Source organism: Euprymna scolopes, chromosome 7 (genome assembly GCF_053919585.1).
Source record: "Euprymna scolopes isolate OS-2025 chromosome 7, ASM5391958v1, whole genome shotgun sequence".
In the NCBI taxonomy this organism is placed as follows: Eukaryota; Metazoa; Mollusca; class Cephalopoda; order Sepiida; family Sepiolidae; genus Euprymna; species Euprymna scolopes.
In genome coordinates this window covers 138,197,180-138,269,079 of record NC_136488.1, presented here as the reverse complement: position 1 = coordinate 138,269,079, position 71,900 = coordinate 138,197,180, and the positions used below count along the sequence as shown (strand labels likewise).

The 71,900-nt window shown below is 32.8% G+C and overlaps 1 protein-coding gene across 1 annotated transcript; it reads left to right on the top strand.

The window, feature by feature from the left end:
• Window positions 1-13,308: 13,308 nt before the first annotated feature.
• LOC145279997 (bystin-like) lies at window positions 13,309-55,664 on the top strand. Its single transcript, XM_080131607.1, has 10 exons — window positions 13,309-13,514; window positions 16,623-16,723; window positions 27,537-27,627; window positions 31,223-31,355; window positions 37,602-37,744; window positions 39,562-39,659; window positions 42,119-42,197; window positions 44,990-45,055; window positions 50,655-50,860; window positions 55,385-55,664. The coding sequence occupies exons 1-10, from the start codon at window positions 13,377-13,379 to the stop codon at window positions 55,596-55,598; spliced, it is 1,269 nt and encodes a 422-aa protein (XP_079987733.1). The 5' UTR covers window positions 13,309-13,376; the 3' UTR covers window positions 55,599-55,664.
• Window positions 55,665-71,900: the final 16,236 nt, after the last annotated feature.

The window sequence follows — 71,900 nt, the reverse complement described above, 5'->3', positions numbered from 1 at the left end:
ATACAAACTGTGGTGAGTTTTCGGGTGGTGTCCTTTGGTGTCTGATCCAGATTTCTTAGAGCTGATGTTACGCTCTTTGAATAGTTGTTTCGGTGTGTGTGTGTGGGGGGGGGGGGCTCTCTTAAACTTTCCTTCTCCTTTTGGGATGTCGTTTATACTGAAGATTTCACCTTCAACCTCCAGAAGAGTGTATCCACTATGCCACGAGCTCTTACATCAAACATGTTTTGTTTGATGTAAGTAACACTTAAGATGAGAACAGTAGTCCGAAGAACTCAGATAATATGGACAATCAATCGTCATCTAAAATTCTATTGTATTGTTCGGACTACTGTTCTCCTCTTGGTTGTTATTTTATGTAACCCTAGCTTCCAACCTCCGAGTGCATAGTGTCGAAATTCCAGGCAGATTCTTGAGTGTGTTAAAACGAGAATAACATGCAAGATGACAATAGCCTTCTTTTTTTTAACTTGGGAATCATCACTTATCAAGGCTCAAAGGCCACTTGAGGATAAGGGTTAATGAATGTAAGGTGATAGTGTCGTAATCGTTAATAATGTAGATTCTGCAGAATTTGATTATTTATGGGGATGACTTTACAAGAACTTGTTTACATTGGATTTGAAGGCTACCATGCTGTATTCAACTGGGAAACAGCCCAGCGGAACAATGTTCCACAGGCAGGTAGTTCTAGGAAAGAATTGTTGTTCATGGAATCTGCATTTAGATTTAGGCACAGTTAGAGAGTGGGGGAAATCGTTTATAGTAATTGTAGCTAGTGTTACGGACTGGTATGAAGCTGAGTCGGGGTGGATGTCCCCTGGTAAGAATCTTATGACTCTAGGTCAGCGCTTCACCCTACGTTATCGGTAACACAATATAAAAATAAAATAATGACAAGTAAAGTGTCAGCCACGATTTGTGACCTATTTGACACGTTGTCTGAGGTTCTCATTAGCACATTTTGTTCCGAACGATTCAAACTCAAAACAAGAATGACACAAGGCTAGAATCTTAAAACACAAATTTATTCAACATCCTTAAATTTAATATCACACCACAATAGGTTGGGGTGAGGTCGGATGATAAAAAAAAAAGACATCATAAAAGAAAGAAAAGAAAACAAGGTGACAAAAAAAAGATAATAAAAAAAAAACTATTTCTTATTCCGTTATGATTATTTCTTATTTAATTATAATATAACGATAAAACAAAGATAGGCTCACAACATCTCTTCTGTGGGAGAGAGGTTGCAGGGAAGAGAAAAGAGCATCCTCCACTAAGCCACGAAGTCTATTTTGTACTCTGTCAAGGCAGGATAGGCAGGTTTTTTGTTTTTTTTGATGAAAGGAGAGAAGCTTGGTTTTTGATGCATTAATTCAGGGGTTCTCAAACTGGGGTTCTCGAACCCCCAGGGGTTCACAAGAAGATTTCTAGGGGTACTTCGATGGCTGACAAGAAACATTTTAAATAGCGGTAGTTATGGATTATTAAATTCAGTGCTAGCAGGGTGTGTTGCTCCAATCTCACTGTTCTACGCTGGTTTCTAAATTTACAGCGTTGAATACCGATAGTTGAATCTGGTGTGTGTGTGTCGGTTTACTTTTAAAACAGCAACTGTGAGTGAGGGTCGGGTGGACAGTCAGCTAGCTGACACACACTGATACAATCAGAGTTGTTGCCCCTGTCTCCAGCACATTTTGTTTGCCTAACTGAGGTATATTGGTGTTTTCAATTGCGTATTGATTATTCTAATATCATATTATATTATGTTATAACTGCGTTTCATTTTAATGTGATATATATTGTTCGAACATGTTTTCCTCACATATACATAACCACGTGTACGCACGCATATACACATCCTCATACACACACACACACACATGTACGCACACATACGCGCACAAGTACGCACACATGCGAAACGTCAGTTCCCCTGAAAGGAATTCTAGACATGCGCAGTCAGAACACTCACCCCGATATAAAAGTCCACAACACTATTCAACTTCCTCTTTCTTCCCTTTTGCCTGGTTTCGTCAACCAGGCAAGTTCGGCGTCCATAGCTCTTGGTTTGAAGACTTTTCCACGTGGATGACTGCTATCATGAACGCATCATTTTGTTGGGGCAAACACTCCCTTTCTATTTTCCTTTCTACGTGCGGATCGGCCATTTCTCGTTCTCGACTTCATTCCTTTCTTTTCCACGCATGTAGACGTCAACGCCTGAATGAACACATGTTACACCTAAACCATTTTAATTTTGACAGAAAATAAACGACATGTTTATTTTATCCAGCAATTGAGTTTTGTTTCCTTCATTCCATTCGTTTCATTATTCTGTTTTTTAACGGGATTAGGATTTATATGTCTTAGTCCTCTACAATATATATATTTAAATATGTATGAATAAAAAATCAATACGAAAAAAATATAAATATTTATATCTCTTCTGTATTTATTTCCTGTGTGTTGACGTGTAGGAATACAAAAAGTCTTTTGAAAAAAACAAGAATGTTTCCTTCAAAAGCACATAATTTTCGACCGAACCTTCGATGTTCCTCAGTGTGAATATTAACTACTTGTTCTTATATATATATATATATATATATATATATATATATATATAAGAGCAAGTAGTCCCAACACTAATATATATATATATATATATATATATATATATATATATATATATATGTGTGTGTGTGTGTGTGTGTGTGTGTGTATAAGAACAAGTAGTTAATAAAGCATGTTAAAAAACACTTTGAAAAAGAGTTAAAAACATATTTGATTTTAAAAAGGAAGCACTAAATAAGTGGATAGTCCTTAATCCATGGAGTTTTCGAAGAAATACTTTTCTTCTCATCAGAGGGTAGGATTTAGCAAAATGCAAAATATATATATTTTATCATAATATAAAGCTGAATGTGTGTGTGTATGTGTGGTCACGAATAGGCTCCTATATGGTTGACTATTTTAAAAAACTGATTACATATAATGATAGAAGATGTATCGAGACACAGGAATGGGTATGTTTGATCTGGCAGAACAGTGGTTCATTAAAATTGTGGGGTCTGCGTACGCGCCTGGTCCACAAAGTATGGAAATTGTTAGAATTATTTGTACTCAAACTTTGTAAGGTAATTTGCATAAAGCCACTTATGCAAATTACCCACTATTACTTGGAGTTGCTTGCAACAATAAAAAAGAAAAAAAAAGATTAACAGTGAGCACTTCTCAGAAATTACTCTCTTTTTCTGCAATAAACAGAAACTCCTCCAGAACAACTGTTTTGGAAACTTTAACCTTTACTTGTAAATATACGTTATTTTAAATACAAGAATTTTATTGTGTTATTCTTTCTCAAAATTAACCAAGTTGTTCGGATAACAAGGAACCAAGGAAAGAGAGGCGTGTTAGAAATAAAAAAAATTTCTAACAAAATAAAAAATTTAAAAATTAAAAAAAAACGTTTACAAGTGTTTTTGATATAGATGTACATAATAATACTTTGATAAGTATGTTTTAACTTAAATAGGGATGATATAATAAAATTGTGGGGTCTGCGTTCGCCCCTGGCCTCCATAGAATGGAAATAGGCACAAACTTTAATAAAGACATTTCATATCTATCTGCATAAGTATACTTTGATAATTATGTTTCAGTTTGAAGAAATATTGTATAATAAAATTATGGGGTGTTCGTTCACGCCTGACCTCCATAGAATGAAAATATGTCACAAAGTTTAACAAGGTTTTTTAATATAGATCCACAGAATATTGTGATAAGTGTTTCAGTGTGAACAGGTATAGTATAATAAATTATGGAGGTTATCTATTTTATTTTTTACTTCCATCATATTTTGCTTTGGTTTTGATACCCCCAAATTCGAAGCTATCTCTTTACAAGCCTTCCTTTTCATAACCTATCATACTTTCATAAATCAGAGTCCATTTTCTGTAGGTTGTTTTTGAACCCAGTCAACGACAGATACTTTTCTTAGTATATATATATATATATATATATATATATATATATATATATATATATATATATATATATATATATATAAATGTTTAGAGGTACAGAATTTGTATATGGTTTTAAATAAAATACTAGGCGGAAGTTTCTCGAGAGCTCTTTCGGCTATAAATCTCTTCAGGGCTCTCTTTAGATTGCTATCGATTTACTCCTGAAGAGATGATAGCCGAAAGAGCTCTCGAGAAACTTCTGCCTAGTATTTTATTTAAAACCATATATATATATATATATATATATATATATATATATATATATATATATATATATATATATATATATTATCCTGTTTCTTCCTGAATTTTACCTTCTTTTCCAATGGATTGTTACCATATCCTTTTATGTCTTTTTCTTGTTCTTGCTTTCATAATCATTATGAATCTTTATTAACTACTACAAACTACACTATTGGGACGAAATTTTGTAGTCGATAAATGGAGTTTTCAGATAAAAAACAATGGTTTCTACTTCTTTTTTTTGTCAATTCTAATAAGTTACAATGGTAGCTTCCAAATTATGCAGTCGAAATTACCTGAATATTACTGAATTATTAAACAAAAACAACTATAATGCCTGGGAACAGTCAGCTTCCCATGCCAGTACAAAGACTCAGAATGGACTGACACAACATTCTATGTGGTAGAAGTACCAGGATCTGCAGTCGTGGGGCTCCCAACATGTGAAAGGCTAAAGCTAATCACAATCCATGTGGACATCCTTAGAAGATGTTCAACTGTGCCTATCTCCTCCATCACCCAACTGATGTCAGAATACCCCAATCAGTTTGGCAGAATTGGTAACTTTAGTGGCACTGTCAAACTCCTACTAAAGGAAGGTGTGGAACCCTTCATTGACCCTCCCCCCCCCACACACACACATACACAAATGCAGCATCCACTTTAAGGACAAAATAAAGGAGGAAATTAACAGGTTCATCGAAGAAGATGTGCTCCAGAAGGTTGAGGAACACACAGACCGGTGCTCCAGCCTGGCATACATTATTCTAAATGTCCTTATTCTCATACAATTACCTATTCTGTAAGTTTTTAATTTCCATATGTTTTGTGATAGAGTTGCTTTTTTCCCCAATGTAATATGTGCATATATTTTCGTAAATGTAAAAATACACTTGTATTAAAGGATATATCGATTTTAGTTTTCCTCGTGAGTTAAAATCCATAAATGTATTGTTGCATGGTGTGAACGCGATGCTGTTACCATTGCTCGTATAATGTCCGGTATGGCTGGATCAACAATGGCGGGAACTTGTACCGCGCTGAAATATCGTTATCATTCTTAATATAGGAAGAGGTGGGTTAGTATTTTGTAGATATTTTGTACATTTATCTAACAATTTAATAAACAAAAAAAGATGGGTCTATCAATTAGACCTTATTTATCAGTTTAGGGGAAAACTTGTTAAATCAGAAAGAGACCTTTAGCAGCCGAAACTTACTACAATCACAGGCAGGAGCTAATTCTTGCGGCTCGAGATTTGAAAGCCATTTTCTCCCTGGCTTGTCCAATCAGAAGCCAGTTCTCAATCACGTGATCGAGTACATAAAAGGCGAAATCTGAAACTCTTACTCCTCTTTCTCCCTGCTCTGCTCGTCAGCGCACATCGTCGGAGGGTTTTGACCCCCGGCTAAAGTGAGTATAACAAGCCAATATGGTTTTCTTCTAACTCCCACTTATTTCCACGTGCAGTATCCACACAAACTTTCTTTATCATGTTGCAGAACTGCTCTCCTCGATACACCGACACCGACACACACACACACACACACACACACACACACACACTACAACACTTAAATTCACTGAAGACTTTGCTCTTTCTTTCTCCTTTAACTGGCCTACTTTGTCTCAATGACTGCTGGCTGCAGGCATGTGTGGACTGAGCTGTTCTCTACTCAACTAGCCCATTTCTCTTGTGTACACGCTACTAACGAAGATAACAAATAAAGTTGTTTATTAAATGTTAAAATGAGATTCCTTTCCATTGTCTTCATTATTAACTAAAGATCTTAACAATGATTCTGTAACAGAACCACTGTGTCGCGGACTAAAAGACAGCATTACATGTTCAATTTTACATGGGATCGGTTTACCTCATGGGAAATGAGCCAGTGTTTTCACGTTTGTCATTGTGTCATGCTTCAGAGTAATTACAACTGTGATAGAGACACTTACACAATACGAAAAATTTATGGTGCCTAAGGTGCCCAATCTCAGCAAGTCAAACAGTGTGAGGTTGGGTGTCTTTGCTTTTAGGTTCTTCCTGCTGGACAGATAGTTTAATTCAAATCCTTGGGTTTGGTTTGAACTAGATCTTTGGCTGGAGAAGGATTTGTCAGAGGTATAATCAAAGATCAAAGGGTTGATTTAGGCTTTGAAAGAAACTTTCCTTAAAAAGTAGAACTACTTCTGCGCATGCACAGCTTTTCCTAATTTTCACCAAACTATTTTGTGGGGCAATTGCATACATAAAATCTCTTGCGTAGTGATTAGCAGTAGTTTGGTTGTTAAAACTCATGTACAAATACATTAGCAATTCAAACATTTCCGCACATGCATGAATCTTTCACTCATTTCTCTTTCTGCTCATCTATTTGGACACAAATTCAGTTCCAGCAGATTTGACAGGACACTGTATTGCCTTCCTAATCTACTGCTGGGAATTTCTTTCACGCATACAAAACCACAGTGAAAAAAAAAAAAAACAATTCCAAGAATACAAACTATCCATGGAACCAATAACTTTTCTCTTTTCTTTTCCAAGATGGCGACCAGCATGCCTCATGAAGGTCGGAGCTTACACTGACTGAAACGTTGCACAAATAACATTCAAGATGAAAACAATAGTCCGGTCAAAACAAGTAACAGTCTTTATTTAAAAAATTCAGAACTAGTCCCGTTCATCTTTGTTTATTTCTGGGGTCCTTGAAACCTAATTGATCCAGTAATTCAAGGCTTTGTACGAACTCTAGCAAACAAGGTATGTGCTGTAGCAGTTATATAACTTTATATACATGCAATATCTTACATTATATCAAGTTGCAGTTCGGTCAACGTATTAATACACAAGCAATTAGTGCACCACCAACATGTGCACTTACCATCTACTGATTTCCACCCAAAGTATTTAGCACCAAAGATAAATCAGTTGCCAAGTAGATTTCGTCAGAACAAGAAAGTCCCTATTGTATTCTCGTCTTGTGCCAAAAAGCGTGAAGGTGAAAGATGAAACTCCAGAACACCACATTCTGCTTGCGACAAAAGTCAGCTGATCCAGCCTCTGTCTTTATGTTTCAGTGTTCTTTTTGAATAAAGTTCGTTCATATTCCAGTAGAGATGTTTGAACTTGAATGCTTACAGAAGAGAACTTGAATGGCTACTAGACACTATCCTCGAGTGTCTTAGGTGTCTCCGTACAAGGACAACCTGGCATGAGGATATATTTCCCTACGAATACAATATTCAAAAACACATAGTATTCGCAGCAAAAATAAGATCTCTTTGGTATGTGTTGTGAAGGAACATAACTGGCTATACACCGGTTACAAACTGTATATATATATTGGACTGTTTGGCAGACAGCGGCAGACAGCGGCAGACAAGCAGTCGCAGTAAGACGGATAGTCTTACGTGTTGATTATCAGACTTTCTTCCCCATACTTGTTACTATGTACTTCTATTTACCTTAGGCGAGCAGCCTTACGTTTCTGTATTATAAATAAACCCCATTACACATACCACTCGGTGTAACTCACGTTTGTCTTTATTTCCTAAGTATTTAGGAATATAACAGTATGACTAACCCACACTGGCTTTTTTCAAAGAATGATGCACCTTCTCCAAATGATGTTACCTCAAGTAAAAGACTTGCTGAATCTGCATTGATGAACACAAGAGGAAACATGCTATTAGAAAAGACAGAGCAGTCAGTGCCTCTGCTACAAAATACTCTCACAGATTCCATACATGTGAGAGATATTCAGAGCATGGATCAGATTGATGACTCATCTCTTAACCCACATCCGCATGATCGCAATCGTCTTCACAAGCGAATGGAACTTGAATGCCTACTAGACATTATCCTTGAGTGTCTAAGGTCTCTCCATACAGGGGTTTGGCATGAGGGTAATTTTCGCTACAAGTAAACTCTAAATATTCTAAATCATATATGATATATTTTATAGTATTTGCAGCCCAAATAATATCTCCTCAATATGGTTAACCTACACTGACTTTTATGAGGAGTAGTACACCTTCTCCAAGTGATGTTACTTTGAATAACAGCACAAAGATGGATAATCCTCTAGAGTGAGATAATTTTTTTTCTTGGAATCAGATGAGACCAAGAGACCACAAGAAAGATACCATAACATATTTAATTGGTCATTTGGTGAAAGGGACATACATAATGTTATAAACCTATTTTTTTTACTAATTCTGACTTTTACGAGGAATGGTGCACCTTCTCCAAGTGATGTTACCTCAAGTAATAGCTTGAAACTGGCTACTTCACCAGTCTAGATGAATTCTTGATGGAATGCAGTAAAGCTAATGAGACCAGAAGAAAGGTATACTATAAGATTTTTAAATGGTCAGTTGGTGAGAGGGAAATAATGTTCTCAACTTCTTTACTAACTCAGTGTTTGACGGGTCAAAGAAAAATTTTAATGGAATATTTGAATGTCTCTGTATATCATATAAAGATCAAGTGTTAGCCCTAGGAAGGTGGAGGGCTTCTGGACTTCTGGGAGTTTTGACGGAATTAAAAATGGAGCAAATACATGGTGAACTTTCATACAACTTGTCTTTTTTTACAATTTAAATTTCTAATACTTACCATGTATATTTTAAATTGTAAATTACATGGCTAATTCACACTGGCTTTTACGAGGAATGGGGCACCTTCTCCAAGTGATGTTACCTCAAGTAATGGTATGAAGCTGGATACTGCAGATAAATTCTTGTTCTGGAATCTGGTCATACCAAAAGACCACAAGAAAGGTATACTATACTGTTATGGGGTTAAATGGTAATAAACGAAAGGAACACAGGACTTTTAGGAAACAAACATGTATTCACATAGATTATAGGCAAAGTGATGGTACAAGAGGAAGTGACATCATGAGATAGTCGATTAATTCCATGGAGGGGCGTCTCCAACATATAACATATTTAAAAGATCAATTGAAGAGAGGAAAATTATGTTCTCAATTTCTTTACTAACTCAGTGTTTGGGATGTAAAGGAGAACTTTAATGTAATGTTCGACTATGTATCTTTTATAGAGATCAAGTGTTGGCCCCAGGAAGGGGGTCCCTAGATTTTTGAGAACTTTGACGGAAGTAAAATGAAACAAAATAAACGCTTATAAAAAAAAAAGATAAGTGATGATGTTTTGTATTTCAATTTTATCTACTGTTATTTTCTTGGCGGGCAGGAAGAAACAGAAACAGAGAGAAAAAAAATAGAACAATCGCAGGAAACGACTAAAGTCACCAACTCCTGAATGTTATCGTTTTTTGTCTTTTTTACTTTAATCATCACCTATTGCTTTACATGTGTTCAAATATTTTATAACTAGAAGGCCACCCTGCACTGCCCGGTCGTAAAATATGCTTAAATATGATATTTTGATTAATGCAAATCTTTAAAGGAATATTTGAATATCTATGTATCTCATATAGAGATCAAGTGTTAGTACCAGGAAGTTAACACCAGGAAGTACCAGGAAGTACCAGGAAGTGCGCCCCTTGATTTCTAAGAATTTCGATTGAATTAAAATGAAACAAAAAAAAGGAGATTCTTTCTTTATTCAATGTTCAAGTTCAATCAGATGCATTAAGATACCGCTAACTATTAACATGTGACTTTTTTTCATTCTGATGTTCTTCTAAACCGATCATTTCCCAACCAAAGTGGTTGTGTGTGTGTGTGTGTGTGTGTGTGTGTGTGTGTGTGTGTGTCGGCACTAATCCTATTCAGGTTTAACCGGCTTCCTCCGAAGAAGTAAGTTTCATGGGAATATGAAATTCACAAGCTGTCCCCAGTCACATGTATATCCCTGTCAGGGGAAATGACGACATTAGGTTTTTGCAACTCTTACGTACAGCGCCTGGAATTTACAAATTGGTAACCCATTTTAGCAATGACGTTGCTTAACTCCGGTGATCTGGTGGGAACCGGTGTGTCAATGTGATTATGCCGTATATTTGGCATCAAGAGGAGTTTGTCAACACTACTGCATAGTGAGTGTTTTTAATTGCATGCAGGACTTGAAACTGAACAGTGCAAATTTATTGGCAGCAAAACAGCACGCAGATTGTGTGAAATTTTTCTTGAGTTTGCTTAAGTATGAAATTAGTGGGCTTCCAGCATTTGGCATAAAATATTCCAGCAGTGCTTTCATAGGACTGGTCCCCCCTCGCCAATCCTTCATGATAAACACCCGTCTAGCTAAAACCACTGTCAGTAATTTCACCCACTCTTTATCTGTGCTTAAATCAAAACGTAGATTCCATGAACATAGCTTTTTTTCTGAGAAGTGCACGCTTATGGAATTCTCTTCCGTTTGCCTGTTTCCCACCTGACTACAACTTGGACGTCTTCAAGTCCAACATAAACAAATTCCTGGATAATCACTCCCTTAAGTAAGACACTTTATCAAATCTCCAATACCAACTATTACTACGATATTATCCCATTGATTATTGTACACAAAATAACCCTTATTCCCGAGTGGCTTCCGGGCCTTGATAAGTGGTGATCTCCATGTAAAAAAAAAGAAGAAAGAAATCTAGCCTTCAGGCTAGGATCAAAGCATCCTGTTTGGGTAATAGCGTGAATGTGGTATTGCGGTGATTGGTGAAGTGAAAGTGATGGATAAATAATAAAAGGATTCTGTAGTTCATTCATTCCATATAAATCAGATGATTTTATTATTGGTAATTCGTTTCCTCAATACCTTTTTTAGTTAGAATACTTTCTGAAAAGACTTCGGATGCTTAAATAAATAAGCAACCACGTGAAAGTTGATAACATTCTAAGTGAAAGCGTTTCTATGGAATGGACTGGATTCAAACTTGACACATTCAGGTTGTCAGTTCATGTCCTTGACCACTGCGTGAGCCTTTTCTAGTCTCACACAAAAACACGAGTTCACATCTCAAGCTATATTACTTGTCATATACATACGCACACACAAACATACGCGCACATGTACACACAAGTAGATATATTAACGTTCGCATACATACACTCATATTCACGTGTATACACACACACGCTAACGTACGCACATGTACGCACAGATGGACAATGTTACTTCCCTTTCAAAGGAAATCCACACATGCGCAAAAGACCACTGGAAACAATTCTAAAAGCAAGAGCAATAAGCAGCATCTTTATTTTCCAACCTGCCTTCCGAGGTGAGTGGTCCAGTAGGCATTCAAGTTAGATTAAAAAATGTGTTTAGTTTAAAGTGGGACAGATAGTTTTAAGATTAATTTGTAAAAATTGTATGTTTCACTTTTTTAAACAAATAATTCAAAGTGTGGTATCTGTTCTATGCCCTCATTTTTAAGGGGATGCCAATGGAACAGTACATGTATTTTTGTTTCTCTCTCAAGTGCTTCTTTTAGAGGAGTTGGGTGTTCTCCACAATAAAAACTGACCTTGTGTCTAACTTTTTTCTATAAGGGCTGGCATGACACAAAGTCAGTTTAAAGTGGGAATATATCCAATTCTCCTCAAACCTGCAGTCTGAATGGAACAACAATAAAATAAATAAATAAATAAAATTGCCTCAGTCCAAAAGGATTTCTTCTCTCTAACGGAGGACAGAAGAAATCGTATACTTTGATCCTTGCCTAGAAGCAAGCTAACCAAGAATAACATTATTGAACACGCATATTTACTAATTCAGACATGGCTAACGTAAATAGAAGGCCGTTCCATTAAAGTCCCATAACCTGGTGGCGTCACAGAATAAAGTACAATGACTACGATTAGGCGATAGATGACTATTACGAGGACCATTTTAAAACTAATGTATTTTAAAATTAATAATTAAATACACTGTGAAAGACAGAATTTCGCTACAATATTTCCTGGCAAAACATACTCTCTTTTTAATTGCATGTCCAAATGTAAAATAATTTTTTTATCATTTGGGGAAAAAAACAGTCATTTTTGGATCAGTTTTATAAATCTCTCGGCAAAATTTAAGAATTAAAACAGAAAATAACCATTCTCGTAACAGCCGTCTATCACCTAGCCGTGGCCATTGTACTTTATTCTTTGACGTCAGCAAGCTACATGACTTTAATGGAAGGGCCTTCTAGTTGGCCACGTTTGAATAAATAAATAAATATGTTTGCCATTTAGCTTTGCTCTCGTGCGAAAACAAGTATTTTTTATGTATACTCATAAAAAATCGTTACATATCTAGGTAATAGATTTATTTGCAAAACAGCTTACAAACATCTGACTCATATCCGATAATGAGTCAATAATTCATTTGGTGAGAAACTCACCGTTCGATTTTTGTTTTCTTTTGTTTTCTTTTTAACCTAGAATTTTGCAATCTAGGATTTCATTATATATATATATATATATATATATATATATATATATATATATATATATATATATATATATATATATATATGGACGGAATTTAATTTTAGCCAATATTTTAACTTTATATATATATATATATATATATATATAAGTTAAAATATTGGCTAAAATTAAATTCCGTCCATCTTTGTTGACATTCTTCGTCAGCTGATCTGATACACCTGAATGTCCTGGAAAAGTCGCTTTTGATTGTTTACAGTCTTAAAATATTGTTATTTTTAAAAAAAAAACAGCCAAGTTCGTTTGTATATTTTAAAATTGGCAACCATAAATAAGAAGTGACTTTCCCAGGCCATTTTTATACCTTTATTTTATTTATTTATTATTTTTGTGTGTATTCTCAAAACAAGTAAATACACATATACACGCATCGATCAATTAATGTTTCTTTAAATTACGAGCTGCATAATATGTCAGATCCGGTAAGAAACAGGACTTTAATTAAATTCATTTATCTATAAGCACACGCACAAAATTAAAAACAAAATATTGTTTGCTTGCTTTTGTTTTTGTTTTGTTTTTTGCCGCATAAAAAATAAATAAATATATTATTCATTGATAAATTACAAAGAAAAAAATGTCGATGCTGCGGACCTGTCATTTTTAAGGACGAACTTCCGGTTAAGGGTTTTTTTTTTTTTTTGGAATTACACGTGCGAAACCATCCGACTTGAAATCTTAATCATGGGTAAAGTTAAACATGAAAAATCTAATAAGAAAAAGAAAGGGATGGACTTGAGTGATCAGATACTCGAGGATAAGAGTGTCCGACCACCAGGGAGAACGAAACAAAAACCGAATCGGCATGAATCCGATGAAGAAGTAAGTTTTTTTTTGTGTTTTTTTCTTCTAAATAAACACGAACATAAGCATGGCTTTCGCATTGTAGGATAACAATGTTTCGATTTTCTGTTAAAAAAAAAGAAATGAATAACCTTTACTTTGAGTAATTTTAATTTATACCGTATTATTGTAGTAGAACCAGCTTACGTTATATTATTATTATTATTATTTTAATCGTAAGTTTTAACATCAATATTTGGGATGATGTGAAGGAAGGAGTAAATTTATAGAATCACTCCCGCCTGTAAAGAAGTGTTTTTTTTTGGGGGGGGGGTGTAAGGCAAGATAAGTTAGTTTTCTACCAAACTGGATAATTTTTTGTTTTTATTTAATCATCATATCTTGTCGCTCCATCTCTTCAACCAGCGGCGTGCGACTTTCATTACCAACACTGAGGTATTCGTCCGTGCAGTTGGGCCCCAGTGGGCAAGATGTTAAAATGTTCTCGATGGTCTGAACTTGGCCACCACAGAGGCATTCAGCAGTTGTAGAGTAACCCCACATGAGGAGGTTGTCGCCAGTTTTTGCAACTTTTGCCCTTGCCCTATTCAGAGTGACGCAGTGACGCACTCCGAACGGGACAGGTGTGACTGCCAGGTGGTAAGGTTTCACTGGGCTCTGGCAGTGCTATATTTGTAGGCTGAGGGTCTACCTCTCTCCACATCTGCAGCCGGTAAGAGGCTGTAGGAGTGTCCGGTAGTTCCTCCACTGTGGCAAAGCTTCGCCGGGACACAAGTCGTCTAGCCACCTTCGAGTAGCCATAGAGAGAGTGTCTGGGGTCTTCGAGTTGTTTAGTACGCTCAACTCTCGCAATTATATCCCGGCGGACTTTAGGTGGTGGTATGCCACTTAATCGGTATAGGGCTGGTAGAGGTGTGCTTTTTAAGTTTCCGGTTATGATCCGGCAAGCTTTGTGGAGATCTGCGTCAATGCGGTGAGCATGGGCTGAGCGAGACCATACTGCAGCGCCATATTCAGCCGTGGAGTAACATAGGGCTAATGATGTTGTCCTTAGCGTGTGTGGGTCTGCTCCCCAACTCGAGTTAGCCAGTATGTTGACTAAGTTAATTCGAGGCGCGATCTTCTTTCGGAGCTTTTCTATGTGTGTCTTGAAGGAGAGAGTTCGGTCCAGTGTGATGCCAAGGTAGACTGGATATGGTTCATTTACTAGCTCCTTACCTTCCCATTGGATCTTCAGTTTCCTGTTGGCTATGTGGTTGTTAAGGTGGAAACTACAAACTTTCCCAGGATTGGGATTGAGGAACTATTTCTTATAGTAGGAGGCTAGGGTTTTTAAGGCATTGGAGATTCTTTTCTCAATTGCTTCAAAACTCTTGTCTTGTGTCGCAAGACACGTGTCATCCGCATAGATGAATCTACGGATGTCTGTAAATTCTGGTAGGTCATTTGTATAGATGTTAAACAAAGTCGGCGCCAAGACAGAACCCTGGGGCAGACCATTCTTCTGTGACCTCCACCGACTACCATCCATTTCGACAAAGAATCTTTGATTCCGGAGAAGAGATTCACTAATGGAAACCATTTTTCTGTTCTTCAAGGTCTGGCCAACTTTCAGCAGAAGTGCTCGGTGGTTGATGGTGTCATAGGCTGCCGTGAGGTCGATAAATACAGCCCCTGTGATTTTTTTTCTTTCATACCCATCCTCTATGTACTGAGTCAAGTTCAGAACCTGACCAACACATGAACATTTTATTTAATGTAACATGTTTATTGAGATTGAAAAACATACAGTGTTTACCGATGTATTTGAAAATTCCAAATGGCGCCTAACTCTGCTGAACATGGTAAGTTTGGGAAAATGAGTTAAGAATAAAAAAATTATACCAAATACTGTTAAAAACCCACCGAATATATGTCAGTGTATGTCACGGTAACATATATTGAGCTAGTTTCTAACAGTATTTTGTCCGAAAAGCGATCACCTAGATTTTCCCAAATCCCAGTACCCTGTATATCAAATTTCGAGTCTGTAGACTTAAAATTGAGTTATTGCGTAGGGAAATGTACACACACAGACACATTCACTTTTATAGATATATATATATATAAAGGGCAAAATGTGTGTGTGTTTGTATGTCTTGCAAAAACTTGGACATGGATCTAACTTAATAATTTGATTTGATCCCAAAACAATACATGTTAAGGGGTCATAATATGGGTCAAAGTTTAAAAAAAAATTGACCGCTGCGGTCTCTACTAAATTACTTAGCCAATGTTTGGTCTAAACATTTTAAATATTACATAGAGGGAATTCCGAGATAGGGCAAGCTTTTTAATTAATGTTTGTTTTATGGTCATTCTAGGAGAGTATATGTTTTATCGGGACACGCCGTATAAAACAATATACACATTCCCAAACCAATAAAAGCAAACACACACACGCACACACACACACACACATAAACACACACACTACCCCACTCTAAAGGAAAAGAAAAAAACATTAGCAGAAAGAGATAGCGACTACAGCCAGGTCAACGTCTCCCTGGACAACCCCAATAAAAGAGTAATAAAAATCTTCAGACGACAAATATTGAAAAATTGGCCAAAAAACATTAATTCCTTCATCCTCAAGTATGCAGTTTTCTACAAGGAGGGGTCGCTTTGTTCGCCAACATTTTCACTAGTTATTGTCTTCTTTTGATTGACTAGTCTTAATTTCAACATTTGTGACTTTCGTTTTTTTTTTCCGTGTAGGCATCAACTAAGACGTTACGTTTTCTTAAACTTTCTTTTTCTCCTTCGAATTACAGGTTCGAGCCTGCTTGCCTACTACCACTTTTTTTTTTTTTTTTTTTAATACCTGTATCCACCACACGTTGTTTTCATCCCTCCCCTCCGCTACTACCAACTTTTTAAAAAAAATTAAATGGTGTACTAAACGGATTTTACCTGGAAATAAGTTAAAATCATTGTACTCCTACGTAATTTTCATGTATTAGGCTTCTTTGTAAGGGTTTACTTGGGGAGGAGGGCATCGCTTATCAAGCGAAAGATTTTAATCAAAAAGATAAAAAAAATTTTAAATATGATAATATAAATATTTTTTAAAATGTTCTTTTTCAGTTTGTTGATGAAAAATTATCAAGAAATATCCTCGAACAAGTTCGACTACAACAGGAAGAACTTGAAGAAGAACATGGTGTTTCCAAGACGAAAAAATCTCAGTAAGAATTTTTTTAAAAATATTTTTTTTAAGTACTTCTACAGTTTATGGGCCATGCTTTTTTTTTTTTTTTTTTTTTTTAGATGAGGTTTTCAGTTGAATTCAATTCTTACAGTATCTTTTATTAAATTCTCAGGTGAATGTACAGAATAGTTAACTCCCCCCTCTGTTAAGAATAGGTTTCTAAATAATATTTCAGTAAGGTCTGTAAACTACGAATTACCTTTTCTTTCTTTTTTTTTTATTAGAATGTTGGAAATCTTTGCTCTATTTTATTCAAACTGTTTCCATCCATTTTTACATGTTTCAAATCTGAGTTTTTTTTTGTTTTTTTTATGAGCTGTACCTACTCTGCGTTGCCAGGTAAAAATCATATTGCCGGGCGGAGGGTTTAGTCATATACTGTTTAAAATACACCAAAATATCCTAAGTTGTTACAATTTTCCCAAAAGTTGACCATATTTTGGATTTTTGGAAGCATAAGACATAGCCACCTTCATCTATGAAATTCAAGCAGGGAAACAAATTTCATTGCTTAAAGGGAAATAACTCACAGAGTAAATGAAAACTTACCTTCATTTTTAAATGCAGGTTATGTTGGTTATAATAATAAAAATAAATTAAAAATATAACTTTATATATTTCTAAATAGAATACTTCAAGTAATTCTATCACTAATTTCCATTAAAAATTTGGAGCTAATTATTAAAACAGATTTTCTTTGATATGATATGCAAATGAGATAACCTCTTGAATGTTGATTCCTTTTGAATAAATAGTATATATATATAAATCATGCAGGAATAAACCTACATAAGTCTGTTTTCAGTCTTAAAATTTCTTTGTGAAACAGACAGGAATACCACTTTGATTATTAAAAGAAAAATCTAACTTGATCTTTAATGTGCTATAAACCATGTTAATATGTGTTAATTGTTTAAATGAATTTTATATGAACAATCCAAGTATCATTTCTGTATCATTTATTTTTGTACATTTTTTTCTATAAATAATTAGATTAATTCAATATTTAGACTGGTTTATTCTAACAATTATCGTTTCTTTTACAACAAGATGTTACGTTTACAAGGATTTTTCACTTGTTTAAAACTTAGATTTTTATTTACACTGTGTAAATTAGCTCCAAATACATATTAAAATATGAAAAAAACATCACCATCCAGAAATGAACCATAGGTGTAAAGAAGGCCACAGATCACATCGACCGAAACATATTAGTAGCAATATACATGAAAAAATTGAAATAGCTTAAAATATTTCAATATTGGTATCTATAGAAAGAGCTTGATGATCTTAGAAAGAATTTTTATAATTTTTTTAAATCCAATTAAAATTAAGGAAGTTATGACTATTTTTGTGCCTCACACGTTTGGATATTTTTCCCTCGTTTAAGACCATATGCGTTTTGTCACATTTTTTACACTACTTTTTCAGCAAAAATGCTGTATTTTTGTTAAAACAGAAGATTAAGCAATGAAATTTACCATATAAGTGTATTTTTGTGCTAGGAATTAGAATATGCTACTGAAGATCTCCAAGAATGAATAGTTTCCAAATAATCTGCAGTAAATGCACATAAATATACTGCAATTCCTTAAAAATGCCATGTATTCATAAAAAGAAAAGAAGTTAAAGAACTCAAAGCTGAATTGTAATGCATTATATGTACAAATAACTGAAATCGAAATCTAGGACTGTTTAAAAATGAATATATTGCAATATTTCTTTGGTATTATTGTAGATTAATACCTTCTGTTAAACCCCCCCCCCCCCATCTGACCACCTCTCCAAAATATGTGATTTTACCTTTGTAGGCAATTACGTGTGAATACCTTAAAAAAAATTCTAATGAAAGATAAACAAGTAATATTTTAGAATTTAATGTAAAATGATTCTTTATTTTGAGCCATTCTAGCGTTTTAGGGCAGTTAACCATTTTTTTTTCTATCAGAAATAAATCCTGTGCACCTTTTTTTTTTTCTAAAGACGATTATGTGTGGTTTTAAGAGGGTCTTTGTGCAATTATGAGAGGGTGGGGACTTGCCACTCTGACTTTGGGTTAATGATAAAGCTAAGAAAATTATGTGCGAACATCCTGAGGACTTGATAGAAACAAAACAAAAAATATTTTAGAATTTAGAGTGGGGGTTAGTTTCACATAAATTTAATTTAAAATAATTCACCATTTCGAGACCATTGTAATGTTTTAGGACAGTTGACTAATTTATTTTTTATGGGTGATAAATGGTACACTTTTCTTTAAGAAAGGATTTATTTTTAGACACTTATATGTAGCTTACAAAGGAACTTTGTTTGGTGAGGAGCTTGCCACTTAGACTTAGCATTATTGTTAGGGCTAAAGAAGGTTTTAAGAAGAGGAGGCTTGCCACTCGTACCTAGGGTTAGAAGTAGGATTAAGGGTTTTTTTTTTTTAAGGCGTTTGACCCCCCCCCCCCTATTTACGGTTAGTGGGCCATAATAATTGGCCTTTTGAAAATTTTATGCCTTAGATTTTGGACTACTTTTAAATATGAAATTTATTTTTGTTTGTCGGAATTCTTAAGGGGTGTGAAACTTAAGAATTACGACAAATAGACAGAAATAGATTTCAATACAAACAAGTGACGTCACTAACAGTAAACGTGACGTTTGGAAAACTTATTACGTATTTTTGCCCACTTATTTAAATATCAAAAAACATTTTTCATTTTTCGCTAAAGTTAACAAATCATTCACAAATTTTAGATAAATTTACTTTTTATTTTCAATTACATTTCTTGTCCGAGTGACACATTATTTCGTTAAACTTTCCAGTTTAAGTTGTTTTTTTTTAATTTCTTTACCTGGACTTCGGGCCAAGATCACAGTGTAATATTCTGATGCTACACTTCACCTTTTCTGTCCTCTGTCAGTGAAGGAGAAATCCTTCATGATGGAGACAATTTTTATGTTTTTCTCTCCAGATTGACCCTTTTTGGGAAGCTGGATTTTCCTCGCATTAAAAACTGACCTTGTGTCTAACTGTCCTTGTGGGAAGGCAAGTAAATAGGAACTTAACTAGAAACTGAGCACCTCCTACAAATATTTTGTATTTTTTTTTATATATATATATAATTGGGTAGATTAGTGTCCATTTGATTATAATCCACTGAAAAAACAAAACACTTTAATTCACCGTTAAAAACTAAGGTAATGGATAAAAGTGCACACGTTACATATTTGTTTTTCAATTATATTTTTAAAATTTGACCAAAAGTAACGCTGGATTGCTTCAAAATTATATATTCTGATAACCGAGCTCTAGTTAAGCTAATTATGTTCTAATAATATGAGCTCCAATTAAATACGTAAGAAAATTTTTTTTATATTCATATTTTCATTTTTTTTAATTTTTAATTCGTTCTGGAATAAAAAACAAAACAAAAAAATAATATGAGCTCCAATTAAATATGTAAAAACATATTTTTTTATATTCATATTTTCATTTTTTTAAATTTTTAATTCGTTCTGGAATAAAAAAGAAAACAAAGTTTCTTTTACAGTAAAGTAATATCAGCGATATTAAAGCTGCTGCTTCCACAGATCGTTTTTAGATACTTTTTAAAAAACGAACGATTTTTTTTTTTTTTTTTTTTCCAGGTATCATGATTTTAAATTGCTCCGTAGCACAAGATGAAGCCAGTTACATTTTTATTTTTAACGGATAAATGTAATAAAAAGATTGATTTCTTTAACAGTGGGTGTCCGAAGAAATTTTTTTTCAAAATTTTCAGAACTCCTCATATTGAAGTTTTCTTTTTAACATAACAAAAAAATGAACTATCAAAAGAATTTCGGACAACCAAATCTATTAAAAGTAATATCTCTTCTAGTTAATTTCCAAATTTCATGACGAAATTCTTAAGAGAAACGTGGTAGGGCCATTTACAAACCTGGAGGGGTCGTTACAAAATCTTACCGAAAACGCTGTTTTATGATAACATTTTTATCACTTTATTTGCTTAAAACTCTGAAAATATATAATGTACATTATTATTTATCAATTTATTTGAAAGTATATTCATTTTCGAACAATACGGTGGTATTTTGAGGACTTGAGTTGCTTTGGTTTTTAAAATATGATGATTTTAGCAGAACCCACTTAAAATCTGTAATCATCCAAAGCATTTTTATCGTCCATGTGTATTGCTACTAATAGTAGGAATAAAAATATCAACGTTAATTAACACAGTAATGCGAAAACAAACAATTCTGATAACTCTAAAAAATTCTGACCCAAATTTCTTTTAAGAGTTCAATGTTCTAATATAAAGCAAACATAGAAAGTGGACTTCGGATTTACTTTTGCAGCCTCATAACTCTTGTTTCACTTATTTTGTCCCTTAGTTCTCACATTCTATGAAAATGTTTCTGAGAAGAGGGGAGGGGTTGTTTTCTGTATCGCAATTTATCTATCAAATACTTATTTGGTCTAAATCTTTGAAATTTACTATATATGATAGAAAAATAAAAAAGGTGGATTTAAGTGGAAATTCATTTTTTCTGAATTTAAAAAAAAAAAAAAAAAAAAAAAGATAGCGGAATTGATAAAATGTTGCTTTTCTTGCATGTAAATCTTATCCATCATGGTTCAATTATGTATATTGAATTTTTTTTTTTTTGCTTGAGAAACATCAACACACACAAGTCCAGAGATCACATCGACCGAAACATTGTAGCAATAAAAAATATCAACGTTAATTAACACAGTAATGCAAAGACGAACAATTCCGATAATTTGGCATTCCAAAAAATTCCGACTCAAAATTACTTTCAAGAGTTCAATGTTCTAATATAAAACAAACGTAGAAAGTGAACTTCAGGTTTATTTTTGTCAGCCTCATAACTCTTGTTTTCCTTATTTTGTCCCTTAGTTTTCACATTCTATGAACATGTTTCTAACGAAGGGGGAAAAATTGCTGTTTTCTGTGTCGAAATCTATCTATCAAATATTTATTTGGTCTAAATCTGAGGGTTTTTATATGGATTTACTATGAAAATACAAATCTAACTAGATCTTTAATGTGCTATAAATCATATTAAAACAATTCAATGTGTTAACTGTTGAAATGAATTTTATATGAACAATCAAAGTTGCATTTTTTGTACATTCTTTCCATAAGTAATTGGATTTTGCTGGTTTATTCTAACAATTATTGTTACATTTACAAGAAGATGAGGTTACATTTATAAGGATTTTTCACTTGTTCAATACCTAGATTTTTATATACACTTTAGATTCTTGACCAATATACAAGATGGAAAACTTTCTAATTTGTAACAATTTTGAACAGTTATCATTCATTGGTTAATTATGCTACAAAAATAAATTTGGTAGTTCAATTGTTCATTTTGCAAAAAACGTACGTGTCTATATATATATATATATATATATATATATATATATATATATATATATATATAATTATTTTTTGCTATAATAATTAAATACCTACAGACACTAGTGTTTCATCCTTTTGGGATTCTTCAGTGCAGGGTGTCACGATTAACACCAGCCGAACGATTCGAACCCCGCACCACGAGACATCTCTGGCTTGATTAGCGGAGGCCGTATCCATTCGGCTACACATATATATATATATATATATATATATATATATATTTATTTTTGTTTTTTTTTGATACAATGAAAATAAAATTTGGTTTGGAATACCTAGTTCGAAAGAATTGTTCACATAGCTGAAAAATAGTTTGAACATCAATCAGGAAAGTAATTACAGACTTCCAATCAATTTCACCGAATTAATGTGAAAATAATAATCAACTTTGCCTCAGTCAAAAATAATGTGGCTCGCAATTTTTTATTTATTTATTTATTTATTTATTTATTTTTTCTCCGTATTGACTTTCTTTCCATCGCAAGAAAAATAATTATTGATGAAAATCATTTGGTCTTTATCTAAGGGAGATAACTATAATTAAAGAAATATTTTGTTGCAGATAATTTAGGACGCTGAAATGATCAGTAGAACAAGAAAACAAATTTCGTTAAACTTCCATTTTGTTAGGACGCTGAAAAGGAAGATGTTTCATTCATCATAAACGATTAAAACATATAAACAGATGTAAGACTTCTTTTGCAAAAAGTTAATAAACTGTACCTTTTTTACTAATTACAAAATATTTTATTTTTATTAAGTATTTTTAATATTAAAAAAAAAATGAAATTTACAATTTTTATTTATTTTTAATCTTTATTAAATACAGAAAAAAAACGTTCGTTCATTTTTTTTTTTTTTTTGAAGTAGGTAAATATTTTTTATTGGCTAATTGAAAAACAATTTTTCCATTGGTTGTATGAAAGATGAACTTTATAATTTATATAAAAATCTTCAGCATCCTGACAAGGGTCACACAGGCTTGAAAAGTTCTCGAATTTTGACTTTTGCCTTATTTTTATTATTAGTTTGAAAAACCCTTGAAAATATGGAAAATGTCTTGAAAATCATATTCTTTACGCCCAGTAAAAATTTGTGTTGAATATGAAAAATAAAATCAAAATAAGTACTATCAAATTATTTTTTATGTATTAATAAAAATATCATTAAAATATTTTTTAAATATTGAAAATAAAATCAAAATAACTACTATCAAATTATTTTTTATGTATTAATAAAAATACCATTAAAATATTTTTTAAATATTAAAAATAAAATCAAAATAAATACTATCAAATTTTTTTGAAGTATTGATAATATTTTTTTTAAATATTGAAAAAAATCAAAATAAATACATTGTTTCAAAATTGCATTGTATTGTTGTGGAGACAAGAAATAAATAAAAGTGACTTTTTCTATTGTCAATTAAGTTTTTTTTTTTTTTTTTTCTTCATTATGTCATTGTTTATATATCCAAATTTGTTTAGAAAACTTGAATTTTGTCTGGGAAAGGCCTTGAAAACCTTTGAAAAGTGCATGTGAACGGGCATTGAAAATCTGTACAAACCCTGCCTGAATAAAAGGATACACTAGATTGGGATAAAATTGCCTCAGTCTAGAAAGATTTCCCATTCATTGACCGAGGACAGAAAAAGATGAAGCGTAGTATCAAAACAGCTACCACACTTTGCTCTTTTGTAATCTTGTCTTTTTTCACATTGGACATTGATTGCCATTTTAAAAGTTTTTTTTTTTTTTTGTCTTGGGATCACTCTGCCTCCTAAATCCCCATTTTGCTGTTGGGGTAGAAGTGGAACCTTGCATATATTTACAGAGCTTCTTCAACTTAAAAAAAAAAATGTTTTCCGGTTTTATTAAAAATCACTCATCCAAACCCCACCCCCCGGGTTAAAAAAAAATATTAGTAGTACATGTGATGAAAAGAAAATATCATACAACAAAAATCATGTAAATTGATAAATAATTTTATTTTTATAAAAAAATATCATTTTTTTATGGAATTTGAATCATTTCAATGCCCCCCCCCCCTTTCAAAAATCTCACAAAGGTTTGAATTGTTTGGAGTTATCTTTCTTTTCAGATTGTTTTCAAAATGGCATAGCAAGATCATCATTTAGCCATAAAATTTTTTCTTTTTTGGTCCCCAGACAAAAGAGGGATTGGACCTTTTAGTTCACTCCCATTCGTTCATTCGTTTGCACTTTTCTCAGTAACCACACCTTGGATTTTTTTTTTTTAATTTTACACAAACATTAGTTATGGTGAAAGTAAATTTTTGCCAGAACGGATTTTCTTGCATAACTTTGGTTGCCCACCAAGGGGCCATTATAGGGGTAAAATTGCCCCAAAATCGTTCGTTCGTTCATTTGTTCACACTTTTTCTCAATAACCACTCCTTGGACTTTAAAAAATTTTGCACAAACATTAGTCAGGGTGAAAGTAAATTTTTCATTCATGGTGGCAGACCGTGTATACTCGACTTGTTAAGAATTAAAAATATTTCTTTTAATAAAATTACTTGATTAATTTATGTGATTTTTAATGTACAATGTTTTCTTTTTATCACAAGATCATAAAACAGAATTTCCATGAACAGAGTTTACGACCGGGAATACAACTAATGTTTGTAAAATTGTGTAAAAAGTTGTATTCCCCTCCAGAGAATACAACTAATGTTTGTGTAAAATTTAAAAAAAAAAAATTCAAGGTGTGGTTACGGAGAAAACACTATACAGATTTTTCTTTTATTTCTTTTCTTTCTTTCTTTTTTTTTTTTTTTATAGGGGTAATCTGGACAAGTACCAAATATTTTATCTTTTTTTTTTTTTTTTCCTTACAAAAATATTTGCCACCACAATGATTGAACAGTTACCTCCCTTCCAATAATAGTTTGTAATAATAATTATAACAACTACAACTTTGTGTGAGGGATGTTTGTGGCAAAACTATTATTGAAGCAGACAGCGAGTTTGCCAAACAAAATCCAAACTCCCGTCATTACATTAACGTATTGGCAAATATTCCAGCTAAGTAGAATAGCCAAAAAAAAACAAAAAAAACTATAAATCACCACAATTATTGTGTAGTAAAGGGGGGGGGGTTAGTATTTATTGATATTTTACTACTTATCAGGATTAAGAGCCACTCAAGGATAAGGGTTAATATGATGAATCAATTATCAGTTAAATGGTAAAGAATATCATGAGAGGATTGAAAATAATCGAATGGAATGAATAAAACATGAAAAAAAATGATTACTTATCAGGATGGTTTATGACCAGTATATATTAACATTACATTTAAAGACCACTATGTTGTAGCCCTCAGGGAAGCAATCATCTTGTGGGGAGTTCTTGGAAATAAACTCTGTTCATGGAAATTCTGTTTTATGTTAGGCGACTGAGGACCACTTGTGAATTTTTTTTTTTACTCAAAACGTTGAAGAGCTATAAAGACGGGAGTGGTATCATTAAAATAAGCGACCTTTTGTACTCCAGAATTTATTTTTCTACATAATCATCACTATTCTCAATGCACTTCTGCCAGGAATTCAATTATGTGTATTTCCGCTTCTGACACACGTCCATGACAGAAGTTGCATTCTTAGAGTCTCACACTATTAATATCTATAACTGAGAAATTAAACTTTCAGATTATGAATGCATAAGTTCAGTCGTAACAGTGCATGCAGTTTGCAATCTCCTCTGATTCATTTGGGCAGTATAAAAAATAGGAGGCATTACCTTTGCAACGCCCCCTTGTAATATTCTCTAGAAACTTCCTCCTTGAAGAAATATACCAGATCAACCTGCCTAGAGTGAATGCCACATCAGATCAAAATACGGATTAAGAAAGAAGTTCTTTGCAGTTATGATAGGAAGACGAGTTCGTGCTGTTAATAAATCTCTTATGAGGAGGATGAAAATTCAGTTGAGAATCTTCCATGGAAACAATAGAAGCATCTCTTTTATGGAAAAGAAAAAAAAATTAATCACCTTGTGCTCGATTAGTATGCTTTATAGAAAATAAAAATGTAATAAAGTATTAAACACTAGTCGAGTGCCCGGAGTTGCCCGGTCGTAAAATATACTTAAAGGTGAAAGAGAGCGGTGTGGGAGAGGGATATAGAAAACAGGGAAGAGGGGAGAAAGATATAGACAGATTGAGAAAGGTAGATTTTAACCTCTTCTATTTTATTCTTTATGACCCCCAGGCAATGCCGGATAATCCTGCTAGTTGTTTTAATAAATGTATTAAAGTTCATGCTTCGTCTATTGATTATTTTATTTTATTTTTTTTTTTGGTCTGTTGCTAAACCAGTAACTGGTTATTATCAAATACTAGCAAGCTGCCTGGCGTTGCCTGGTTGTAAAATATGCTTAAATATATTATGCAGATTTTGTATTTATTACTATAGACCCAATACTCTATCGATTATTATATTGTACCTAATATATAGTAGTGATTTCAAAAGTAGAAAACAAAAAATTTTTTAAAATAATTACATTTTCACCCCAAACAAGGCACATTGCCACTTTGATGTAGGGGGCTACTATCAGGGACATAAGCTACAGGGGTACTATGTAGGGAGTTGGGCAGAAAGATGTCGGTTCACATTACACTTGAACTTCTGCATGTCAGTACAGTTGGGGAAGCAGGAACTCGGAAGGGAATTCCAAAGTCTAGCTGTTCTGGCGAAGAAACTACTGGAGTAGAAGGCTCTCTTATATCTAGGGATCTCAGCTGTGAAGGGGTGGGATTTTGCTGCTTGAAGTACTTGTAGAACAGACAGAGAGATGCTACATTTCGTCGATGGGACAGAGGCTGAAGCTTAGATGACAGTTCAGGACCTATCAGGTTGGCAACTCTCGTTTGAACCTTGTCTAGGAGTGAGAGACTAGTAGCAGATGCACCAGCCCAAATATGACAACAATACTCCATACATGGGCGAACGGTGGCCTTATAGAGGTACAGGATACTTTCGGGCGTTAGTAGCTTTCTAGCACAGTAGAGAGAACCTACTTATACATATATATTTGAGCTATCATCAGCTGAATAAATAGTTACAGCATATGTGTATTTGCACATGCATAAAAGAGCACTAAGTTTCATTTTTTTTTATTTTTTTATTCCAAGTTTGACCCCTTAGCAGCCATTTTTACCGGCTAAAAACCTGTAAAAAAAAAAAACTGCTAAAAATGCAATCATTTGATTTGCCTTGTGGCACTCTGCAACCGTGTCTAGGAGGAGATGCCATTTGAAAACGGACACGCAAACGTGGGGACTTTTATAAATTAGATTTAATCATTATTGCTATTTCTTTATTTCTTTTAGGAAGATGACAAAGCTTTCAGTTGGTTTTGAGCGTGATTCGGATGAAGAGTCGGATAAATCTGATTCAGAAACGTACATCGAACAAAGCATCGTGAGTTTCTCTTTCTTTCTTTTTTTTCTTTTTTTTTCTTTTTCTTTTTTTTCTTCTTTTTTTTTCTTTTTTTTTCTTTTTTTTTTTTTTTTTTTTTTTTACACAGTGGTCACCACTTATCAAGGCCCGGAAGCCACTCAGGGATAAGGGTTATTGCAAGTACATTACGTTAGTGTGGAGATTTGATGAAGGGGGCAGTTCATTAGGAATTTGTTAACATTGGACTTGAACACATCCAAGTTGTAGTCAGGTGGGAAGCAGGCAGACGGAATAGAGTTCCACAGGCGTGCAGTTCTAAGAAAGAAACTTTGTTCATGTTATTTTTCATGTTAATTGGAGACATGTATGTCTCATGTATATAGATATGTATATATTTAATGTAGTAACCTACATCTGACAATGTCTTTCTCTGATTGTCACTCTAACTAATAAATCTTCTATTTGAAATGAGCCTCTATATTAAAAGTTGAGACAAAGATGACAACATGTGGGTGCTGATCTGTGTGCATATACATTAGGTACCTCCAACGCACGCCACAGTTTTACCTCCCCCTGTATGTAACACTATGCAACTGTAATTTAATATTATCATCCTAACTTTTTCATGATTTAAAAAAAATAAGCTTCAAATAAACTGCTAATGTTTTTAAAAAATTTTTTACAGCATATAGAAATAATGGAAATGTGAGACAAAAATCATATTTACATTATCGACGCTTTAAAACATTCCCATGTAGTAACGTGTTTTAAGCCGTTGTTCACACACCCATGTTTCAAAATCTAGCAAAAAATCAAATAATGTAATATTTTCCTGAAATTTATTCATTATTAAATAAACTTGCATAATAAAAGGTTTCGTTAAATATATTAGAGGAATTTTTCTTTTTTTTTTTTTCTTTTTTTAGGTGTTCTACCCCTCCCCCATTTCATGTTACGAAAATTAAACAAAATAAATGTAGGTCGATAAAAATTTAAATATTTTTTTAAAGCTTAAAAGATCAAATAATTAAAAAAGATAATTATTTTATATAATATATTTGTAGTCATATCCTGTTATTTTTTTTCACTAACCTTTTTGACATAAAATCAATATTATGTTAAAAAAAAACACTTTTTTCTGATTAATTTTTTTTTCTCTGTAATATAATTGTTTGAATTACAACTAAAAAACTGAATTCTAAAAAATAATTATTTTTAAAAAGCTTTAAATGATATTAATTTCAAATATTACGGAATATGAAGTTTAAACAGATTTTTATATATAACAGGTTTCCAATAATAAAAAAATATATTCATATAATAAAATATATGACTCTTGAGAAAATAAAAATTGCAAAAGTAAAATCGACTAAAAAAATTTGTTTGGATTTGATTATTTAAAATGACAGAAGTGATAATCAAATTTTGCCCTTTTTTCCCAAAAAACTATGGACGCCTGTAAGCAACAGAATCTTTAGATACATATATCAACAGAACAGGTTAAAATTAATTTTATCGTCTGTGTAGTTTGTTATTAAAAATCTATTTGTTTTACAAAAGGTAAGTCTTATATTGTTTTTTTATCCATTTTTTATTGTACATTTTATTTATTTATAAATTTCTGCATAAATGATCTTTCATAGAAATTGACCGAGACTATAGTAAACACGCGAAATGATGACGTCGCTAATTAATGCGACAATGATGATGTACTACACAACAGTTTGGAGATGCTGTGTAACACGTAATACGTTGTTTAAGTTTTGGTTATCGAATTATTATATACTAGCGGGGGTACCCGGCGTTGCCCGAGTGTTTGTTTCCGGGACGTGGGGGGGGGGTTTAAAAAATGTTATGGTAGGTAAGTAGGAAGGATCAAACCCGGAGTCATGAGTAAAAGTAGGAAAATAAAGTGTGAAAAAAAAAACAAAAAAAAAAACATCTGCAACGTTAACAGTTCGGCCACCAAGAAAAGTCCATTCCAGTTGTTTAGGGAAAAAAAAAAAAAAAAAAAAAAACGACTATGGTAGGTCGGCGCGAACGTGAAAATATAATGTGAATTGTCCAGCACGCTAACCACTACGCCACAGAGCACTGCAGCTTAGTTTAGTGATTTTAAATAACTTCACATGAAGGAACTACGAAGCCAAACCGGTGTTCTCTTCTCAACTGTTCCTTGTAAACGATCCCCAAACGGTGTTAAATGGTGGCAGGGGGAGGAGGAATTTATTAGAGAGAAAATATTTTACCACTTCCATTGATCTTAACCGATTTTGGCCGTGACTTCTCAGCAGAAAAAGTATAGAAATCTAAGATTATCGAGGAATTTGAGAAATAATAAGCCTATAACACACCTCAGATATTGTTCTGCCGTTTGTGCATATTATATTTGCATGAAATATCTTGATTTTTAATCCTATTACGGTCAAAATCAGACGGCAAAAAATGAGTTCATTTTATTTATATAGAGATATAGCTATGGCTGATGAGACATTACCTGAAAGTACTTTGTTCAAACTCCTCGGCTTAACGTTCACAGGGAACACAGCTACATCGAGGGTATTGCCACGTCTGCTGCTCAAGGAAGGTGGGCTCTTTCTACCATGCTAGAAAGTTACTTATGCCTGAATTTAACCTGTATCTCTATTTTTACCTGTATTTTTTTAAATGTTTCCTCAAATTAAAAAAGTTTTAACAATTAAACAAATTGAAATTTATTACAAATAAAATATAAACCTAGCAGGACTCGTGGAACTTTTTTGGCCAATGTTTTCGAAAGTCATCCCCTCTTTTCGATTGTCTAGGCTTAATTTAAACCTACGTCACGTTTGGTTTGGCGATGGGTGCAATAAACAAAGACGTCACATTTTTTTTTTTTTTTCATGTTCTTTTTCTCCTTCGCAATACGGATTCGAGCCTGCCTGCCTACTACCACTTTTTGCTCAACACACACCTCCAAACACCTGGGCAACGCCAGGCATGCAATTTAATAAAGTGTGGCCGTGCATATGACAGCAGACGCAAATGACCAAGCTGTGTGCTTGCATCACAACAAGGAAGAAGGAAAGAAAAAGATTATAAAAAAATGTGGCCCGAGAAGGAGAGAAATAGATGTGTTACACACATGGCGCAAGTGTGACAGGGAAAGACGTGTCCTAAACGTGGCCGGACAAATGCAGAGTACCATGTGTTCAACACAGCAAGCTCTTGTTAAGCACATTGGAGTACGAGAAAACTTTTGAACAAAAGATAAGGTGTTATTCTGGAAGTACCTGTAAATAAATGGCTGTTGTTTCAATTGAAAACAAAAGTGAGTTGAATTCTTTCCTTGTGACTATCTACATAACAATATGTGGGTCCCTAGTGTTGACATGTACCAACTATGTTATAGTAAAGGCAAGTTGATTCACAATGGTCCTCATTAACAGACTAGGGTTGTTGAGGTAGTTGCACATGGTTGGGCTTACCAATCCACTCATCTCCATGGTGACGGTGATTGTCTGGAACATTTTTTAGTATGTAATTTTATTTCATCAACAAATTTATTAAACTGTGAAAGAGAGAGAGAGAAAATGAATTCTGAGCTTTTTTTTTTTTTTTTTTTTTTTTTTTACAGGATTTAAATCAAGATGATGAAAAAGCGCTGGAACAGTTTATGTCGAAAAATCCTCCCGCACAACGTTGTCTGGCTGATATTATCATGGAAAAACTAACAGAAAAGCGAACAGAAATCGATACAATGATGTCAGGTAATTTTGTTTTAAATTTATTTGTAATAATTTTTGGATTTTAGACATGAAAATCTTTGCCTGGGTCTTCAGTAAGATGTGTGTATGATTATCTCTGCATATCCCAGCAGTACTTTGCTTCAAGAAAGCAGAATCCAATGGCAAAGTAATCTGAAAATGACTAATTCTTTTTCATAGGGGAGTATTCGCGCTTAAATCCATCAAAAGGATGTTTATTGTGAGCTTCTAAGCACATTTATATTTTATCTCTGTCTTTACTATTATATAAAAGTCACTTTGCGTTTGTGGGAGTTCCTTCCCCATAGGTTCCGAAACAGCTGACCCTACCTTTTGCAAATTTTACACAAAGTTAGTTTATATATCTGGCAGTGTTCTTAAATACATTTTGTACAAAACTCCATCCAATAAGTATCAAAAAATGAAAAAAATCTTAAAAAATAGCTTTTCTCTCTTATAGGTAAAAGAATAATATTTACAAAGGAATATTTTACGTTACACTGGCCAAGGGAGATAATAAAAAATTTCAATAAATCATTTCTTCTTCTTAAAAAAAAAAAAAAAGATTTATTATAATCTGGAGATATAGTTCAGTAGTAGAGCATTCGACTACAGATCAAATGATCCTCTATTTAAACCCGGGTGTACCTCACCATTTTATTTTAATTTTTTCTTATTAATGAGTTTAATTTACAATACAAGAAGGAGGTACCATTTAAAATTCATCATCGAACCCAAATATCAGCTGACATATTGTAAACAGACGGAATTCAATGAACATTATCATTATTATTTTTTAAAAAAATTTTGTGAATTATTCCTCGTGATATATAATAATCAATAGAGGATTGATTCTATAATACACACGCAATCTTCATAAATTAAAATATCATGTTTAAGCGTATTGTACAACTGGGCAACGCCGGGCTGCCAACTAGTGTGCTGTATGGCTGTTGAACACAAGTGGATTCATCCATCCTGTTTTTAGCCTGCTAGATGAGTAGGTACTTTCTTCATCAGTTAAATAGGGGAGTAGTTGACTCCATTATTGATAACCCATGTATTAGGTGTATCAGAATTTTGGGGGAATTCTTTACACCCCCAACACGAAACTGTGAATAACATATAAAAAACTCGTAATTTCTCATTTAAAAGTGGTTTGTTTATTTTCTTGATTGATTATACTTCCAAAATAAACTATTAAAGTTGTATGAAAAGTAATAGAAATATTATTTTTTATCTTTCAAAAACCAGTGTTTACAAAGTGCTGGCACGCTTCTAGGCAGCCATTTTTTGTACGTAATGAAATCAATTGATTTTTACGAGTTAAATATTTTTCAATTTTTTAACTTTAAAAATCTATCAAAATTTATCTATTGATTCAATTTTTACGATATTTTCAGGGTCAATGGGAAATTTTATGCTCTTTCCAATAAACCGAATATAATATTTTAGACAAACGTTTTTTTTAAATTTTCCCACCACATTTTGAAATGTCTATTTAGATTTACATAATTAATTAATGTAACAAAGTTTTATATATCACAACCTGAACATAAAAGGTCAATGAATAAAATATTCAAATTTCAAACAAAAAAAAAAAAGAAAAGTTTTTTTGCTAATTTACCTGTAAAGTTCAAAGTGTAAATCCTTTTTTTTTTTTCGAAAACCAGGTGGATTTTTTTTGTTTTGTTTTTTTTAAGTGGGAGTTTATTTTATTCTTATAATTTTCCATTCAATATTGGACGCTGAGGATATTTTATTCTATTTTAGCCATTGTTTTTTTTTTTTTTTTTCGATGTTTAAAAAAAAAAAATTCTCTCAGTAATTAAGACTGACAATATATTAAAAAGAAAGTTCTGGTATTTCTCTAAGATAGTAAAAAAAAAAAATCGAAAATAAGTCGCTCGGTCAATGTGTAAATGGTCAAAATCCATAAATGAAAAATATACACTTTGCAAGTATGGTAGCACAATAATGACTTCTACTGAAATATGTGAAAAGTACACAAGGGAGATTAGGCTTCATTGAAACGGGTTTTTTTCCCCCCTTCTGTACTTCCGTACATATCAAACTGAGAATTCTTTTTACATACGGGTATTTTAATGGCTGATAAACAAACGTCGGAGACATGGTACTTGGTTGAAAAATCCTTTCATTTAAAAAATACATGGAATATAATATATAAATATAATTAAATTCTCATACCGGAACATTAGAAGCAATCAAATATTAATAATTTGAAACAGGTAAGTGATTTTTTCACAGTTAGATATATATATTACATCCACACAAGTTACGTTTTTTGTTTTTCGTGAACTTTTTTTTTTTTTTAATAAAACCGATGGAAAAAAAAAAAAAAAAATATTGCATATTTTTTTCGGTGAAACCTTTTATAATATTAAATTTTGGTCTTTCCTCATTTTATTGAAATAAAAATTTATGGGTATTTAATGAAAAGTTTTCAATGGCGACTTGTCCAAAAATTCTGATACACCTACCCATGTATACAAATGTTTGCTTTTGAAAACTTTAATGATGCATATTTTTAAAATAAAATTATTCAGTTCTTGTTCAGAATTTCCCCTACATTAACAAAATAAATAAAAATCTGATGTACACGTGCCCATGACAAAATGAAAAAAATTATATCACATAAATTGATCAAGTAGTTTTATTTCTTAACTAAGAAAATCAAATTTTATGAGTAATAGAAGAGCAACTGTCTTGTCTGCCATTTTGAAAACAATCTATAAAAAAAAAGGCAGAGTTTGCATAGATTTCAAAAGTCCGTGAATTTTTACTTTTGCCTTGAAAAGGTCTTATTTCTAATATTACCTTGAAAAATCCTCGAAAATGTGGAAAATGTCTTGAAAATCTTTTGAAAGAGTCTTGAAAATTGTATCCTTTACGTCCAGTAAAAATTTGTGTGGAAATATTAAAAATTCAGTTAAATCTCCCTCTATTTTTGTTCTCATTTATAATTTATTTTTGGGAAGGTAGGGGGCACGAGAGGGGAGGAGTAGTGGCGGCCCCCATAAATAAAATTGACCTCTCCACCTCTCTAAAAAAAAAAAAAAAAAAAAAAAATACATGCATGGACGGGAATCTCCAATGGTGAATTCTCCCCCCCCACACACACACACACAAAAAAAAAATTGTAATAATTGAAAATGAGGATGGTCAGTCAAAAAAAAAAATGGCAGCCATCTTGGTTGGAAAATTCAAAGCCTTAAAGAGAGTTAATATTTGAGATGAAGTAAAAGGCTTTTAAAACTACTTAAAAACACCAAAAATTGATGCAGGTAGATTGCAAAGTAACTTTTCTTGGCTACAGTAACATTTATTTGTTGTATATTTCATTTTTGACTATTATTTTCGAATCACTGTGGATTGTAAAATAAGCCCCAAATTTTGTTTTGAAAACTTGAATTTTGTCTGAAGAAGGCCTTGAAAAACTTTGAAAAGTCTTGAAAATAGACATTGACAACTTATTAATTTAAACATGCAAGATTTATGTTGTTGTAATGCCCATGAATTTTCATTAATCATTTTAAAATGATTTTTATTATAAAAATAAAACTATTTGATCAATTCACATAATTTTTGGAATATAGTTTTTTGTCAAGGGTACGTACATTATGGAGATTTTTCGGTGCTTCTATATTATATAAATAAAAAAAATATTAAATTTCAAGTAAAACAAATGGTGCCTACATAATTGTCATGTCACAAATAGTAACATATCCAAAAATTACGAAAAATGATAAGGTAGAAAATGAATTAATCATGAAAAAAGACATTTGTAAAATCCAACGATTTGGTTTTAAAATCTTCTGATTCGAATTGGAGAGTTAATCAGAGAGGTAATAAAGTTTTCAGTTTCTTGGAAATCTTTTGCTCATTTCGGAAAAGTAATTTCGAAAAGTTTTAACATGGACTTGAGATTAAAGCAAAGTGGTATTATTTTTTATTTTTTCAAGTGATTATTGCAGACTTATTGATTTCTTATGTCTGTTATACATGGTGTTTCAACTAATCTAATGCTAAAATTCAATCAATTACTTAAAAAAATGAAAAATTCAAACAGTTAAAAAAAAGTTATTTTTAGAATTTAAAAATTATGTACTTATTTTTGTTTTCTGAATAAATCCTGTCTGCTATACATTGTGTTTCAATTTAGTTACTTCCCCTTTGCTTATGTCACATGACCAAATATGTCCGCCTGAGTGTGTAACCATATCGAAGTATTATTACCCTTATCAGAACAGTTTTCCACAAATAATTAAGTCTCTACCTTATCATTTTCTGTAATTTTTGGATATGTTACTATTTGCGACATGACAATTACATAGGTACCATTTGTTTTACTTGAAATTCAATATTTTTTTCATTAAAAAATTAGCACTTCTATAGTTAATATAGAAGTGCCAATTTTTTTTTTTTTTTTTTTTTTTTACATGGAGGTCACAACTTATTAAGGCCCAGAAGCCACTCAGGGATAAGGGTTATTGTGTGTACAGTAATCAATGGGATAGTATCGTAGCAATCGTTAGTATTGGAGATTTAATATAGTGTCTTACTTAAAGGGGCGGTTCATCAGGAATTTGTTTATGTTGGACTTGAAGACATCCAAGTTGTAGTCAGCTGGTAAACAGGCAAACGGAAGAGAGTTCCACAGGCATGCATTTCTAAGAAAGAAACTTTGTTCATGGAATCTACGTTTTGATTTAGGCACAGATAAAGAGTGGGGAAAATTACTGACAGTGGTTTCAGCTAGACGCATGTTTATCGTAAAATATTGGCGGGGGGGGGCAGAGATTGGAGCTCAGATGTGCACTTGCCATGGAAATAACGATAATACAAAGACAGGATCGCAACGTCTCTTCTGTGGGAGAGAGGTTGCAGGGAAGAGAAAAGGGCATCCCCCACTAGGCTACAGAGTCTATTTTATACTCTCTCAAAGCAGGATAGGCTGTTTGTAGCAGCTCCTGGCCAGATGTGACAGCAGTACTCCATCCTTGGACGTACTTGGCTTTTATATAGATAGAAAATTGCATCAGTAGTGAGATATCTTCTGGAGCGGTAGAAGGGTCCCACGATTTTCCCAGCGACCTTGGCAACAGACTTGATGTACGTGTTCCATATCAGATCAAGAGTAAAGGTCAAACCCAGAAGCTTGTCAAAACATGAAGCCTCTCCTAGACAAGAGCCATCCATTTCAATTGATGCCAGATGGGGATCAGAAGCATTGATGATGTAAAGATAGGAGCTTGGTTTTAGATGCATTAAAAGTAACCAGCCACCTCTTCCTCCACTGTACCATGCGCTCAAGATCAGAGGAGAGAGAATCAGAGAGAACTTTGTCACTTACAGCCTTTGATGTGTTGCCATAGATGGTCGTGTCATCAGCATAGATGTCAACGAATGATTGAAGTAGGTGTTTTGACATAGGGTGAATTCTGGACAAGAGCCAATAATTTAGATGGTAATAATTAATATATTTAAAATATTTCAAGGAAAATTAAGCATTTTGCATGTAGCTTTTCTTTTCTTTTTCCCTTTATCTTTCGTTGCTTGTGTGATATCATGTTTAAGAAAGTTGAGTTTTGCCTCTTATTCTAGTACTTGAAACAATTTTTTAACGGTTACAAGCGCAGTTCATACTTAACGTAAATTATGTCACTTTGTTATATAATATAAGATGTAATATATATAGAATACATAAATTCGTGCCTATCTTAGTTTTATTTGTGTTGGTTTGGTACCCAGAGATCCAGAAGCAAATATAATTTTTTTCTTCTTTATGGAGATTGATTGAAAATTTTCACCAATCCTTGACCATCTTCAAGCTTTAATGGATATAGCATGTATATACTGAGGAGCTGCTGCTCAAAATGACAATGCTTCAAAAGGGCTGATTGCGAAGCCATGAGAGAACACGTAAGATATGCTTCTTTTTCTCTTCCTGCTGAACAGTATGTTAATGAGACAATTGAATGGTGCAAATCAGGAATTGAAGCACATGTTCCCACATGGGTAATATTTGGAGAAAATGTGTATGTTGTTGGTGGTGCTTGGAGGAGGGGGGGGGGCATTACATCTTTTCTCTGCCAACAGCAATAAATGAATATACAATTGGTGCATATGTTTTTTTTTTATCCATTTAAGAGATGCAGATTGTGGTTTTATGTTAATTACTCTTGAAAATTTTTCAATGCGTTTAATTTTTCACTGTTTCCATTTCAGACAATGATGGCATGCAAGTAAAGGATCTCGATGAACGTGTGGTCGAAATGTATAAAAATGTTAGAAACATTCTGGCAGTCTACAGAAGCGGAAAGCTTCCAAAACCTTTTAAAATCATCCCATCGTTAAGAAACTGGGAACAGGTGAGACATACTTTTTATTTTTATTTTTTTTTGTTCTCTCTTTCTTTTTTTCCTTTTTTCTTTTTCCTTTCTTTATACTTTTTATTTTTCTCTTTTTTTCCTTTCCCTCTTTTTTTCCTTTTCCTCTTTTTTTCCTTTTTCTCTTTTTTTCCTTTTTCTCTTTTTTCTTTTTTCTCTTTTTTTCCTTTTTCTCATTTTTCCTTTTTCTCTTTTTTTCCTTTTTCTCTTTTTTTCCTTTTTCTCTTTTTTCCTTTTTCTTTTTTTCCTTTTTCTCTTTTTCCTTTTTCTCTTTTTCCTTTTCCTCTCTTTTTTCCTTTTCCTCTCTTTTTTCCTTTTCCTCTTTTTTCTCCTTTTCCTCTTTTTTCTCCTTTTCCTCTTTTTTCTCCTTTTCCTCTTTTTTTCCTTTTCCTCTTTTTTTCCTTTTCCTCTTTTTTTTCCTTTTCCTCTTTTTTTTCCTTTTCCTCTTTTTTTTCCTTTTCCTCTTTTTTTCCTTTTCCTCTTTTTTCTCCTTTTCCTCTTTTTTCTCCTTTTCCTCTTTTTTCTCCTTTTCCTCTTTTTTCTCCTTTTCCTCTTTTTTCTCCTTTTCCTCTTTTTTCTCCTTTTCCTCTTTTTTCTCCTTTTCCTCTTTTTTCTCCTTTTCCTCTTTTTTCTCCTTTTCCTCTTTTTTCTCCTTTTCCTCTTTTTTTTCCTTTTCCTCTTTTTTCCTTTTCCTTTCTCTTTTTTCCTTTCTCTTTTTTCCTTTTCCTCTTTTCCTTTTTTCCTTTCTCTTTTTTCCTTTTCCTCTTTTCCTTTTTTCCTTTCTCTTTTTTCCTTTTCCTCTTTTCCTTTTTTCTCTTTTCCTTTTTTCTCTTTTCCTTTTTTCTCTTTTCCTTTTTTCTCTTTTCCTTTTTTTCTTTTCCTTTTTTCTTTTCCTTTTTTTCTTTTCCTTTTTTCTTTTCCTTTTTTTCTTTTCCTTTTTTCTTTTCCCTTTTTTCTTTTTCCTTTTCTTTTTTCCTTTTTCCTTTTTTCTTTTTTTCTTTTTTCTTTTACCTTAACTGCCCTAAAACACTAAAATGACCTTGAAATCTGGAATTATTTTATATTGAATTCCAGATTTTTTTTCCTTTTTTTTTTTTCTTTCTTTCTTTTTTTTTTTTCTTTTTTTTTCCTGACAAATTTTCTGGGGTGTTCATGTGTAATTTGCCTAAAAAGATAAAATCTCCTATTTTGGGAAAGTGGGAAGGGGTTAGCAGAAGATGTTAATCTACAATAATATCAAAGAAATCTTGTAATACATTAATTTTTAAACAATCCTAGTATTTGATTTTAGTTTCTTGTACATAGAATTTATTACAATTTTGAGAAACTTTGAGTTTCTAGCTTTTCTTTTATTTGATACACATTATTTTTAACGTATGATGGCACATTTATGCGTATTTATTGCAGATTGCTTGGAAACTATTAACTTCTGTAGATTTTCAGTACCATATTGAAATTTGTTGCTGACAAGTACATTTATATGGCAAATTTCATTGCGTGTTTTAACAAAGATATAGCATTTTTACTGAAAAAGTAGTGTAAAAAATGTGACAAAACGCATATGGTCTTAAAGAGGGAAAATATTTAAACGTGCAAGGCACAAATATAGTTATAACTTCCTTATTTTAAAACATTCTTAGATGAAGCTCTTTCTATGAATCCTATTGAGATATTTTAAGCAATTTCAATTTTTTCATGTGCATTGCGAGTTTTACATGCACTGTTTTTTGTTGGGAATGCTGGAAAATAAAACGTTTACTGAATCATAGTAACATTAGTCCATGTTTTTACTTTTTCAGGTCCTTCACATCACTCGACCAGAGAACTGGACAGCTTCCGCGATGTACCAAGGTACAAGGATTTTTGCTTCAAATCTTAATGCTAAAATGGCTCAAAGGTTGGTTAATAAATTTGATTTTCTTATTTTTTTTCTTTGTCAACTTTTAAAAACCAAAACCTTCATTTAAAAAAAAAAAAAAAAAAAAAAAAAAAAAGGGGGACCCTATGTATTTTTAGCGGTGTGTTTATGCTTTTATTTTTTATAAAAAAAAAATTTAAAAAATAAAAATTTAGATTATAGTCAGCTAACGTACTTAACTTCCAGCGTGGCTGCTACCAGAAGTAGTGACAAGACAAATCAGTTCCTTCGCTTTTTTTTTTTTCTCTCACGCCTATATCTCTCCTGTGTATGTACTGTTTTTTTTTTAATTTTTTTTTTTATTACGTTTTTCTGATCTTTCTTTTTTTATTATTTAATAATCATTGTAAAGTTTTTCAGTCCTATTTTAATTAAGAATTATTGAAATTAGTTTATTTATTTATTTTTTTTTTAAAGAATTATTGAAAACTTTTTTTAAAATTTTTTTTTCAACTATTTTGGGAATATTATATATTGAATACGTTTTTTATGGTGTTTGAAATTTTGTTATTTTGACTTCAATAATTTTATTTTTATACTTTCATAAACATATATTTTTTTTTTTTTTTTTTTTTTATTCAAATTTCACCCCAAACAAGGCACAGTGCCACTTTGAAGCAGGGGGCTACTATTAGGGAATTAATTAGCGGGGTCATTATGAAGGGAGAAGAGTAGAAAGATGTTTGTTAACATTACACTTGAACTTCTGCATATCATTGCAGTTGGGAAAGCAGAATCCCGGAAGGGAGTTCCAAAGACCCGCAGTTCTGGGGAAGAAACTATTGGAGTAAAAGGCTTTCTTGCACCTAGGGATCTCCACTGTAAAGGGATGAGACTTAGTAGCTTGTCGGGTTTGTCGGGGGTAGTTACGTCGGGGAGGTACAAGTGTTTGCAGTTCGTCAGAGCATTCACCATTAAAGTATTTGTAGAACAGGCAGAGGGATGCAACATCTCGTCGATGGGACAGAGGTTGAAGCCCAGATGACAGTTCAGGACCTATCAGGTTTGCGACTCTTTCTTGAACCCTGTCCAGGAGCGAGAGACAAACAGCAGATGCACCAGCCCAGATGTGACAGCAGTACTCCATACATGGGCGAATGGTTGCCTTATAGAGGTATAGGATACTGGCAGGCGTAAGTAGTTTTCTAGCACGGTAGAGGGAGCCAACCTTCCTTGCAGCAGCCTTGGCAATGCTCTCAATGTATCTATTCCAGTTCATATTCCCTGTAAACGTTAGGCCGAGGAGTTTAAAAGAAGTACTTTCAGGCAATGTGTTCTTGGCCATTGCTATTGGTGGTAGAGAAGGTTTCTTGTAGTTATTGAAGGAAACAAGCTTAGTCTTAGCAGCATTGAATGAGACCAACCATTTTTGTCCCCATTCCACTACGGATTGGAGGTCATCCTCTAGTGTTTCTGCCATTTTCTTGGATATGTGTTCATTTGTTTTCCCCTCATATCTGTTATAGAGAGTGGTGTCATCGGCAAATATACCCATCTCCGAAACAATATTATCAGGGAGGTCGTTTATGAATATCAGGAACAATAGAGGTCCAAAATTTATTATATAAATTCAAATAAAAAACTTATCTTTTAAAATTCCAAAAAAAGCTTATTTTTATAATTTCATGAACATATTTCTTATAAAATTTCAAATAAAATAAAAACTTATTTTTTCATTTTGTTATTAATAATAAATTAATGCACAGAAAGGCAAATTGTGTTATTTTTATCTGCATAATTTTATTAATTTTTATTGCATAATATTGTCCTTTTCTTCTATTTTATTTCAATAAATATTTCAGTAGAAATACTGAAGAACAATAAAAGTGAAGGAACTAATTTGCCTTGTCACTGCGTCCAGTAGCAGCCACATTGGAAGTTAGGAAGTATGTTAGCCAAAAATTTTAACACCACAAATAAAAAGAATTGCACTTTATAAGGGACTAGCAGGACTATCCGGTGTTGCTCAGAACTATAAAAAAAAAAACATTAGAAGAGATTAAAAAGTGTACAATATCTTTATACACGGAGCATAATAGATGAGAGGTGATTGCAAATTGCATGGTTATGATGACTGAACTTATGCATTCATGACCAGAAAGTTTCATCACTGTTGCAGATATTGATGGTGTGAAACTCTAAGAAAGCAGTCCTTGTTATCGATGTATGTTAGAAGTACATAGAAAAGTTATGGATGATGCTACCAGCTGTGTCTATAGTTAGAGAAGCCAACCATTATTTTATTATTTTAGCATAAATCTTTTAGATTAAGAAGAAAAGAAATTTTGCTTAATATTCTCTCAATAAATAAATTTTCAACAATCAGGCAATCCCATTTTTAAACAAAGGGGGTGGCAAGTGATAAAGTATATATATTAACATTTTTTTTTATTTTCTAATGTTCTCTTATTTAAATTTTTTGCTTTCCTTTTTTTTAGGTTCTTTAACTTAGTTCTGCTACCCCGTGTACGTGATGACATTGCGCAATACAAACAATTAAATTATCACTTGTATATGGTAAGTTTTTTTTTTTTTTTTTTTTTTTTTGTGTGTGTCTGTCTGTGTGTGTGTGTTTTTCTCCAAATACAGCAATTAGTGATGGGACGATTTCAATTTTTTTTCCAATTCTTTTTAAATTTCTAAATATAGTTTTTTTTTTTTTTTGTGGTGTTTGTGTGTGTGGGGGGGTACTGTAAAAAAAAATGTATTATGTGCATATATTTTTGTAAACATAAAAATAAACTTGTGGGAGTGTTCTATAAATTTTAGTTTTTACTGGTAATAAATATTTATCACTTCATCATTAATACGACCTGTGGAAAATTAAGTTCGAAATAAAACAAATTAAATCAATTTAAAGAATCGTTTTTGGCATCAGATAATAGACAGAAATTTTTCCGATACCTAAAAAAGTTCTTTTTTTTTTTTTTTTTTTTTTTCTTGGGTTTTAATTTTTTGTGTCAATTCCCATTTCCACTTCCAATTGTCCCAACAATTGGAGAAGAGTGTATAAGAATATGATTGGTGTGTAAAATTTTCATGCGACATCACTGGCACAATAAGTGGATGCAGGAAATTGATAGAATTCTCTCTTTCATCTGAAGCACCTGAGAAAGCAATACGGCTTTTCAAAGGAAGAATTGGTTACTTATACACGAATACTCTTAAGAATGACTAAAAATTTCAAAGAAGTCTTTAAAGCCTAATTGTATTTGTAATAATATCTGCAAAGTTATTTGTAGCGTAGTCATTGTATGAAAGATCTTGATCACGTGGTGCAATGGGGGAAAGAGGTGGCTAGTTAATTTTAATGCATCTAAAACCAAGCTTCTATCTTTACATCAACATTCTGATCCCTGTCCTGTATCAATTGAAATGAATGGCTCTCGTCTTGGGGAGGCTCCATGTTTTGACAAGCTTCTAGATCTGACCTTTACTTCTGATCTGAGATGGAACATGTACATCAAATCTGTTGCTAAGGTCATTGGAAAAATGGTTGGATCCTTCTACCACTCCAGTAGATATCTCACTTCTGATGCAATTCTCTACCTATATAAGAGCCAAGTATGTTCAAGGATGAAGTACTGTTGCCACATCTGGGCAGGAGCTGCTAGAAGCAGTTTATCCTGCCTTGACAGAGTTCAAAATAGACTTCATAGCCTTGTAGGGGATGCCCTTTTTTCTTCCCTGCAACCTCTTTCCTACAGAAGAGACGTTGCGAGCCTGTCTCTGCTTTATCGTTATTTTCATAGCAAGTGCTCGTCTGATCTCCAATCTATGCCCCCACCCCACCCCAGCCCGACTTTCGCGAAAAACACTCATCTAGCTGAAACCACTATCAATAATTTTCCCCACTCTTTACCTGTGATGAAATCTAAATGTAGATTCCATGAACAAAGCTTCTGTCTTAGAACTGTATGCCTGTGGAACTCTGTTCCGTTTTCCTGCTTTCCAACTGACTACAATATGGTCATCTTCAAGTCCAATGTGAACAAGTTCTTGATGAGCCGTCCCCTTAAGTAATCCAATTTACCAAATTTCCACTTACTAATGTTTACTACATTTTCTCATTGACTACTGTACAATCATTAACCCTTATCCTCGAGTGGTCTCTGGGCCTTGATAAGTGATGACTCGTTTGTAAAAAAAAAAAAAAAAAAACTTTGCTCAGTTTTTTGTTCTCTAACAAAACCTTTATATCTAGTATTTCCAACAACGCATTTTTTCTAAACATTTAAACAATTCATTTCTCTTCTTCCAACCACATGTAACTTTTTGTCTCTTCTGTGATGTCACACATATGTTGTGAATACGTGCTTCTGAAGTCACGTCACAAATCTCACTTCTCCGAACATGTATGTGACATCACTTCATGCGGCCGACTTGGACATTATGCAAGCTGCTGCTGCTGCTGCTATCAACATCCGCAGCTCTGTTACATCCCATCATATTACACAAAAAGAATATAAAATTTCAAGAAAAAAAAAATTATTTATGGTAGTTCTCCATACTTACTGTACTGTTCTGAAGTAGCACTCATCCTATGCAGGTTGAACTGACTTCCTCTAAAGGAAGAAGTTCCGTGGGAGTGACATTTATAAGTCCCCAGTTGCATGTATAATGTTTACATCTAGATTGCTTATGGATGTCGTAAAAAATAGCAGGTAGGTTTTATTATGTACTTACTTGTGAGGGGGAAAAATAAATATCTTTCATCAAAAATTCTGAAAATTCATCCAGTAGTTTTGTTTTTATAAAATAAATTCTACTTTTGGCGGTACATGGAATATTATCATACTTTGGGAGAGAAATCTACCTGTTTTTTGTTTTATTTTTAATCTCGAAAAAAGGAAATTATCTCCCTTGAACATCATGATAATGATAAATTGGTTCTTAATTAAAAACTACTTGATCAATTTAGGTAACTTTTGGAATATATTTTTGTTTCGTCATGGATACATGCATCATACAGATTTTTATTTTTGTTTTTAATATGGGGGAATTCTGGACAAGAACCACTCTTTCCTTATTAAAATTAACTATTCCAATGATTAATGATGATGCTAGCCTCAGTATTATACAAGTCAGTTACTCAATTTATAACTGCTTATTTTATTGGATTACTAGCAGGACCTGTTTCTCGGCATTGCCAGAGGCAAGGTAAGAAATATTAAGTAAGAAAAATATTGCATTATGAAATCATGTATCTTTTTTTTTTTTTTTTTTTTTTAAATTTGACTGAACTTGAATCATCTTGCATTAAAGCAGTAAAACCAAAGATTTGATTGTTTTCTTTCCTTTTGTCTTAGGCATTACGCAAAGCTCTCTTCAAACCAGCAGCTTTCTTTAAAGGAATTCTCATTCCATTGTGTGAGGTAAGTCTGATTTGTCTAATAATGGATGAATGGTCTCTGTTCACTAGGGTCAGTTGAGCCATCTCAAAATGGTTTTACAGAATCTAACGTCACTCATATTGATCAGCAGCTGATTTTTTTGCATTCTTCAACCATTCCCCAGTACAACAATGCATATCAAAAATTGGTGTGTGGGGGGGGGGGACTATTGGTTCCATGTCTGTTCTCATTATTGTAATCCATTTCTTTAATTGAGGATCTTTCTGCTTCTTTCAGCCAGTGATGCGATTGAGTCTATAAATTTGCAGATGAATTGCTCCTCGTGGTGTCAAAGAATGCGATCAAACCAGCAAAGTCTTTTTTTGTGATGCTGGTGTTGCATTTTGCTCTGATAGTGCAGTTTGGAATTTTGTCGAAGAGACAATTTTTTTTTTTTTTTCTTATAACCAATGAATGGTATTCATTCATCATTATATTGCAATAGATGAATTCATAGACAACAGCTGATGATATCAAAGTTTATCTAGGAAAACCTTTTATTTGGGTTGTGCTGAAAAGGAATTCGAAACAGCTAAGAATCACGTATTATTTAATTGGAGTTCATTATCACCTGACAAAGGCCAGAGGAATAGTTGGCCGAAACGTCGCGAAACAAACAACTAAAAAAGATGAGGATAGTAATCTGCAATAAATTAATAGCTATCTAATAGCTAATCGGTTTTTAAAAAAACACCAAGTTATCATATTGTTAGCAAGTTAAGAAAAACCGTCAAAATATGCATTGCTCAGATGATGTCTTAACTCCAAGCAGAGGCTCCAAGTCCAATGTAAACAAATTCTTGAGCTGCCCTCTTAAATAGACAATTTTTACCCGGTTTCCATCACCGTACACACATTAACCCTTATCCTGAAGTGGCCTTTGAGCCTGATAAGTAGTAACTCTACTATAAAAAAATAAATAAATAAATAATAAATAAAAATAAATAATAAATAAATAATAAATAAAAATAAATAAAAAAAATAAATAATAATAAAAAAAAAATAATAAATAAAAAAAAATAATAAATAAAAAAAATAAATAAAAAAAAATAATAAATAAAAAAAAAAAAATAATAAATAAAAAAAATAATAAATAAAAAAAAAATAATAAATAAAAAAAAATAAATAAAAAATAAATAATAAATAAAAAAATAATAAATAAAAAAAATAAATAAATAAAAAAAATAATAAATAAAAAAAAATAAATAAATAAAAAAAAATAAATAAAAAATAAATAATAATAAAAAAATATTAAATAAAAAAAAAAATAATAAATAAAAAAAAAATAATAAATAAAAAAAAAATAAATAAATAATAAATAAAAATAAATAAATACACCAACAAATTTCTGTAATCCTACATCAAGACCTTTGATTGGCTGGTAAACGAATCACTCAGAAAATAGTACATAAAAATGTATGATTGCTACATACAATGTACCACTAATGATTTTATGATTTTAAGGAGAGAAAGAAAAAAAAAAAAAAAAAAACGATACCCAGACAAATTTCTAAATATCTGGAAATGGTCTTTAAAAATTATTACTTCTAGAAGAACGTCCCTGTCAGTGGGGCATTATAATACGCCGACTGCCCCCCTGCAGAGGGTAAAAGTCCCTCAATGGGGGTCCTGGATATGACCTTAAACTATATCCAGTGATGAGGCCCCAGCTTGTGGGCTTTGGGGAGTGTGGAGCCACCCTTCAATTACCATTGCTCCCAGGTCCACTCTGACCCGGAATGGTAGTACCTGTTAGGGTCCTAACTATGGGTTGAATAGAAACCGACGTGAAAACAACAAATATATTCTATTAAAAAAAATTTTCTTCAAAATCTTTGGATTCGGCATTGAATAACCCGAAAAGGGTTGATATGCCGTAAAACAAAAACAACCAACCAACCAATCTAGAAGAAATTATTTTGATGTATTGAAAGAAATATGGCTGAATCAACTTATGTTGCTCCATTGAATGAATACCCAGCATTAATCTGACCATTTACGCAGACAATTTGATAATAAATTGATAATAGCTGTGTTGTTAGAGTGGAACAGCTGAAGCAGTAAATTATCTATGCACCTATATAATTATTTGTGCATTTTTCTGTTTATATAACGCAATCATGAAGGGGAGACTTACATTCATGATTAAAAACGTTTAAAATAAAGTTAACGGGGAGAAGAAAAGAAAAAAAATTATGGGAGTCAGCTGACTGGTTTCGCCCTTGCTTTATCAAAGCTGTATCAAGGGATTTGTTTTGGAGAGAAAAAAACACGAATAGGAATCGAAATTATGTACAAATAGAATCGCGTTATGAGGAAAAAAATCACATTATAGAGGAAAAAAAAATGGGGGAAAGCGATTAAACTGCGGCAATGTTATATTACTCGAAGATCCTAGAGACTAATCACACTCAGACCCAAGAGATATTCCCTCTGTTTACCTATCTATCTATATAATTATCTATCTAGTGGTGGGTGGATGAGAGATTTGAAGCCATGTGTGGGCAGATTGTCAAAACCTGGCAAACTGTGACCTGGTCAAGTTTCCACCGGAAAGTATCCAAACAGGTGACCGGACGTGACATGCCGCATGTCATTTGTTCCGATTTGCTTAAGCATTGTTGAGTTGGGTTTGAGATGCCAAGAGCGACAGTTGGCTAAAATTGGTTTCCCCATGAGGGTGGAGAAGTCTCAAAATAGAGACGTAGAAGAACCACCCTAAGCCAAGATCGTTGATCACTCCCTTCTGCTATGACGTATACCTGGGAGTGAAATAAAATACATAAAATCTCATATCAGCTCGAGTCCTGTTTGGAGTGTTCCTTCTAACAGATTCTAGCTCCCCCCGAGAACAATCGACAGAACTCCTAGAAAAAAAGGTAGAGAACGGGTATGTCCTTATGTATATGTTATGTTCTGACATGCACTTATCAACACGACTAGATGAGACTAATCACGGACAGTAAAATAGACATTAAGGATACAAAAACAAGTCCGTTACACAACATAGAAGCCTACATATAGTTCGTTATGATAAGAACACAAAAACACATTTAGAAGTGCCGTATATACTCGTTCTACACACAATGATTTAACTATATATATACATGTAAGTTTATTTAGTACTTTACTCTCTTTTCTTTTTGGCTTGTTTAGTCTTAAGGCATTACTCTTTTATGTAGTACAAAAAAAAACATACTTATGACCATTTTTTATAATAGTCTTGTTTCTAGCGTCTTGTGCATTACATTCAGACGGGAAGGACATTTTAAACATTGTTAAACAATGTATAAAATCTGTGAAATGTGCATTTATTTTTTTTTATAAAAATGTGTTTTTATAAATTTTTATGAAGTCTTCTAATTATTGCAATAGTCTTTTTAGTAAATTTTTATTCATTGAACCCCTAAGAATTAAGGTATTTGTTGTCACGTATGTTACCCAAGCAAAATCTCATCAATTTTCAAAGCTCCATGAAGTGGGAAAATACTCAAATTTGGCAACCTATCAGAATAAAGTATTTTCTTAATCTTAGATTTTGTCCTTAGCGAAATGGTCATTTGGTTTGGACCGCACCGTCCCTTAAGTTCAGGCTTTATAGCATAAACAATTTTCATTGAAAAGATTTCAAGCCTGCACAAGTTAGTGTAAAAACCTTTATTTTTTTCATGTATGTATCATAAAAAATAAATCAAGTAGTTTTTTTGAAAACTGTTTAAATGCACAACACACACACACACATATATATATATATATATATATATATATATATATATATATATGTAAGAGTTTTGGAGTAGAAATTTTTCGAGCGACGTTCTTTTTTTCAAGCAACAGCAAGCAGCAATAACCCATGTTTGGCCCATGTCCAAGTAACCTACATCTAAAATTTCAAGTGTTCAGACCCAAAATTGGCGGAGGAGTTTGGTAGAGTTTGCAAAAGTCAACTCTGTAAACTTTGACCTCTAGCAAGCCAAATTTTCGCCCCAAAACTGATTAAAAAGCTTGCTGCTTGTCTGAATACCCTTTATGTAAAATTTCAAATTAAATTTAAATTAGCTGAATAGTTTGCTAGAGATCGCAAAGGTAAAATCTTTTGGACTTTGACCCCTTGGAAGCTAAATTTTCAGGAAAAAAAAACGATTGAAAAAACTTGCCCTATGTCTGATTAGACTTTATGTAAAATTTCAAATGTTTAGACCAAAAATTGGCTGAGTAATTTGGTAGAGACCACAGAGGTCAATTTTTTAAAACTTTGACCCCAATTATGATCCATTAACATTTGTTGTTTTGGGCTCAAATCAAATTATAAAGTTAGATCCATGTCCAAGTAACCTATATCTAAAATTTCAAGTGTTTAAACCCAAAATTGGTGGAGGAGTTTGGTAGAGTTCTCAAAAGTCAAATCGTTGAACTTTGACCCCTTAACAGCCAAATTTCTGGCTGAAAACCCGATTAAAGATTTTCCCAAATCTCAGTACCCCTTATGTCAAATCTCGAGTCTGTAGACCAAAAATTGACAGTTATTTGGTAGGGAAGTGTACACACACACACACACACACACACACACACACACACACACACACACACATTTTCACTTTTATAGATATACTAGCATTTCAGCCCGGCGTTGCCCGGGTGTTTGGAGGTGTATGCTGAGCAAAAAAAAAAAGAGTAATTTTTTTTTTAATTTGACCCCTATTATGACCCCTTAAAATTTATAGTTTCGGGCTCAAATCACTTTATTAAATTAGATCCAGGTTCAAGGAACCTATATCTAAAATTTCAAGTGTCCAGACCCAAAATTGTCGGAGGAGTTTGGTAGAGTTCTTAAAGGTCAAATCGTTGAAATTTGACCCCTTAACAGCCAAATTTCTGGCTGACACCCGTCACATCGATTTTCCCAAATCTCAGTACCCGGTATTTCAAATTTCGAGTCTATAGACTAAAAATTGAGAGAGTTATTGCGTAGGGAAATGTACACAGACAGTCAGACAGACAGACACATTCACTTTTATAGATATATAGATAGATAGACAGATAGATGAAACAAAAATATATACGTATACATAAATATATATGGAAACGATTTTGTGTTCATTGTAAGCTTTTTACGCAAATATTTCGCAAGTATAAATCATGTAGAATATCTGCATGAATATAATTACCCGTAATAGTTAACTAAAGGTGATCACCCTATAAGAAAACTGAAAAAACTAATAGGGAATTAATTAAAAATGAATGTTTAAAAGAATATGCAAATTAGTTAGATCTTTTGCTAATGGATGCAATTCGATAACTCATATATAACAAAATTGTATTTTCTTTTTAAATAAATAGAAAAAAAGGGTTTTTAATATGAATATCACTACACACCAAAGGAATACGGAATTATAGGTATATAGATAGATCATGCACAATGATGAATGCAAAGTGAAATACATGCAGACGACACGCATGTATTGGGGAAAAATTGATTAGACTCATTCTGAGTGAATTCTACGTTCAATAATGCAGCTTCTTGAAAAGTGTTTCCTGTTACCATTTATTTTTTTTTCCCTGTCTATTTTTCTTCTTTCAGTCGAATTGTACTCTAAGAGAAGCAACCATTGTTGGCAGTATTCTTGGTAAATACTCTGTGCCGATGCTTCACGCTGCGGCTGCTATGCTTAAATTGGCCGAAATGGACTATAATGGTGGTACATCGATATTCTTAAGAACCCTCTTGGATAAGAAATATGCTCTCCCGTATCGGGTTATTGATAGCATTGTCTTTCATTTTCTTGGGTAAGTTTTAACTTTTAACATTGTGTTGAAATCTTCCTCAGAGCCATATTCATGTAAGAAATACTAAAACATTGATTCTGTGCTTCCTTGGAATCTTGTATAAAATAAATATTGAATGAATTGTGGTAGGATTAGTTAAACAATTATTGTGTAAAAGAATCCTAAAATAAATAAAATCATTGTAATGTGTAGACGAGTCTATTCTGTGATAGGGGTGGAAGAACAGCAAAGGAAGATACCTGTTAATAAACTTGTGTGTGTGTGTGTGTGTGTGTGTGTGTGTGTGTGTGTGTGTGTGTATATATATGACTCATATCCAGGTAACCTACATCTAAAATTTCAAGTGTTTAGACCCAAAATTGGCAGAAGAGTTTGGTAGAGTCTCCAAAGGTCAACTCTTTTGACATTGACCTTTTGGCAGCCAAATTTTCACCCCAAAACTTGCTACATGTCTAAATACGCTTTATGTAAAATTTCAAATGTTCAGACTGCAAATTGACTAAATAGTTTGCTAAAGACTGCAAATCTTTTGAGCTTTGACCCCTTGACAGCCAAATTTTTGGCCAAAAACCGATAAAAAAGCTTGCCCTATGTCTGAATAGACTTTATGTAAAATTTCAAATGTTTAGACCAAAAATTGGCTGAGTAATTTGGTAGAGACTGCAGAGATCAATTTTTTTCTTTTAACTTTGACCCCTTAACATTTATTGTTTTGGGCTGAAATCAAATTAAAAAGTTTGACCCATGTTCAAGTAACCTACATCTAAAATCTCAAGTGTTTAGACCCAGAATTGGCGGAAGAGTTTGGTAGAATTTTCAAAGGTCAAATTGTTGAACTTTGATCTCTTGACAGCCAAATTTCTGGCCGAAAGCCGATTAAAAAGATTTTCCCAAATCTCAATACCCCTTATGTCAAATCTTGAGTCTGTAAACCGAAAATTGACAGTAGTTTGGTAGAGAAATGTACACACACAGACATGCGCGCGCGCACACACACACACACACACACACACACAGACAATTTCACTTTTATAGATATATAGATTTGAGGGGGGGGAGGGGCACAAGAAGGGAGGTGTAGTGGCGACCCACATAAATAAAATTGACCTCTCCACCTCTCAAAAAAAATAGTTTGGTAGGGAAATGTACACACACAGACAATTTCACCTTATATATATATACACACACACACACTAGCTGACCGCCCAGTGTTACTTGGTCGTACAATAAGTTTACACATGATATTTTAATTTATGCCGATTACGTGTATATTATTATAAAATCAATCCTCTATTCATTATTATATATCATAAGAAATAATTTGCCCCGTGGACATTCATCAAAAGGTCTGTTTGTTTACAATATCACGTCAGCTGATATTGAGGTTTGATGATCTTAAACAGTCTTTCTTAGATAAAAAAGAAGATATTTTACCTAACATCAGTCGGCATAACAAAAAATATTCCCATGTAAAAATTGTTCTTTTTATCTATAAGATAAGAAAGACTATTTTTAAGATCGGATTTTTTGATTTTCGATACTTATCGGATGAATCTCTGTGCAAAACATATCTAAAAACACTGCCAGATATATAAACTACCTTTGTGTGAAATTTGCAAAAGATAGGCTCAGCCTATGAGGAAGGAACACACACACACACACACACACACACACACACACACAAAGTGACTTTTATATAATAGTAGAGATATATATAGAAATGTTGATTTAATTTGAATAAAATAAAATATGCATCAAGTGCGCTTGAAAGCCAAATCACGACGTAATATTAGGAAAATAAACAAATATTTTACTTGTTTGAAATTTATTACAAATATATTTCAGAGGTATACTCCCTCTTCAGTGTGTTTCTTTTTTTTTTTTTTTTTCTTGCCATGTTTTAAATTTATCACAAATATATTTCAGAGATACACTTCATCTTCAGTGTGTTGTTTTGTTTTTTTGTTTTTTTTCCTTTTCTTCCTTGCCATGTTGTAAAATTGGAGAAAGAAGTGTGTTTGTAAAGAGCCGCACATTGTATCTAGTGGTTGTATTTTGAAATGTTTGAACTGTACGTAGGCAGCACAAGAGTAATGTCAAGGATGAGAGTTCATATAGAAACGTTTTAATTTGAATTGAATAAAATAAAATACCCATCAAGTGCGCTTGAAAGCCAAATCACAACGTAATATTAGGAAAATAAACAAATATTTTACTTGTTTGAAATTTATCACAAACATATTTCAGAGGTATACTCCCTCTTCAGTGTGTTGTTTTGTTTCTTTTTTTTTCTCCTTAAGTGACCTTGTTGATATGTGCGTGAAATGTGTCTAGTAAAGTTCTCTCTGAATATTTGGTCCACGGAGTAGAAATTTAATATATAGGGTATTTAGACCTGTAGTACACTTTTGATTTAGTTTTTAGCCAGCAAAAATTGCTACTAAAGGGGTGAAAATTAAAAGCAAAACAGTTGACCTTAGTAGCAGTAGTCGACTCAGCAAACCTACATTCGTAGGTTAAACAACTATTTGTATACATATGAGCGTGGCTTAGTGACTAAGGAATGAGGCTGGAGTGTTGTGTGTTTTGGTTTCAATTCTAGCTGATGGCACCTAATTCATAGTTTTTTAATTACTTTTGATACATCACTATATTAATAATCGATAAAGAATTGTCTTCTACAAAACAACCAAACCAAACACCATGAATAAATATTTGAAAATGTAAGGAACTTGAAGCATAAAAACTCATATAAAAAATGGCTGATATGCTGTAAAATAAGACAACCAAACCAAACTAAAAACCGACTTAGATCTGCATCAAACATTGATGTTGTCTTTTTTCTTTACTCTTTGCAAAGCTCAATCATGTTCTGCAAAGCCAAAAACAAAAACAATTTTCCTCTACAAAACAATCAAACCAAACACCATGAATAAATATTTGAAGATATAAAAAACTTGAAGCCTAAAAAACTCTTATCAAATACAGATTCAGCATTAAGTAAACCAAAAAAAAAATAGGTTCGTATGCCATAAAACAAAACAATCAAACCAAACGAAAGACGGGCTTGAATCTGATGACTTTTGAGGAAAATGAAATCTGGACAGTATAGGGGATGTGTGAAGAACAGGAGACTTTGTTGATTTGGTCACAGTAGAAGAATCAATGAGTACTTGGATTAGTAGATTATAGAATTCCTTCTATTCATTTTATGTCACTTTTCTCAAGCTCGTTCTTCGTTTTTTGTGGTTCAGCAGGTCAACAGGTTTTTTGTGGTTCAGCAGGTCAACTGTTTCTAAATTCCATTCTGTGCAGTCTTTTCTAACCTCTTGTTTCCAAGTTTTCTTTGGCCAGCCAAACTTCCTGCGATTTAAGGCATTCATGTTTCTGCAATGTTTTATCTAAGAGGATGAACACATCACATGACTATACCAGTGTAATCGATTCATTCTAAGGATAACCTCCATGCTGAGCAAATGTAGAACAGTTGAGGTAGCAGGGAAGAACAAAGGAAAACAATGGGAGGAAGTAATAAAAGTGAATTGGATAGAAGGAAAGATAAAGAATTTGTCGGAGATAGGTTAGTTTAGAAGTTAATTTTAAATAGCCGTCCAGTACAAGCGAAAACAGAGAGTAAGAAGTGGGCCTTAGGTTTCTTTCGACAGTCTCGTAACTCTTGCTTTTTTTTTTTTTTTTTTTTTTTGTCCTTTGGTCCTCATATTCATATTTGTTTCTGACAAAGTGAGAAGAATTGCTGGTTTTTTCGGGGTTTTTTTTTTGTAATCAATCCATCTAACACTTTATCATTGGCTAATTTTTAATCTTGAAGTTTTTTTATTTTTTGTTATTAACTCTTTACATCCAGTGACTTCATGCTATGTCTGGAGGGAATTCCATAAAAGAAAAAAAAAGAAAGACTACAATTAGAATGAGAAAATCGTTGTTAATTTATTTTTGACTTATCTCTCTTTCTTACCGGGTTATAATGCTATTGCCTGTAATATCACCCTGCATTCAGAACTTATCCTCTTTTATCTGAAAACTCCATTTACATAGTATCATTTATTTTTGGCAGCTTCATAACTCTTGTTTCCCTTATTTTGTCCTTGAGTCGTCGCATTCCATGAACGATGTTTCTGACAAAGGGGGAAGAATGGTTGTTTTCCAGGTCAGAATCTATCAATCTCACACTTATTGGTCCCCTGATAAAAGGAGGGTGGACATGTAAATTCACCCTAGTCCGTTCGTCCGTTCGCACTTTTCTCAATAACTACGCCTTGGAATTTATTGAAATTTTGCACAAACATTAAACATGATATGAGTAAAAATGCATGCTTCAGTTATTGTTGGCTGTTTTTGACCTTGAAGTAGAAATTTTTTTCTAGTTAACTCTTTAAATCAAGTGGCTTCATGTCTTGTTTGAAGTGTCTTCCATAAAAAAAAAGAAATACTAGAATACATTAAGCCAAAAGTGTTTCTTTGTGGAAATTAATTATTTAAAGAAGTTTCTTTTTTATTTTATAGGTTTTCATCTGAGAGGCGACAGTTGCCTGTCCTGTGGCATCAATGTTTCCTGACGTTTGTCCAAAGATATAAAGAAAATATCTCGAGCGAACAAAAAGAAGCCTTAATGGATGTTTTAAAGGTTCATTCGCATCCAGAAATTTCTCCAGACATTCGATGGGAATTGCTTAATTCTAAATGTCGAGATGAAGTGAAAGAAGAGCCCATGGTTTAACAAAGTTTGTTTATAAATAAAAAACTAAAAAAAAAAAACTATTACAAATAAACAATTTTAATTTTATTTACAGTGTAATTTATAATGTAATTTGATTATATATATATATATATATTTGTATTATATACTGTACTGTATTTTGTTATTAATTTTTAATGCTGTATCCTGGGGTTCTATTTTATTATATTGACCTTATTTATCATCTACTAGCCTGAATGGCCGGCGTTGCCCAAGTGTTTGGAGGTTTGTGTTGAGCAAAAAAAAAAAAAATAGTGGTAGTAGCCAGGCAGGCTCGAACCCATGACGCGAAGGCGGAAAAGAAAGTGAAAGAAAATCTGACATCTTACCGCTACTCCATGACATGACCAGAAGTTCGGAACGTTAAAATTAGGCAAAGTCAATCCAACCGATATGATGACTTGCAAAAATGGCTCGCAAAAAATCAACCTTTCTTTGTAAAAAAACTGCCCAGTTGAGGGTGAAGGAATTAATGTTTTTGGCCAATTTTTTTTATATTTGTCGTCCAAGACGTCAAGCTCCAAAATGATACCAACTTCATGAAAATCCGTCACCTTCGTCAAAAGTTTTAGGCAAACATACATGCATACATTTTAAACAGACAGGTGAGATTTATATTATAGACTAACGAGGGTAAAAAAAAAAAAATAAGTTGACAGGGGAGATAATTAAGTTCTGTTGCTTACGTCACGTAATTCAAAATGTCGTAAAAATTTTATTTCTCATCTAAACTTCAACAATTGTTTTTCTTTAATAATTATTTTTCTACTTTATACCTTATCGCTTTCCGTAATTTTTGGATATGTTACTATTTGCGACATGACAATTGCATAGGTACCATTTGTTTTACTTGAAATTCAATATTTTGTCGTTATAATAATGCAGAAGCACCCTTTAATAACATAAAATACATGGTAAAATATACTTTAGTTCTGGGATTGAGTTATGTTGATGAGTTCCTATTTACTTGCATTTACATAAAAGCAAAGTTAGACACAAGGTCGTTTTTTAATGTGCAAAGAGCCCAGCTCCCCAAAAAGAGGACCTCTGGATGATGAGTATTTCTCTTGCCCTGTTGATTAAAAAAAAACTTATATTGTAACATCAGGCTCCACCATTAAGTAACCACTCATGTGCCTAGTCACCATTTTGAGCCGTCACAGAATGTGTGTATGTGTGTGTATATATATATATAGATATATATATAGATATATAGATATATATATATATATATATATATCTGTTAGTGTTGGGTCAATTAATTGGAATTGAGAATCGGAAATTTTGGTAGTATCAGAATCGGAAAAATTTGTTCCTATGTTCCGATGCCAACAATGATTCTTTTGTCTTTTTTTTTTTATTTGATTTTCTTTAAATAAAAATATTTTACCACTGATAGTAATACTAAAATAGTTAATATCTGTTGATTTTAATCTATTAGTAAAACTAAAATCGATAGATCATCCCTCACAAGTGTATTCTTACGTTTAAGAAAATATCTGCACATTTAACATATGTTTTTACGGTAATCGTGAAAAATAACAACTTTATAGTTAAATATGTAGAGATTTAGAAAGAATCAGAATTGGTAAAAATACTGGAATCGTCCCATCCCTAATATCTATATAATAAAGCTGAACATCTGTGTGTCTGCACACAAATAGGCTCCTATATGGTTGACGATTTTAGAAAACTGATCAAAAATCAAAAATAGGTATATTTCATTTTGAACAGTGGTGGTTTATAAATATTGTGGTGTCTGCATACGCGCCTGGCCCTCAAAGTATGGGAAAAAAAAAAATTTTAACTTTTACAAGTGTTTTGGATATAGATGTGCATGTTTCAGCTTGAACAGGGATGGTATGATAAAACTGTGAGGTCTGTGTTCACACCTGGCCTCCATAAAATGGAAAATATTACTTGTTCAATATTTGTTTCTTTTTACCCTTATTTTCTTGTTAATTCTCTCGACAAAGGCTTCCTTTCTAGGGCAATTGCTCTTGACATATCAAAGGCCTTCAATAAGGTATGGCATAAGGGCCTACTTCACAAGATTTCCAGCTACAGTATAACTGGAAATGTTTTCTCAATCAAATCATTTCTCTCTGATAGGTTCATAAGAGTAGTGGTTGATGGGCAGAAATCAGAGACTCACAGTATTAATGCTGGAGTCCCTCAGGGGTCCATCCTGGGCCCAACTCTCTTCCTGATCTACATCAATGATCTCCCAAAACACATACTTAAATCATTTGTTGACATCTATGCTGATGACACGACCATCTATGGCAACACATCAAAGACTGTAAATGACAACGTTCTCTCTGATTCTCTCTCCTCTGATCTTGAGCGCGTGGTACAGTGGGGGAAGAGGTTGCTGGTTACTTTTAATACATCTAAAACCAAGCTCCTATCTTTACATCATCAACGCTCTGATCCCCATCTGGCATAAATTGAAATGGATGACTCTCGTTTAGGGGAGGCTCCATGTTTTGATAAGCTTCTGGGATTGACCTTTACTCTTGACCTGAAATGGAACACGTACATCAAGTCTGTTGCCAAGGTTGCTGGAAAAATGGTAGGATCCTTCTACCGCTCCAGAAGATATCTCACTGCTGATGCTCTATCTATATAAAAGCCAAGTATGTCCAAGGATGGAGTACTGCTGCCACATCTGGACAGGAGCTGCTAAAAACAGCCTATCCTGCCTTGAAAGAGTACAAAATAGACTTTGTGGCTTAGTGGGGCATGCCCTTTTCTCTACCCTGCAACCTTTTTCCCCACAGAAGAGATGTTGGGATCCTGTCTTTGTTTTATCATTACTTCATTGATCCTCCCCTCGCCAATCTTTCACGATAAACATCCATCTAGCTGAAACCACTGTCAAAAATTTTTCTTACTCTTTAACTGTGCCAAAACCAAAACGTAGATTCCATGAACAAAGTTTCTTTCTTAGAACTGCACGCCAGTGAAACTCTCTTCCGTTTGCCTGTTTGCCAGCTGACTACAACTTGAATGTCTTCAAGTCCAACATAAACAAATTCCTGATGAACCGCCCCCTTAAGTAAGATACTTTATCAAATCTCCAATACTAACGATTACTATGATACTATCCCATTGATTACTGTACACGCAATAACTCTTATCCCCGAGTGGCTTCCGGGCCTTGATAAGTGGTGACTTCCATGTAAAAAAAATTTTTTAAAATATAAAAAAATAGAATCTATGTATTCCTCATATTTTTAAGATGATTATATCCAAAAGTTACAAAAATCGATAAGGTAGAAAATTATTTATTAAAGAAAATAAAAAATAAAATTTGATGAAAACGATCGTAAGACACAAGAGAGTTCAAAAGGGAGGTAATTTTCCGTTTCGATTTTAAAAAATTGGCCACAATTTCAACTGCTAGTTTGATTAAAGTTTTGATTTTTAATAATTCAGTAATATTCAGGTAATTTCGACTGCATGATTTGGAACCTACCATTGTAACTTATTAGAATTGACAAAAAAAAAAATCAGTAGAAAATATTAATTTTTATCTGAAAACTCCATTTATCAGCTACAAAATTTTGTGCCAATAGTGTAAAAGTGCCAATGAATTCGTAGTGATTTTATTATACCTTTTAATTTAAAATGTCAAGCTTATGTTTAAGTAAGTGCTAATCTGTGGGAATATGAGTAAATAAAAGCCAAGTATGCCCAAGGACGGAGTACTGTTGCCACATCTGGACAGGAGCTGCTAAAAACAGCCTATCCTACTTTGACAGCATACAAAATAGACTTTGTGGCTTACTGGGGGGGGGGGCTTTTCTCTTCTCTGCAACCTCTCTCCCACAGAGAGTTCAGAGTTCATATATACCAGTTGTTGACCAAAGTAGTTTGAATGCATAAATTATGCGATTGCAGTCCTATACAATTTCTTTGCAAATTTGATTCAAAATAGGATCCTTGTTAATATAGAGTTGACAAATTAATTTTTTAAATATGTCACTTTAAGCCAAAAAAAATGATGTTACATACTTAACTGTCATGCCGAAAATAGTAATATATCCAAAAATTACGAAAATCTGTCAAGTAGAAAGTTATTTATAGTTAAAAGTAATTTTTACAGAAAATTGGATAAAATTGCATTTTTTCTTAGATGTTATAAAATAGACTGTAAAAGTTTAAACACAAGGGACATAATTCCGAAACGAATATTTTAGATTATTTGTTCATGGTTGCAATTGTCTATAGTGATAGACTTTTTTTTTTTTTTTAACTAAAAACACAATAGCAGTTGTTCTGCTCAATAAATTTTCGTAATTTTTGGATAAATTACTATTTTCGACATGACAATTAAGTACATATTGTTTTTGCTTAAAATGACAAATTTAAAAAAATCGATTTGTCGACTCTATATTAACAAGCACCAAAAATAGTCTATTAAGTGATAATCTATATATTAAAAAAAAAAAAGATTATGACATGAGGATATGTTTTGGAGTTCAAAATCAATTACTGTTAACTAGTAATCGGAGGGAGGAGGATGGTACATTTTAACACTTTTTTTTTTTATCTTGAGCGATGCATACATCAATCACTGCTCCTCCATGAGCACTATGACGCCATCTTGTAAAACCTTTGATTATGCTAGTGTGTTACATGATAAGGGCTGTCCCCTTTTCATGTAAGTATAAAAATAGAGAGATTAGTTAAAAGGAAAATAAAATAAGAGAAAGCAGAAATCGAACCCTGGAGATAAGTTTTAAAGAACAATAGGTTTAAATGGAATGTCCAGTAAATTGTTAATTCTGATGAAATAAATAATAAATAAACTATTCATTGTTAAAAGAATGTGGATAATAAAATATGGGTTAAATGAATTAGATGTAGGTTGAATTCCTTTGTAAAAACAACAAAGAAAAAATAGGTTATTGGGAAATCATAATGTCGGAAACGTGCACGTTGGTGGCACGTGAGTTTGGTCACGTGGCCGGACATGCATGGATTTCTCAATATAGGAAGTGAGAGTTAGTTGGAGAGTTAATGAGAAACTCAGAGGGAGTTTGAGAACGACAGACGATAGTCTGGAGTTTGGAATTCGAACATCTAGGAAGCGAGACGGTCACTTTGAAACTTAATATGTGAAGCTTTGAATTCTTGGACGCAAAGCCCCAACCGGTCAGGGAAGAATAAATGTTCAATGTGTTTTGATAACTGCCGTCTCCTGTGTCCATCATTACATGAAAAAGGTATTGTCTATTTATGTGTACAAACTATTTGAAATTCATCATCTAAAAAATATATGTGTTAGAAAGTATATGTGTCTATTTATGTTATACAAACACTCCCGTTCATACGAACTGTCAAAGCATAAATGCCAACCTGTCAATCCATCGGCATAAATGAAAACCTCTCAATTATCGGTCTGTCTATCTAGATATGAAAACACTTTCTCAAAATGTATTTATATGCAGTCTCACTCATAAACTTTCAGCCTCTCTTTATATACACCTGTTAATGTCCACATCTCTTCTCTAACAATGTTAATGTTTCCATATCTCACAACATGATCACACACATAAGACTCAAAGATCTCTTACTTCCAGGAACAATCTTAAGACGCTTATCCTTACTACTACTACTAATAATAATAAGAATCGTTAAAATATAACAGTGTATTTACTCATTTTAAATGTTTTTCTTCAGAGTTCATGCGTAATACTAACTAGATGTTAACTCGAAACTGTTCATCATGTCATACTCTTTAAAAAAAATGCAAAACAATGTTTTTAAAAAAATTGTTTATACTTTCTACTGATTCAAACCGGTGCAGCTGTGCCAAGACATAACCTGGATTGTTCTTTCTTGCAACAAGAAGTCCACTTTAATATCTGACAATGAAAAAGAGAAAGAAAAACATTTTACTTTGACAAGGAAAATTTTTAATATATATATATACATATAACTAGCATTTCAGCCCGGTGTTGCCCGGGTGTTTGGATGTGTCTGCTGAGCAAAAAAAAAAAAAAAAAAAAAAGTGGTAGTAGGAAGGCAGGTTTGAACCCGTACCGCGAAGGAGGAGGAAAAGAACGGAGAAAAAATCTGACGTCTATGTCAAACCGGAAGTGACATTTTTTTTAAATTAAGACTAGACAATCGAAAGGAGAGGATGACTTTCAAAAATATCGGCGAAAAAATCGACCCCCCCCCTGTAGAAAAGTTCTCAGTCGAAGGTGAAGATATTAATGTTTTTAGCCAATTTTTCGATATTTGTCTTCTAAAAAGTTGGACTTTAAAACGATACTGATTTTGGTAAAATCCGTCGCCTCTGTCGAAAGTTTAAGGCAGACATGCAAACATACATACATACATACATACATACATACATACATTTATATATTGGTAACTAAAAATTTTCGACCCAAACCGATTAAAAAGCTTGCCCTATGTCTGAATACCCTTTATGTAAAATTTCAAATGTTTAGACTAGAAATTGTCTTAGTAATTTGGTAGAGACCGCAGAGGTCAATTTTTCTGAATAGACTTTATGTAAAATTTCAAATGTTTAGACCAAAAATTGGCTGAGTAATTTGGTAGAGACTGCAGAGATCAAATTTTCTTTTAACTTTGACCCCTTAACATTTATTGTTTTGGGCTCAAATCAAGTTATTAAGTTTGATCCATGTCTAAGGAACCTATATCTAAAATAAGTGTTTAGACCCAAAATTGTCGGAGGAGTTTGGTAGAGTTCTCAAAGGTTAAATCGTTGAACTTTGACCCCTTAACAGCCAAATTTCTGGCCGAAAACCGATCCCAAAATTTTTTCCCAAGTCTCAGTACCCTGTATATTAAATTTCGCGTCTGTAGACTTAAGATTGATGGAGTTATTGCGTAGGGAAATGTACACACACACACACAAACACAGATACACAGACACGTTCACTTTTATATATATATATATATATATATATATATTAGATATTTCCCCAAAACCTCTGGCCTTGATGGAGGGAAGACTAAAACTTGCCGCTGTGGTTTCAAATAATCTGAAATAACAGCAAGGGGAGACTTGATTCCAAATATTTCTCATGACTTATACACCCCCCCTCTTTTGGAAATAAGGATACCATTATGACTATCTCCAGTATCAAATAATCTTTATACACTGTGGAATTTACTCTATGTATGAAAACCAAAGAGGGGAGATATATAACATATGAGAAATATTTGGAATCAAGTCTCCCCTTGCTGTTATTTCAGATCATTTGAAACCATTATACCGTTACAATCCGTCGCCGGTATAAATAATTATGAAGAGATGACAAACAAACAAACAGTAGCTTCAAAAGCCGAATGAAGACTATTAAGTTTTTATACGTTTATAAAAACAAAAACAAAGTGTTCATCAAACATCTAACGGACGTTGTTCAGTGTGTGAGTTAAAGATATACGCATCAGTTTTTATACGTTTATATCATTCAAAGGGAAAACAAAAACAAAACGTGTTCATCAAACATTGAGGTGAAGAAATACGCATCAAACCACCTGACGTCATTACCAAATCAACATGTAGGTAAAGGTGCCTAAATTTTCCGGTGTTCAATCACATGGCCATAAAAATATTTTTCGTTGCCTTAAAGAGAAAAAACAATTCTCCATTTGGATAATTATTACAATTATCATAATTGCACATTGGGATAATTTTAATCTTTTTTTTTTTTTTTTTTTTTTTAAATTCAATTTTCACCCCAAACAAGGCACAGTGCCACTTTGAAGCAGGGAGCTACTATCAGGGACTTAATTAGCGGGGTCATTATGAAGGGAGATGAGTAGAAAGATGTTTGTTAACATTACACTTGAACTTCTGCATATCAGTGCAGTTGGGAAAGCAGAATCCCGGAAGGGAGTTCCAAAGACCCGCAGTTCTGGGGAAGAAACTATTGGAGTAAAAGGCTTTCTTGCACCTAGGGATCTCTACTGTAAAGGGATGAGACTTAGTAGCTTGTCGGGTTTGTATATATATATATATATATATATATATATATATATATATATATATATATATATATATATATATATATATAACAATGAGTGAACTTGTTTTCGAACTTTTATTTCTATCGTTCAGCGTGTGAGTTGAAGTAGGAAGGTTAAAGTAAACAGCACAACTCTCAACTTCTCTCTTTTCCTCTCATGATGTCAGCCGTCTTCACAAAGATACTCTCTTTCTTTCTCCACTGCCACTTTACAACTCGGCTTTACAGGACACTTCTCCTTTGCAAAGATACTCTCTTTTTACTAGTTATGTCAGTCGCCTTTGCACCACCACAACTTTACAACTCGGATACTTTCTTTCTCTCTTTTATCTTGCGACGTCCCGAACCACCAAGGACCACTTCAGCAGTATGCCGAGTTAGACTGTCCTCGGCATCATGCTGATAAAGATTCCTTCCTGACAGCACACCGATCAAGACTCTCACCTCCTATTTCACAAAAAACCGCCGTGTTTATATGCAAATTGTCAGCATGTCGCAATATAGCCTTTGATCTTCAGGCAGCCGCCACACGTTGGCTAGATATTGATACCCAATTCACACGTATCAAATATCCACCTGCGAACTTACCTTCATTGTTTTCTCCATTCTATTTTTAGTGATGAGTTTCTGTTTACAAAACTTCCTCAACCCTGACCTATTTGCTAACTTAATAAAATAAAATATATCATTTAGCAAACTTCTTCAATACTATTGTGGGTTTATAACACAACAGCGTTTAGCCCTGATCCTTTTTTTTTTCTCTCCTGTTTCTTGGCAGGGGATGTGCACCAACCTCTGTTTGTCACATCATAGCAGCAAGTTTTTGTCACCCCCTTCATCAAGGCCAGAGGTTTTGAAGAAATATCAGATATTTTGTAATTCATATGCAAAACTAGGAAAACAAATGACCATGATTAAAATATTGGTAAAGGTGCAGTATCTTTCCACCCACAAAAATTCCTTTAAAATTATCACTAGTATAGGTTTTCGAGGGCGCTGAAAACGATAGTTAAAATCCCAGGAAACAATTTTTATGATATCAATGAATTGTAGTTTTAAAAAGTGAGGGATCACTTTTCTATATAAATTTGACGTAAAATAAACTAAGATTTTATAGCCAATGTGGCCATAAATAGTTGGTGCTCATTTTACGTTAAATTAATGTAGAAAAGTGATCCCCCACTTGTTTAAACAATAATGTGCAAACTTACAAGCAAATGTCACATAGCCCAGTACACAATTCGTCATTAGCTTTCCAACGAATCTTCGTTTGTTAAATTCTGAGATTTCAAATATAAAATTGCCAAAAAAATTAGTGTATATATATATATTGATTTTGTTGTTGTTCCTTCTTATGAAACTGATTTTTAATTTAATTAAAATTTGATTTTTAAATTTTAAAAATTTTTTTAAATTTTTAAATTATAAATCACATTACTTAATATATATATATATATATATATATATATATATATATATATATATATATATATATATACTCGGGTTTTTTTATATTCAAAAGTAATGGACTAATGAATTCAACGAGGTTGTTAGATAGTGCTCAATAAAAAGAGCTGATAATACTTGTTTATTGTTATATAAACATGCTCACATCCCGCTGCTACAAATAGCCACTTGTTTCAATCAAACAACAGATATCATCAGGAAGCGACTTGACTATTCAAAAGTTCAATGATGATATCTGTTGTTTGATTGAAACAAGTGGCTATTTGTAGCAGCGGGATGTGAGCATGTTTATATAACAATAAACAAGTATATATATATATATATATATATATATATATATATATATATATATATATATATATATATATATATAATTCAAGAAAGTTAATTGAATTTCCATTTGCACAAGTAAAATCCAAGGAAATCCCGTAATTGGAAGTTATATATTTGGATTTTACCGTCACTGGATTATTTATCTTCCACCAGACTATCCATTCACGTGTAATCACCTTTTTCTTCACCATATTCCCTCTGCTTCACTTTTTTGTTATCAAGTAAGATCTCTGACTTACTTGTTGTTTCATCAAATACTTTTGCATGCAAAATCCGATCCCGCATTTTGCTAATTCCTACCCTCTGATGAGAAGGAGAGTATTTCTTCGAAACTCCACGGATTAAGGACTATCCACTTATCTAGTGTTTCCTTTTCAGATTAAATATGTTTTTAACTCTTTTTCAAAGTGTTTTTTGACATGTTTTATTAACTGTTTGCTCGTATATATATATATATATATATATATATATATATATATATATATATATACACACATATATATATATATATATGTATATATATATATATATATATATATATGGATATATCTATACTGGTAGCCAAATTGAATATTGAAATGCTCATATCTTTGGTTCTATGGGATGAAACTACATGAAAATTTGCAGGATTTTTTAAGATTATAATACTATTCTATGATTTAAATTTTATAACAAAATTGGTAAAAAAAAGAATCTATATTTTCAAATCAATAAAATATGCCCAAATTTACCTACATTTGTATATATAGTGTCCTAGCATTAGTTTTGCTGCTTCTGTTGTTTCTCCTGTGGTATTGCCAGGCCATTAATATATATATATATATATATATATATATATATATATATATATATATATATATATATATATATTAGCAGGCCGCCCGGCATTACTTGGTCATAAAATATACTTTAATATGATATTTTAATTCACGCAAATTTCCTATTTATTATTATTATAGAGCAAAATCTCTATTGTTTATTATTATATATATTGGAGCCAATATATATAATAATAATTTTAAAAGTTGAAAATATTAAAGACTTTGGTGCCATCATCTGGAATCGAAACCAAAACAGTCAGCTCTCTAGCCTTTGTTGTTATTTATTGCTTCAGCCACCGTCATTATTGTCACAGCTATCACCGGATGGATTTAAAAAGAAGCTAAAAATTAGTCTTGGCACCATTAAACAGAATCGGAAAAACCAACAAATTTGGGGGTATCGGAATCGGTATCAGAATCGAAAAAATGGTGCCTATTTTCTGATGCCAAAACGATTCTTTTAATTGCCTTTTTTTTTTTTATTTGATTTTGTTTAAAGCAAAATCTTCCATTGCTGGTAATAATGATAAAATAATAAATATTTATTGATTTTAAATTATCAGTAAAACTAAAATCGATAGATCATCCTCTACAAGTGTTTGTTTGTGTTTTTTTTCTACGTTTAGGAAAATATCTGCATATTTAACATGTGTTTTTTACAGAAATCGGGGAAAAATAACAATTCTACAGTTAAATATTTAGAGATTTATAAAGAATCGGTAATTGTACGGAATCAGTAATAATTGTATCGGAATCGGGAAAAATATTGGAATCGTTTCATCATTACTAAAAATGTGTATGTACACATGCTCTAAAAGTAGTCTGTTTTTCTTTCATTTTTGATTCCTTAGCAGCAAATGGAAAGTGAGCCACATGTAGAAATACCCTATATATCAAATTTCAAATATGTAGGCCAAGTATTCTGAGAGGAGTTTAGTAGAGACTTTTCGCACGCACTCCAATAAGGTCAGTTTTTATATATATATATATATATATATATATATATATATATATATACACACACACACATTTCCATGTGCTAAAAGGTTTTAATCCTAAATTCTACTCAATTATGCAGAATGTAGAAACTATGCATAAATAGAATGAAGTGCAATAGTTAAATGAAACCAATCATCTAATAAGGAAATATAAAAATTGAATATTTAATCAATGATTTTTTTTCAAAGGAATATGCAAATTAGTTCACTTTCATGTAGTCGCTTGCATATCCATGACTGAGTATATTAAGAAGTTCGTTTTAATAATTTTTAAGCAGAAAAAGTAGGCTTTTAACATCAACGTCAGAGTGAAAAAAAAAAAAACTCAATTCATATATATATAAACGGGCTCCTTCAGTCTTTCACAGACTATGGATACCCACGAAGGGGTGCCTGAGCGTGAAATTTTTGTGGCAGGAGGTGCACAATTTCTAACCACACCTTTCCTTAGTCGACATTGCTAAATACAAGTGGCAAGTAAAGTGTATGTACAGGACGAGTGGAAACAAATGCCGAGATAAGCAGAGAGCACAACCAGCGCCTAGAATTCCCAAATGGTCACCCATCTGGTACTAACCAGGCTTAATGTTGCTTAACTTCAGTGATCTGACGAGAACCAGTGTGTCAAGGTGATAATCAGTGAATTTATTTTTTCCTTAACTCATCAGAAGAAATAGCAACAATCAATTCACCAAAATTCAAAATGGCGTAATGTAAGCAAACTATAAGGAATTTGCAGCTTCTCTTCCAATTTTCGGATTTTTTAATCATGTCCAAACGCATTTTATTTATTTATTTATTTATTTATATTTTTGGTGGATTGATTGTTGCTATTTCTTCTGATGAGTTAAGGGCAAAATAAATTCACTGATTGATATAATAATTAAGTGATTGATTTTGTGCTATGAAACAGATACTGTCAAGAATTGTGAATGTCAACTGAATTAAAGGAATAGATTATAAGATGGTTAACATCATGAAATTTGGAATATAGACATTTGTCATTCATTCATTATATACTTTGTAATTATATTGAGCTTCTTAAATAAGGATTGGTATATATTCAAAGTAAATATAAGTAAAAAAATGTATATTTCCACAAGAATATATATATATATATATATATATATATATATATATATATATATATATGAGAAAACAGTTAATAAAATATGTTAAAAAACATTTTGAAATGAGTTAAAAACATTTTTTTTTTTTACATAGGCATCACCACATTATCAAGAGGCCACTCAAGGATAAGGGTTAAAGAGTGTACAGTAGAAATTGGACATTATAGTAATCATTAGTAATGAAAATTTGGTAAAGTTGATAACTTATATGGAACGGCTCATAAAGAACTTATTTACGTTAGACTTGAAGACAACCATATTGTAGTCAGCCGGAAAGCAGGAAAACGGAAGACAATTCCACAGGCGTGCAGTTCTAAGAAAAAAGCTTTGTTCATGGAATCTACGTTTAGGTTTAGGCACAGATAAAGAGTGGGGGGAATTATTGATAGTGTTTACAGCTAGACGAGTGTTTCTTGTGAAAGTTTGGCGAGGGGGGACCATAGATTGAAGCTCATTCGAACACTTTCCATGAAAATAACGATACATCAGACACAAACTCGCAACATCTCTTCTGTGAGATAGAGGTTGCAAGGAAGAGAAAAGGACATCTCCTACGAGGCTACAAAGTCTATTTTGAACTCTATCAAGGCAGGCCAAGTCCTTTCTAGCAGCTCAAGCCCAGATGTGGCAACAGTATTCCATCCTTGGACGTACCTGGCTCTTATATAGATAAAGAATAGCATCAGCAGTGAGATATCTACCGGATCGATAGAAAGATCCCACCATTTTTCCAGCGGCCTTGGCAACAGATTTGATGTACGTGTTCCATTTAAGATCAGGAGTAATGGTCAAGCCAAGAAGTTTGTCAAAACTTGAGGCCTCCTAATCTGAAAAGGAAACACTAGATAAGTGGATAGTCCTTAATCCGCGGAGTTTCGAAGAAATACTCTCCTTCTCATCAGAGGGTAGGAATTAGCAAAATGCGCGATCGGATTTTGCATGCAGAAGTATTTGATGAAACAACAAGTAAGTCAAAGATCTTACTTGAAAACAAAATAAGCTAAGCAGAGGGAATATGGTAAAGAAAAAGGTGATGAATGAATGGATAGTCTGGTGATAGTCTGATATATATATATATATATATATATATATATATATATATATATGTGTGTGTGTGTGTGTGTGTGTGTGTGTATATTAGTGTAATGGGACGATTCTAATATTTTTACCGATTCCATACTAAATTCCCGATTCTGATACAATTACTGATTCCGATTCTTTATTAATCTCTAAATATTTAACTATATGATTGTTATTTCCCCCGATGTCTGAAAAAAAAAACAACACATGTTAAATATGCAGATATTTTCCTAAACGTAAAAATACACTTGTGGAGGATGATCTATTGATTTTAGCTTTACTGGTATTTTAAAATCGATAAATATTTATTATTTTATCATTATTACCATCAATGGAAGATTTTGGTTTAAACAAAATCAAATAAAAAAGACAATCAAAAGAATCGTTTTGGCATCAGAAAATAAACACCAATTTTTCCGATACCGATTCCAATAACTCAAAGTTTGTCGATTTTTCCAATTCTTGATTCCAATTCTGATTAATCGTCCCAACACTAATTCATTCAAAACATATCGCTAAAACCAAAACAAAACAACATCTAAGTGAATCGCGATATATCCAGACAGTCGGCGAGATGGTCCAAGGGAAAGGGTTTAGGCTCATTACCGTTGGGTCCCGATTTCGAATCTCGCTAGATACAGCCACTCTGATGAGTCGTAGACGACGAAACACGTGTCAGTGGATAATTACATTTTAAAAATAATATATATATACTGCTCCCCATGTGGGGGTACCAAATTGGTTAAAAGGGAAAATTGTTCCCAACTCGCATTTAGGTAAAAATGCACTTTCGTAAATAATTGAATTCATTCAAAACACATCGCTAAAACCAAAACAAAACAACATCTATATATATATATATATATATATATATATATATATATATATATATATATATAATACATGAGTAGAGCTAGGTAGTAAGTTGTGAACATACATGGCAATTAAGCTACAAAATCTACAACGTCACTGTAAAAGTGGTGGACAAATGTTTGTTTAAATAGACATTTGGCGAGATAATTTGCAGGCGCCACTCCCATGGATCGATCAGTAGAACTACTGACTGTCAACACGATGGTTCTGGGTTCAATCCTCGGCTTAGGAGAGGTGCTAGTCTAGCAGTACTGATGAGTTGTGATACAATGAAACAGGACTGTATGTCGATAACTACAAATATATATATATATTAGATTACGAAAATATATAGCAATTAAGCTGCGTGGAAGATTTTGTGTAGCTTAATTGCCACGTATGTTCACAACTTACTACCTAGCTCTACTCACGTATTGAGCACTGTTGAAGTAAATACATGAAGTATATAGCCAATTTTTACCACATTCTGTTTAGGATGGACATCTCATCATTTACCTCTGATTTTTATACTCTGAACCAGCTTCCAAATGGCACCGTTTCTAAGTTTCAATACGTTCACTTGAAACTTGTATTTACTCAAGACCGTCTTAAAAGACAAGATATAATATAACGAAGGCCACGATTTACTTCCCTATGAAAAAAAGAGATGTGATATAAGGTCAGTTTTAATGTGGTGGTAGTGGTCGGGCAGCTAGTGTGTTGCCACAGTCACACAGAGGAGGCCAGCCCAGCACTGATTGTTTTAAATAAACATTAACACGAGGAGGCATTTGCGTACTGGTATTTACTCCTCCACAAGTGCAAAATGTGACATTTTTAGCGCGAGGCCAACCAGGCACCTCCACATTGTTGAAAGAATAAATATTAGCTCGTCAAACGTGAAATGTTGCAATTCAAATAAAAAGGGTTGCAAGGATAAACAAAAAGTGCAATTGTTTAATCAAAATATGATTAATTCTAATGATTAATATAATAATATAATACTAGCGAGACCTGTGGAAATTCCACAGGGGACTCATTCATATGTAATATATTGATGTTGGCATTCTGTAGATGTTCAGTGTAAATGGAGACACTCTGATATTATTGCAGCTTTTTTTTCGTTAAAACTGCAAAAGCACGAATGCCTGGCAAAACCGGTCGTAAAGTACGCTTAAATATAATATTTTAATTCTTGCAGATTTCGTATATATTATTATAGAATTAATATTCTATTGATTTTTATATGTTATAAAGTTGCGATTTTAAAAATAAAAAAAATATATCCATATAACTTGGATGCGTTAACTTGAATCGAAACCGAAATAAAAACTTATGTTGCCGTAGATGGTCGTGTCATCAGCATAGATGTCAACGAATGCTCTAAAAATAGTTGATTTACTCTCACAAAGGTCAGCTGTTTTTCTTTTATTTTTTATCCCTTGGCAGCAAAATGGAAAGTGAGCCACATGTAGAAATACCCTATATATCAAATTTCAAATATGTAGGCCAAGTATTCTGAGAGGAGTTTGGTAGAGACTTTTCGCACACACTCCAACAAGGTCAGTTTATATATATATAT

Coding starts and splice junctions, on each gene's coding strand:
- LOC145279997 (XM_080131607.1), top strand. CDS start 13,377: ATGGGTAAAGTTAAACATGAAAAATCTAATAAGAAAAAGAAAGGGATG. Junction 16,724..27,536: donor TCCAAGACGAAAAAATCTCA/GTAAGAATTTTT, acceptor TATTTCTTTTAG/GAAGATGACAAAGCTTTCAG. Junction 39,660..42,118: donor AATGCTAAAATGGCTCAAAG/GTTGGTTAATAA, acceptor CCTTTTTTTTAG/GTTCTTTAACTTAGTTCTGC.